This window comes from Bombyx mori, chromosome W (assembly GCF_030269925.1).
Source record: "Bombyx mori chromosome W, ASM3026992v2".
Lineage (NCBI taxonomy): Eukaryota > Metazoa > Arthropoda > Insecta > Lepidoptera > Bombycidae > Bombyx > Bombyx mori.
Genome location: NC_085135.1, coordinates 885641 through 957729, shown reverse-complemented (window position 1 = coordinate 957729; position 72089 = coordinate 885641). Strand labels below are relative to the sequence as shown.

Here is a 72089-nt window from a genome sequence, read left to right as displayed (position 1 = left end):
CGGAATTCAATAGTAAAGTTCAAGTTATTTTGATGAAATCAAAACCGAAATATTCATAGCATCTTAAACAATCACCTACGAATAAATATTAGTTATTATATTATTTATTATTCGTAGACAATCACAACGGTTTTATAGTTTTGGGAAGGGATTTTTTGTAACGCCATCTCGTAAAGTATTTCGGTATTACATTACAAAACAAAATTGTTTCTCCAACAGTAACAACAGTACTTGCTTCGGCAGTACTTAAACTAAAATACTAACAGTAACAACATTAACGTTATTTATTGTATAAACCGTTCAATAAGAACTGCAAACTATCCCCTTGAAGCTACAGTTTATGTAGGAATAATGACTTTTTGGCGGGAACGCGAGGTGTGAAGTTGTGTGATTTGTTTTAATTTGTCTATTTAGTGTTTCTTCGGGTTTAAATGTGTAATAATAGTGTTTAATATCTGTGAAAGTGCACAAATGTGGGAAAATTAAACAAAGCCGCTGTACGTAACTTCTCGGTTTCCTCCAAAAAGTCCACTGAGATCTTAGTAAATGACCACCACCATTTTACTGAGATTATATTTCATTCCATATCATCTCATCTCATTTCATTTCATCCCATTTGATTAATGTCTCAAATTAATCATCTTCATTTCATTTCACTCCATAATATCACATTTCATTTCACTCCATAATATCATTTTTCATAAAAATATGAATATAAATTAAAATAAGACATGACTTAAAGGTCTCAGTTACCAGGTCATAAAATCCATTACAAATAGGAATAATTCCAGCGCACCCTGGCGGCCGTAGATTACCATTCTCGAATATTTATAGTCTGTGGCATGTAACTTTTTACATCGAAAAAAGTCAGGATCGAAATTTTTGAGCGAGCCATAGTTTGTGGTGATAAAATTAATAATTTCAAGTAGATTAATTGTTGTAATTGATATAACTAGTTAACATCAGTAAAATAAAGTTGTGAGTGATTGATATAATATACAATTTAGGAACCAGAAGTACCGTAGAATTAAATAAAATTTCGCAACCTCAAAAAACTGTTCTGCTCACAGTAAACACAGTCGGTAGTCTGGCGCTCCGTTTACAACGTCAACGGGATTTTTGAACGGAACTTGGCGCCAGATTCTACCGAATCTGTGGAATATAATTGTACAACTTAAATAACAAAAGGGCTTATTGCGCCGGTATGAATCAATTATTCACTTGATTATAAAATCACTAATTATATTATAAAACAATAATTAAATAATGGTTCACATATTATGTGAGGCCGGAAGTGTTACTCGATAACACACGTTAGACCTTGCTTCCGGATTTCATCAAATTCAAATGAACCGTGAGGATTCTGCGAAGACAGCTTTTACTGTTCCCCAAGGTCAATTCGAATTCAGTCGTATGCCTTTTGGTCTTAAAAATGCACCATCTACATTCCAAAGACTAATGAATACGGCACTTTCAGGTCTGCAAGGAATGCAATGTTTCATCTATCTGGATGACATTGTTATCTATTCCGTTGATCTCGATGATCACATCTACAACCTATCAAATGTTTTCAAACGACTCCGCCAGTATAACCTTAAACTACAACCCGATAAATGCGAGTTTTTACGAAAAGAAGTATCTTATCTAGGACATATTATAACTGACCAAGGTGTTAAACCAAACCCCGATAAAATTGAAGCGGTAGAACGTTTCCCCACTCCGAAGACTCCAAAAGACATCAAATCTTTCTTGGGATTCGTTTCTTATTATCGTAGATTCATTTCAGACTTCTCTAAGTTAGCAAAACCCTTGACAAACCTTCTAAAAAAGGACACTCCCTTCTTATGGGAAAATGAACAACAACTCGCATTCGACGCCCTAAAACAAAAATTGATCTCAGCCCCTCTGTTAGCATACCCCGATTTCTCAAAGACATTCATTTTAACTACAGACGCATCTAATTACGCCATCGGCGCTATTCTGTCACAGGGCGAACTAGGCAAGGATAGACCTATAGCCTACGCTTCGAGAACCCTGAATAAAAGCGAGTGTAACTATAATACTACAGAAAAGGAATTACTCGCCATCTTATTCGGTTGCAAAACGTTTCGACCATACTTGTACGGCAGACACTTTCAAATAGTAACCGATCATCGACCCTTAAAATGGCTTTTTAATCACAAAGACCCGAGTAGTAAGTTACAAAGATGGAGACTGAAACTCGAGGAATATGAGTATGAAATAATATATAGGAAAGGAAAATTTAATGCTGCAGATGCTCTTTCACGTTACCCGACTGAAAAAGCGGTGCTAGTAAACCCTATAAATCCTGAACCTACTCCAGGACCCTCAGTGACCGACGACAACAGTCCCTTGTTTCCAGAGTCTGGAAATTCACCTGACTGCGATCACCTCCTAAACCCAGATGCCATACCCTCTCTAATAGGAAATCCAGGAGACCCACTTGATTTACCAGATGACCTCAGAGATCTGAACCTCGAAGGACTCGATGCTTCAGATCAACCTAATGAAAATCCAACTCCTAATCTTCCTCCGACCCTTTTTTTTTTTTTTTTTTTTTTTTTTTTTTTTTTTTTTTTTTTTTTTTCGGGTAGAGGGCCGAACCTCCTACGAGGTCCCCGCGCAAAAGGGGCGCGCGGGGTATGTGAGACTCAACGATCTGCATGGTGTTGTGAGCAGACCGCGGGCCCAAGGATTTTAGAGCCCACCCACTAAACGACTCCCCTGCACTCTTACACCCGACGTCCGATCCCCTCCGAGGTCAGAACCCGGATGAGGTAGGGGGGCTACCGCGGTCAACACTACAACCAGACAGCGCGGCTCACCCCAAGGACGCCCAGCCGACGGAGCCTTCGAGGCGAATCGAAGGCTCTGAAACGTCGGCCGTCTCGGTACGGCAGCCCGTCGGGCCGCCCAGACGGTGCCGCTGGTGTCCCGGAATACCCCGCTGGACCAGAACCAGCCTGCCGGGTCGGGACGCGATACACCGTCGACCGGTCGCTCTATTCACTCCACGGCAGCGCGCTAGAGTGCTGGTAGCGCGCCGCGCGGCCTCACCCCCTCAGGTCGCCCCTTGACCTTCACCGGGGGGAGGCCGCCACCTACAGGGGCCGGGACGTACGGGCGTATTCCCGCCTCCGGCCCCCGGCTCGACGGCGACGGATCGGTGCGGAAAGGGAAGAGCTCTCCCTCTCTCGCTCCGCCGCCTCCTTCTGCGAGATGGTGGACTCGCAGAAGTCGAGCATCGCCTTCCAGGACGCGTCGCTGCCGAGCATCGTAGCCACGACGCGCGGCAGCGAGAGGTCCTCTCCAATGACCGCGACGAGGGCGGCGCGTTGCTCGTCGAATCCAGAGCAACGCGCCAGCGTGTGTTCCGCTGTATCTTCCTCGTCGCGGTCCGCGCAGTGGTGGCACTGCGCCGTCGGTTCCCTTCCGGCTATCTTGTGCAAGTACCGGCCGAAACAACCATGGCCGGTAAGCATCTGCGTTAGCCGGAAGGTGAGGCATCCGCGGTCGCGGCCCACCCAGTCCGCGAGAACCGGGCGGACCGCCTCGACGGTTCGGAGGCCGGCCGACGGGTCCGCCAAGCGGCGAGACCACGCCTCCAGCACGGACCGCCGAGATTGGAGCCTCCGCGCTCGAACTACTCCTTCGCCGGGGCGCCCTTCCCCCCTAGAGCGAAGGTCGCTACGCCACCGGTAATCGGCAGCGAGCGCCTCCGCCTCCAGCTCCCAGGGTGGGGTCCCGGCGAGCAAGCACGCCGCCTCGAATGAGACGGTGCGGTATCCTCGGATCGCCCTGACCGCAATCGCGCGCTGCGGACGTCGCAGCGCCGCTACGTTCTTGCGGGTCAGGGCGTGGCACCATACGGGAGCCCCGTATAGTGCCATCGACCGCACCACCCCCATGTAGAGGCGGCGCGCCACCTGATCGGGACCCCCGACGTTTGGAAGCAGCCGGCTCAAAGAGCCGGCCGTCGCCATCAGTCGAGGGCCCAACTTCTCAAAGTGAGCGCGGAAGTTCCACCGACCGTCCAGTTCGAGGCCGAGGTACCGAAGACCGGTCACCCCGACCCCGACGCGGACGCCTCCGATCACGAGGTGGGCACCCAGAGGCGGCGCTCGTCCCGGCCCGTGAAATAACAGGGCCTGGGTTTTGTCGAGCGCCACCTCGAGCCCCAACCGTCGGATCCTAGTGACGACGTGTGCCACGCCTGCGCACGCCAGACGGGCAGACTCCCGGTAGTCCCTCCCCGGAGCCACGACCAACGTGTCGTCGGCGTAACAAATTACGCTCAGCCCGGGGAGGGGACCCCGAATGACGCCCCGCAGGACCCAGTCGTAGCCGATGCTCCACAGCAGGGGGCCCAGGACAGACCCCTGCGGAACACCGCGCTCGACCGGAAAGCGGTACATCGCCCCACCGTGTCCGATGCACTGGATCGACCTGCCCTCGAGGTAGGAGCCGATCAGTCGACGGAGGTATGCGGGGACGCCGTGATACTCCAGCGCCCCCGCGATCACCGACCAGGGCAGGGTGTTGAAGGCGTTCCTTACATCTAAGGATAACGCCATCGCCACCCCGCCCCGGGATACGGCTTCGTCGGAGAGGGCACGCACGCGCAAAATCGCGTCGATCGTCGAGCGGCCCTCTCTGAAGCCGTATTGCTCCGCCGAAAGATCGGGACCCGTCTCGGTCAGGTGCCGGACGATGCGGGCCGCGACAATCCTCTCGAGCATCTTGCCCGCTTCGTCCAGCAACACGATGGGGCGATATCCCGCAGGTGAGTCCGCGGGGCGCCCGTCCTTCCGCAGAAGGACCAGTCTGCCCGTCTTCCATTTCGACGGGAACCGTCCCGACTCGAGGCACGCTTCGAAAAGCCCCCCGAGCCGGTCCCCTAGGGCCTCGAAGGCCAAGCTCCAGACCCGGCCGTGAACGCCGTCAGGGCCGGGGGCCGCGTCCTTCGCCCTCATTCTGGACACGGCCGCATGGATCTCCGCCCCCGTGATAGGGGGAGGGGGCTCCTCGGCAGCGGGAACGCTGGGGCGACGCGGAGGCGTGCCCCACGTGGCGTCCATCTGGGGGGGCTCAAAGTCCCCCCCCGCTGCCGGCGGGAAAAGCGCGGAAACTATTTCCCGCAGCTGCCGAGGCTGGAGCCGCTCGGTCACCGGGAGCGCCCACGGCTGCAGTTTCCTGCGAACCATCTTGTATGGGCGCCCCCAGGGATCTTCGTCGAGCGACTCCAGGAGAGTCTTCATGCTCTGCTTCTTGGCCTCGCCGATGGCCAGCTGCAGCGCCGTCTGCTTTTGACGACAGTCAGCGTGCAGCCGGGCCGCCGTCTCCGCGAACGTAGCGTCGCGACGACGGCGGCGGCGGTGGCGTGCGCTCCGGCGGCGCGCCCTCACGCACTCCTCGCGGAGTCTTGCGATCTCGGGCGACCACCAGAACGCACCCCCACGTGGTGCTCGGGGGCCGACCCGGGGCATGGCGGCATCACAAATGTTTGCCATGGTGCCCCGGAACCAGTCGACCTCCGCATCCACGTCCGCAAGCCGCGCGGGTTTTGGCGCCCACGCAGCAACAGCGGCCGCCTCCATCAGCAACTCCTTGTTCATTCGTTTCAAGGCCCACCTGGGGAACGAACGGGGCGCACCTTGCGGGAGCTCCTCCTCACCGCGGGCGCCCGCGGCTGACGACGACGACAAGGAGGAGGCAGAGAGCTCGAATCGGACGTATCTGTGGTCCGAGAGCGTCTCCGCCCCCTCGAGTACGCGCCAGCCGCGGGTGCGGCGCACGGCGGACGGGGACGCGAACGTCACGTCCACGTGAGATTGCCCGTTCCACCGCACGCAAGTCGCGACCGTGCCTCTGTTTAGGAGACAGAGGCCGGTTGCGATCGCCCACTCCGAAAGGGCCTCGCCTCGCGAATCCGTGCGGGGGGAGCCCCAAGCCGTACACTTGGCATTGAGGTCCCCCGCGACGATGACTGGGCGGGACCCGAGGCAGTGTAAAAGCGCCTCGAGCCCGCCCAGAAACCGTTCGAATTCAGCGAGGCTCCTGTTCGGAGAAAAGTACGCCCCGATCACGACGGTCCCGTCGATCCTAGCCGCGACGTACCCGGGTCCCCTGGCCACCATATCCAAGGGGGGTAACGCCGCGGACTGTCTTAGTACGATGGCCACGGAGCCGTCGACGTCCCCCATCCAGCAGTCCTGGTCGGTGGGGACGAAGTACGGCTCCGCGGCGACAGCGACGTCGATTGACCACTCCGCCATGGTGTGGACGAGGAGATCCTGTGCCCTGGCGGAGTGGTTCAAATTGCACTGGAGGAAGCGGTGGACGCAACCCATTACGGGGCTACGTCCATCGCTCCCTCGTCTGTCCCGCCCTGCGGCTCGACAAAAGCCGCGGCGGGAACTGACTCGCCGGCTGCCCTTGTTGCAGCCGGCCTCTCCTTATTCTTTTTATTTTTCTTTCCGCCCCTCCTCGTTTTGGTAGAGGAGGGGGCGGATTTACACGCCGGGCCCCCGGCCCGGTGGTCGGCCTTCCTTTTAGCCGCGTCGCACAAGACGCAGTGCGGCGCGGCTGTGGTGCAGGAGGCTGCCTTGTGTCCCGGTTGGCCGCAGCGGAAACACAGGTCGCTGCGGTCCACGGTCGAGGGACACTTGGCGAGGCCGTGGCCGGTGCCGAAGCACCGAAGACAACGCCACGGCCTGCTCTCCTGCAGTTGCACGTGGGCCACTACCCAGCCCACGCGCAGCCATCCTGGGCTGTCCGAAGGCCGACCCTGTGGAGGGGTGGCCAGGAGGTTCGCCGTTGCGATGGGGCAACGCGCCCACGCCGTCCGGGTTCCGGAGTACGTCACCCGGAGCTCCCCGACTTTGACGTCGGCGAGGGCGCAGTTGCCCTGCGACGCGATGGCCGCGGCGACCTCCTCCTTTGTGGCGCACTCGTCGAGGCCCGTGATTTTCACTTCTCCCATCTTCACGGGCCGCGCAATGCGCACCACCTCGGGGTCCGGCAGGATCTCCCTCAGCCGGGCCGCCAGTTTTTCGGCCGCGGCGTTAGTGTTTGGGCCGGGGCACTCTATGAGACGGGCCCCGTTGGCCGTCTGCCGGACCTTGATGCCCCCCTCCACGCCGAGGGCGTCCACATTTACGCCGCCACGCGCCTGGGTCATCACCTCGTGGTAGGTGATGCCCTTTTCTTTGCCGGCCGGCAGCAGCTCCACTACCACTGCAGCCGACCGCGGGGCGCGCGGCCTCCTTCGTCCATTTCGGCCCCTCGGCTCCGCTCGACCCTCTTGGCGGGGAGCGGTGGCCGCAGGGGCGGGCTTGGGACGTGGCGCAGGAGGCGCCGCTACTTTCTTAGGCCCACGCCGCACTACCGTTGTCCAGGCCTCATCCATATTTGCTGGGGCCGGGGGCAGAGGGCGGGGCTGGGGAGTCGGTGCCGGTTTGGCGGCGTTGACGCCCCCCTTCTTTTTATTCCGGCTCCTGCCGGGCCCCACCTTCGCAGGCTGGGACGGGGCAGGAGCGGCCTTCTGGGTCTTGGGCTGGCCGGTGATAGGTGCCCTTGAGGGGGCGGGTTTTGGTGCCCCCGTATCCTTTGCCGATGATCCGGGTTTGGCCGGAGCAGCAGCTGAAGCGGCCGAACGTGCCGCTGGTGTCGCATCCTTTTTGGGACCGCCATATGTTTTTGCGGCCATTTTCTTTCGGGGTGCCGGTGTGGGGGCAGCGCCTTTCGCCTCGTGAGCGAGGGGCGGTCTCGCACGCTCCACCTTGGAGCTGCGTGCCTCCGAGATTAAGAGTCGCCGCCTCAGCTCTTCGGCCTCGCTTTCATCTTCCACTTCGGGCGGAGGGGGAACGGTGGCCGAGCTGCGCTGCTTCTCTACCAGGTCGTTGACCACCGTGCGCAGCTCTGCCATATCGACCTTGATTTGGCCGTTTTCAGCTCGCAGGTGGCCGTTCTCTTCGCTAACCTGCGCAAAGCGGGCGTGCATCAGGTCCAGCTCTCGCCGCAGGTCCGCGTTCTCCTTATCAGTCGTGCGCTCCACCACCTCCACCAATATCTCCTCCATCGAGGCGGCTGAGGATTTGAGGGCCCGTAGGTAATCACCCTTTAAGCCCGCGCTCGACTTCGTCGCCACCGCAGACACAAGTTTCTGGATAATGTTCAATCTACGGAGGGGGTCATAGGGACCCACCTCCGTCAGGGAGCGCTCCAGACGCTCGACCTCTCCTACCTCTGTCCCGTTCTTTGCCTTGCGGCAGGCGGCCCTAGACTGCGCCGAGGAGGCAGCGTCCAGTCCGCGGGAAGAAATGTCACAATTGGTGGCAGGCGGCGCCGCAGCAGCCGCCGGCCCTTCCGCCATCGCCATATATTTGGCGCTGGCGGGCTCACCCTCCGAGGAGTCGGACGGAGCGGAGGACGCCGGCCGACGAGCCGACTTCCGCTTCCGCCGAGTCCGCTGCCGAACGCAATCGGCAAACAGCGCTGGCGTCTCCCGCCCACTAGACGCATCGCCCCTTGCGGAGCTCCGCGCCGAGTACAGCGAGATCAGGCTCTCGCAGCGCTCAAGGCGCACGGTGGGGACTCTGTCCCTTACGCGACCCGTGCTGTCGCCCCCTTCCTCGTGGCAGTGTTTGCCCCCCCCAGAAACGGTGGGGCAGCGTGCGGCCGATCGCTCGACCGCACGGAGGGATTCTCCCCCCGCGGAGCGGGAGGTACCCTCCTGGGGTAGTACATTTTTAACAGTTGCCATTGTATCCATGTTTCCTTTTTGATTAACCAGGGGTCGGTCCCCTGGGGTCTGGTTGGTACCCTTGGGACTGGACTCCCTCCAGCCATTCATCCCATCGCCGGGCACCAGAGCTTAGGATTGGGGCATTTTTTAAAGAGGTTTACGTCCTCGCGGCCCCGTGCCTCGCGGCAGCGGCCCCCGTCCCCCACGCGGTGAGGATTACGGGTTGGCCGGCGGCCTGCCGAGTGCAACGAGCAACACGACAGACCACCGCCCGACGCTCAAAAGAGCAACAACCACGAAGCCACGCCGGTATACCGGTACCCCCCTCTGGAGGGCGTGCCCCTGTAGCCGAAGCCGGGGACATGGCGACCAGCGGCCGGAAGATGCGTAAGCAACGCCGGCTCACTTCTCCATCGAAAGGCAGGCCAAAAGTGGCCCACCATCTCCCATGGGTTACGTCCGAAACGGGTCGGACGTGACCCGAAGAAAAACAAAAAAGGGGGAAGAAAGGGGAAAAGAGAGGGAGCCCGAGCGTCTCCAGGAGGAACACCCTTCAGCGAGTGAAGGGCGTGGAGAGCCCGCAACTCCCCCTGCTGGTTTTGGTCCGCGTCATCCGATCTCTTTCGTTGCAAGGCCTAACTAGGCTACCCTACTCCTACACCTAACCTACCTCCCTAACACCTAAGAATCCTTGCAACGAAAAAGATCGGACGATACCCCTGGGAGTGGGACTGTTCCCAGAGGATCCCGTTATCCGCCACCTACGGACGCGCCCGGTGGAAGTCCAGCAAAACTCCCCCACAGACGGAGCCCCCGGCCACGCAGAGTGCGCGCCGGGGGGGCCGCCCAGGTCCCTCGGGAATCTTCCTCCGACCCTAACCCTCCTAATATTTCGAATGACATAATCGATCCTCTGAATAGTCCCAACTTGAGGTCAGAAACATATTCAGAATTCCTTAAAATCATAACTGATGGGAATTACAACCCTAACACCAAAATTATAGAACACAATGGAAATTTACTAGACTCGCCGCACAAACATATAATTATTCCTACATCCATAGACTTAGACGAATCAATACCTTATACAGAAAACATTATCGATAGCTTTGAAGACAAAGAACAATTTCTAAGAAAAGAAAGAACATTAAACTCATTTTTAACACACCCTAAACATCAAAAAACTTGACTAAAGAGTCTTCTGAATTAAATATTAGAATTAAAATAATGGAAGTTGTTTATATGTTAGAAAATAGTATAATCACTTTATCATTTAAACTAGAAGACATTGCTAACGGTTTAATGTTCAGTAAGAATAACGTGCTTTACCCTGCTATATGTTCTCCTCAACAACTATATAACGATTTAGTGGATAATTATAGATTCCTTCCCAGTTCTAGAGAACTTCCAATACATTTAAACCCAAGTAATATTCATATATTAATGGATGTATCTAGCTTAAGTACATTTTATGAGAATAACAAGATCATATTTGTTGTCAAAATACCTTTAGTTAACCCCTTAGAATTAAGTATGTATCGCGTATTACCTTACCCATTGTCATTTAAAAATGAATCTTACATTACTATTATCCCTACTACTAATTATATTGCGTTTTCAAGAGACAGAAGTCAATATTGTCATTTTAATGATTTAAGTAAATGTAAATCAATACCTCAAAATTATATTTGTAAAAATGTTAACATCCTGTCTAGCATAACCTACCCTATATGTGAAAGCGAAATTGTCACAAAGACACCAATATCCATGCCTGATAGTTGTTCGATTAAAACAATCAAAAGAGATATTGAAGTATGGCAGGAACTAAGCGGAAACAAATGGATATTTGTAATGTCAAAGGCTGCAAAGCTGTCAATCGATTGTCCTGATAAAAATATTTACGAAACTAATATTTGTGGCACCGGAATTGCTGAGATCTCGCACGCCTGTATAGGGTATTGCAATGGTATCCAAATACCATCTAGAAAGAACGTTAAAATAAAAATAAGCCACATTACCAGCGACTTCGACATTATCAGATACCATTCAAACCTTCTAAATAATTCTAATTCAGCCGTGCCCTTACCTAGAACTCATCTCAAACATACTAGCCTCGATTCATTAATTACCTATAAAGACAACTTTGAAACCCTTAACACTAAGCTTAACAAGATCATTGAAAAACCTCAAGTACTTATAAGTGACGATAATCATTATAATTCATTATCTCTAATTGTATACACTATTGTAATAGTTTGAAGTCTAGCTTTAGTTTATAAACTTTATAAGATCAGCAACCGTTGCATCCCTTCTAGATTCAACCCTTCCCATAACTCGAACGCCTCTCCAGATCCAGAATTACCTATCTCTAGTAATCCTAGAATCCGCATCCATACATAAACTTCACCATTAAGGGTGTAAGTTTAGTCCTGGTCGGGGGGCTGTTATGATGCCCTCTGGTTCCTAGCTTTCCTTTCATCATCACCTTTCCCGAACAGCATCAGCAGTTATGATCCTTTATTAGAGAACAATCCCCTCCCTATCCAGTCAGTCCTATTCCTAATTCCACACGGCACGGTTGCCGTCATTAATCGTCGTGAAACCTTTATATATTCATTTTCGTCAATAAAATCTTTTTTTAAAAAGATAATTTGTTAATTCCGTATAACAGTACGCTATTGTGAATATTGGAGTCTCCAAACTGGGAAACAAACTGCTGAAAATCTGCATCTCTGTCTCCATCACTTTCTTTTAAGGCACGAAACTTTTATAATCAATGTCGCGTGCTTTTTGTTTCCCTTTACACTTTTCGTAAAAATACGAAAGTTATTAGTTAGAATACCAAACGCGTACTGAATTGTGACACTTGCCCGGGATAATGTTTTGTCGAAAATTATTTGTTCCGCATTTAAACCACCCGGTGGATATGGGCGCATCAAATAATTTTTAAGAGGATAGGCTTTATCAGCAATTAACACGTATGGTAAATTGAGATTTGAACCTGGTAATCTCTGTGAAGGTTGAATCTATTAATAATCTATTTATCGGGATAGTCCTTATATTCCTAATATTCCTAATATAATACCTAATAAATAGGGTGAAATTCGCCAAGTTCTCTCTTTTTAACTGGGTGCGCTCCTATTCTTGATTGAATAATATCTTCAGCTAAGAACGCACTTATTTCAAGGTAATATCGTGCCACTTTTGAAAGGGAAATTTGATAGGGCTTTCTAAATACGTGCACCTCTGACGCCACCGCCGTCGCAACTAGTCTAGCTGTGGCATACCCCGCAAAATACGCCGCCCGCCGCGCCTCGCAACGCACCGCAAAACGCACCGCCAGTAGCTGTGGCCAGGCCCTTACCCCTTGGCCACAGCCGAGAGCGGTGCGAATTGCGGTGGGTCGTGAGGCGCGGCAAGCGGGAACGGCGAAAACAAATGGTAGACAACCTATGAAGTATGCCACAGCTACTGGCGGTGCGTTGCGAGGCGCGGTGAGAGGCGCGTGACATCTGGCGGCGACGAGCTGCACGATGTGCGAGTGAAACAAATGTATAGTAACCGGCAAACATCTTGAGCAAATGACCTTGACTGCGCAGAACCGAATTTTAGATCACTTTGGTGGTGAGGGTGAGGCGCGACGGCAGGGGAAATCGTATCGAGCGCTTTATTGGTAGATCAGTCGAACCTTGCGTCCCGCACCGCGCCCTCTTTCCGCTTGCTCCCAAAAGTACGCTTGCGTACAGTGGAAAGTTATTATATTATTAAAGTCTTTGTTATATTACTTGTGGACTTTGTTGCCATTGCTATTTGTTGAGTGTTTGTTGTTTTTTTATAAAACATACACTATGCCGCAACAAACCGGTGTAGTATTTAAAAGAAAGGGTAGAAAAATTGTGTACGACGTATATTGCTTCATTATAAAACAGGGGAAGAATGATATGGAAAAATTAAAACAGACTTCGGAAGTAACAAAACTATCAGTGAGGACTGTTAGGTGCATTATTAAGGAAGCTAAAGGCTCTGGCTTGCTCGCCGTGTTTCGGACTCCGGGTAAGAAAAGATCAGGGAAGAAGAAAGTTACCGGAATGGATAGTTTCGTTCAATCTGTAATAAAAAGATGTAATCATAATAACTACATAACAAGCAGCGAAACTCCGTACCGTAGAAAGGCTTCGAAAATTTTAAAGAAGATATAAATTTTAATGGCTCGGAATGAAGCTTACGACGTATTATGAAAGAGCTAGGCTTTAGATGGAAAATAGAACAGAAAATAATCGGAAGCTGGTAATTGAAAAAAGTAATATTCGATTACTACGAATCGAATATCTTCAAAAAATAATTAATTATAGACAAAAAAGAAGACCGAATCGACCGAGTTGTAAACTACACCGATGAGCCCTGTGTCGACTAATCACGATGATAGCGACTCGGGTGATGAAAACAGTGATGATGATGATGGTCAAGATTATGATAACGAAAAAAAAAATACAAATACCAGCTTCGCTTCAACTGAACCAAGACCTGGCAACAGCTCTAGAGGAATATCTATTTTACCCCAAGATTAAATTATTACAATTATTAACCTACATTTTTTGTTGATGTTCTAATAAATATATAAAAAAATACATATGTTGATTTTAATAATTTAATTGCATTATGACGCAGAGTATATAATGTTTTTGCACGTGAGTGTACCATGCGCAAACTTACCCCCACTACGTCAACAAATGCTCAAGAAGTTTGTCGGCTATTATACTAACAATATCGAGGCGGCCAGTTCAGAGCGGCGCGCGCGGCGGTGTCGGTGGACGCATTGAGGCATCGCGCGACCGAAACAAATCATTTTGTTTTTACCGCGCGTTGAGCTAATAAAATATAATGGATGTGGAACAATTCATTAGTGAAATACTGAGTAGACCAGAAATATGGATGTCAAAACATCCACATCATAAATATAGGCATGTTATAAAAAAAATGTGGGACGAAATAAAACAACTATTTTCTGGTACTAATGGTTTCATATATACTCTTGGATTGGATTATTGAAATAAAATTTTGAATTTGAAATTTGAATTGATTTCGTATTCTAGATGCTTGAACCGTTGCTCGATTATTCCGTCTTGATCTGCGTACGCTATTGTGAATATTGGAGTCTCCAAACTGGGAAACAAACTGCTGAAAATCTGCATCTCTTTCTCTTAAGGCACGAAACCTTTATAATCAATGTCGCTTGCTTTTTGTTTGCCTTTACACTTTTCGTAAAAATACGAAATTTATTAGTTAGAATACCAAACGCGTACTGAATTGTGACACTTGCCCGGGATAATTTTTTGTCGAAAATTATTTATTCCGCATTTAAACCACCCGGTGGATATGGGCGCATCAAATAATTTTTAAGAGGATAGGCTTTATCAGCAATTAACACGTATGGTAAATTGAGATTTGAACCTGGTAATCTCTGTGAAGGTTGAATCTATTAATAATCTATTTATCGGGATAGTTCTTATATTCCTAATATTCCTAATATAATACCTAATAAATAGGGTGAAATTCGCCAAGTTCTCTCTTTTTAACTGGGTGCGCTCCTATTCTTGATTGAATAATATCTTCAGCTAAGAACGCACTTATTTTAAGGTAATATCGTGCCACTTTTGAAAGGGAAATTTGATAGGGCTTTCTAAATACGTGCACCTCTGACGCCGCCGCCGTAGCAACTAGTCTAGCTGTGGCATACCCCCGCAAATCACGCCGCCCGCCGCGCCTCGCAACGCACCGCAAAACGCACCGCCAGTAGCTGTGGCCAAGCCCTTGACTGGCCAAAGGTAGTCAGTATTGATCTATAGTGATCTATCTACTCTCACCTCACCAAAATCATAGTCCGAGAGCTGGTACCAATTTTTGGGTAGGTATTTGAGGCAAGCTGAAAACTTGTCACATACCTCTCCTATTAGGGTCAATTCCCACTGAAAGAGCAGCGGCCGGCAGCGTCTTTTTGAGGCAAAATATTACAAACTATTTTGAATCTTATCTACGTGATTAAAAAGTTCATAGTCATTTGAAGGCAAAGGAGGGGTAGCGTGGCGTCGCGAGGCTGCACGAGCCTTCTACAGACTAGTCAAAAGAGGCTCCGCGCGACTGATCGCGGCGCAGCTAGCTGACGTGCGGCCGACCGCGGTGCAGCTGACAGACTCGCGGCTGCGCGCGAGCGACCATTTCATACCCGCCCGCCCTGCCGCTTGCGCATTTCGCGTCATTTTATCAGGTATCAAGTTAGAACGTGCTACGCTCCATGAGAAAAAAATGTACCCAAAATTTTCTTTTCCTTTTTCTTTCCGTTTTGTTTGTTACTTCTTGTTCTTCTTCTACAGCCAGTGCTATGATACATAAATCCAAATCCACCATATTTATTGCCACACAACTTTCCTTGAGTGAAGTAGATCGCACACTAGTTTTCAAAGCTACCACGCGGAGGCTCATTGCGGCGCCTCGGGATGCCGCGCTGCCTCTCGCGGCGCCGCACTGCCCCGCGCGGCGCCGCACTGCCCCGCGCGGCGCCGCGCTCAGTCACTTGCTCTTACGGCCGCTGCGCGCCGCTGCTCTTTCAGTGGGAATTGACCCTTATATTCCAACACGGAATTGCAGACCTGGCTGGTGAGTAGCGGGGCTAAATCAACCCCTACATTTTTCCAAAAATATATTTGAGGCAATACGCAATTTATATATGTTGCAGTGTAATACTTAATAAATACGAAAAAAAATAAGCAAGACAATTTAATCGGGGTTGTAACATTACCAGACGCGTGCAAAAAATTTTTGCAAAAAATTATAAAAAATGTTTTTGAGGCAGCTTCAAATTTTAATGGAGTGTTATTTATAGCTAAAAAATAAGATTCCCAAAAAGACAGACCATTTCGGTAGGGCTTTCTACCTGCCAGGTGATCAAACAAATAATGGATGGGTACGGGCCTGTACTGCTATAGACAAGCTGTAGTGTGAGAGAGAGCGCATATCGACATTTTATATTTTAACTAGCGACCCGCCCTCGCTTCGCTTCGGAAACATTAAAATACACAATAAAAAACGTAACCCTTATCAATTTTAAGATGAAAAAGTTTTAAATTTCCGTATAAATTTTGACTTGGAATACTGTCAGAAAAAAAAAAAACAATTTTTAGTTTTGAATGTAGAGGCAACAGTATGAATTCTGTACAAAAATTTTTGGAACAAAAATTGTTGAAAAACATTTTTTTTTTCTCTTCAAAAAATAAATATTTTTACGGAAATATCAAATATTTAAACAATTCAGTACGTTTAAATTCGCAAATTGGCAAAATAACTAATTTTGTAAGATAAAAAATAAATCACAAAAATATGTCCCTCTAACGTCCATAAATCAATACAATCACTTTTATGCAAAATGTATTTAGTACAAATTCAGTTCACTCTCAGTTCAGTTCAGTTTACTCCGAAATTCTAACTAGAAACCAACAACAATTAATCAACAATTAACAACAAACTATAGCACGCTCAAAAATTTCGATCCTGACTTTTTTTCGATGTATTTTTTTTTTAAGAGATTTTATGACCTGGTAACTAAGACCTTTTATTTTCTTAATTTTATGAAAAATGATAATATGGAGTGAAATGAAATGAAGATGATTAATTTGAGACATTAATCAACTGGGATGAAATTTAATGAAATGAGATAATATGGGATGAAATATAATCGCAGTAAAATGGTGGTCATTTACTGAGATTTTTTCAGTGGACTTTTTGGAGGAACCCGAGAAGTTACGTCCAGCAGCTTTGTTTCATTTTCCCACATTTGTGCACTTTCACAGATATTAAACAGTTAATAAACCACCATTATTACACATTTAAACCTGAAGAAACACTTAATAGACAAAATAAAACAAATCACACAACTTCACTCCTCGCGTTCCCGCCAAAAGTCTTTTTCGATGTAAAAAGTGACATGCCACAGACTATAAATAATTCGAGAATACATATGGTAATCTACGGCCGCCAGGGTGCGCTGGAATTATTCCTACATTTTTAATGGATTTTATGACCTGGTAACTGAGACCGTTAAGTCATGTCTTATTTTAATTTATATTCATATTTTTATAAAGAATGATATTTGGAGTGAAATGAAATGAAAATGATTATATTATTATTTTTTTATTGCCGTATAGGCAGACGAGCATACGGCCCACCTGATGGTGAGTGGTTACCGTCGCTCATGGACGTCAGCAATGCCAGGGGCAGAGCCAAGCCGCTGCCTACCGTTAATTTGATCCACAGATTCGGTAGAATCTGGCGCCAAGTTCCGTTCAAAAATCCCGTTGTAAATGGAGCGCCAGACTACCGACTGTGTTTACTGTAAGCAGAACGGTTTTTTGAGGTTGCGAAATTTTATTTCATTCTACGGTACTTCTGGTTCCTAAATTGTATATTATATCAATCACTCACTCTAGTTGAAATTATTAATTTTATCACCACAAACTATAGCTCGCTCAAAAATTTCGATCCTGACTTTTTTTCGATGTAAAAAGTGACATGTATTAACGGATCCTCAGACTTTAGTACACGTTACGGTGGGTAGAATACGAATGCAACAGAGATTCATCTTGACCTATTTTAATATAAACTTAGTAGGCAATATTAAACATGCTGATTATTTACGTACAATTATTATTTAATGATATCGAATTATGTAACATAAATAACATTAAGGCTTATTGCGCCGAAGCGGAAGGCGCCAATAAAATATTATAAGTATAAAGAAATATGAATGAACTATTTACTAGATTATGAAATTACTAATTATATTACCGGAAGTGTTGCCTGATAACATTCGGCCATCCTGTGTATGCCGTGTCCCACGGCGATCAGCGCTTGCTATTGGCGCCTGGTTTGTCGCTGGTGTATGGCACCTGAAATTGACATGTCTGTCTTAGCAGTAATTATATCTTGTATTATCTAATTCATACGACTTTTATTTATCTTAGAGCTTTTATTTGTTGTACATCACACAGCTTTTATTTGTGATCATCACACAGCTTTTATTGTAACTTATGCAGCCTATCCTGAAGTAGTTTGATTTTGTTTTATCAGATACTTGCAATTCTGAGTCAGTATCAAGTATCATAACATTCATACTACTTTGTACTCATTTTTATTAGTAATAATTTCCACGCGTGCTTATTAATCAATTATGTTTCCATTTTATTTTTAAAAAGCAATCTTTCGACCTTACAAGTCCACCCAAAATTACATAGGACATACAGCCCAGCTCAAAATATACAGAATTCACAATAAATGTTTCATTAGTGTTAATATTGAGATAAACTTTTACCAAAGCAGCACTTTACTGTGTTAAAGTATCACTACTACCCACGAATTTAACAGAATTTTGTGATATTGATATTAGGTTGATTTATCATTGATTCTCCGATTATTAAATCTATATCAGCGATGTCGTAATTCGTTATTTCCACAAAGCCACAATAATGTTGTCTATAAGAACATTCACGGGGCAAGTTCCTAAAGAGGTCAACGAGTATGCGCCTCCAAAACCTCTCGTTGTAACCACGGAAGACTTAATCTTTATTTTTTTAATTTATCAGCATATGCCACACAGAATATTTAATTTGCTGCCCGTGTCTATGTATGCAATGATACTAGAGCCATTAATTAACACTCTTTTTGTGCAAATCTGTGCATATGCTGTATGTTGTAAATAAGACATTACTCACTTTTGGGTGTGAAGTGCTGGCCGCATACCATCAGCTGGCCGACGTGTATCCCGGGCTATGGCACACATCGCAGCGCGGCTCTTTGCAGTTCTTTGTTTCATGACCTTCTCTCCGGCAGGCGTAACATTTCTTCGGTTGAAAGTCGGTCCCTCTTGCAACTGCAGCAACAGCACCTTCTCTTTTCCATGTGATAACCAGTCGCGGATGTGTAGTATAGTTGCGGTGGTGTATCGCACAATCTCTAGCCGACCCACGAAGATATATCCGAATGATGAACTGGCGGTCTTTGTTGTCCCTTCCATATAAGTGTGCCAACTGGTCGATCTTGTGCAGCCATCCCTTGACGTTGCTAGATTTTCCATCCGGCCGGAACGTTGGAATAACCTCCGCATCGGTTTGGGTGACACGTCGCATGTTGTATCGCCTGTGTTTCTCAGCGGTCTCAAATCCGTCAATGTATGGGCCTGGCATAATCCCACTTCTGAAGTATTAACGGTTCCTCAGGGTGGCGGCGACAGTTGAGACACTACATCCACACGAAATAATATATTCTCTTTAGTACACGTTACGGTGGGTAGAATACGAATGCAACAGAGATATGCTAACCGCCGGTATTTATACAATCATCTTGACCTATTTTAATATAAACTTAGTAGGCAATATTAAACATTGTTCATCTTAATTATTCTGCTGATTATTTACGTACAATTATTATTTAATAATATCGAATTATGTAACATAAATAACATTAAGGCTTATTGCGCCGTAAGGTTTATTGCGCCGGAAGCTGTCAAGCGGAAGGCGCCAATAAAATATTGTTACCGAATCCAGGCAACCCCCGACCGAGAGCCAGCGCTAAAACTATAAAAACGATCCGTCGCTGCGCCTTTGCCTCTTTTTTGTGCGTGGCGTTCGTGTGTGCGGTTCTTGTTGAAACATGTTTGAGACTTGTGTAATTTTAACAGTTTTCGTTAATAGTAAATTGAAATCATTTTGTTAGAAGTTTTGTTAATTCAGTGAAATATAATTAGGCCAGTTCTGTGTTATTTATTTCTTTTTGTTAACTACCTCACTCTATTTACTAGATTATGAAATTACTAATTATATTAATAAAGACAATAATAAGTTCTATATATTTCCTAAGTTCTTAAATAATTTATTATGTGAGGCCGGAAGTGTTGCTCGATAACACATGCCACAGACTATAAATAATTCGAGAATACATGGTAATCTTCGGCCGCCAGGGTGCTTTTTTTTTTTTTTTTTTTTTATTGCTTAGATTGGTGGACGAGCTCACAGCCCACCTGGTGTTAAGTGGTTACTGGAGCCCATAGACATCTACAACGTAAATGCGCCACCCACCTTGAGATATAAGTTCTAAGGTCTCAGTATAGTTACAACGGCTACCCCACCCTTCAAACCGAAACGCATTACTGCTTCACGGCAGAAAATAGGCAGGGCGGTGGTACCTACCCGTGCGGACTCACAATAGGTCCTACCACCAGTGATTACGCAAATTATAATTTTGCGGGTTTGATTTTTATTACACGATGTTATTCCTTCACCGTGGAAGTCAATCGTGAACATTTGTTAAGTACGTATTTCATTCGAAAAATTGGTACCCGCCTGCGAGATTCGAACACCGGTGCATCGCAACAACGAATGCACCGGACGTCTTATCCTTTAGGCCACGACGACTTCAAAAAGGAATGGAATTATTCCTACTGGAATTATTCCTACATATCCTACATAAACTGTAGATTCAAGGGGATAGTTTGCAGTTCTTATTGAACGGTTTATACATTATATAATGTTAATGTTGTTACTGTTGGAGGGACAATTTTGTTTTGTAATGTAATACCGAAATACTTCACGATATGGCGTTACAAAAAATCCCTTCTCAAAACTATAAAACCGTTGTGATTGTCTACGAATAAATAATATTTATTCGTATAATAAAGAATATAATAAATAATATTTATTCGTGGGTAATTGTTTAAGATGTTATGAATATTTCAGTTTTGATTTATCAAAATAACTTGAACTTCACTACTGAATTCCGAAGAAAATTCTAATTAAGGCTGAGTTAAGTTCAGCTTTTTATTTAAGCCTCTTACTGTAGTTTTTAAATTACATTTATGCGGATTGATGTTTCAAAGCTTTCAGATTTCAATTTTAAAATCTGAAATAATTAAGAACAGCGTCATCTACCGTTCACATTTGAAACAGAATTTAGTTCGGTTTAAATTTGTAAAAGTTGATGTTGATTATTATTACACTAATTAATTGAGTGTTTCATCAGCTTTTAAGCTGAGTGACTATTTATAATTTATTTTTATTCTATTGTCTATTTTTGTTAAGTAATAAATGAGCAAAAAATAATACTTAACAAAAAGATATGAAATCCGAACAAAAACAGTTTCACTGTAAAAAATTGCGCCAAGTCCACGTTCATAAAACTCATCTCAATAACATTTGCACTTTACAAAAAAAATAACTCATTTCAATAACTTTTATTCTCTATAAAAAGATGTGAAATACAAAAAAATACCAAGAAACCGTCATAATGTTGAAAAAATTAAAAAAATTTTTTTTATCGTACTTGGCGCGCGTCATTGAGTACCTCAAATATTTCAGGATAAATGAACATCCTTTCAATGTTTAGAAATTTATAAGTAGGTCAACCTATGAAATGCATAAATGTAATTAATGAATTATTGGAACGAAGTTTCTTACGGCAGGCTTGGAGGAGATAGGGATTTTCCTGCGCGACCGAACTGAAAAAAATGTAATAGGAAAAACCGTAGGAAAAAGTCCGTGGAATAAGGCCGTGTTTTCCGCACAGCAATATTTCACCGCGCGATTTTTGCTGCGCGACCGAACTGAAAAAATTGTGATAGTAAAAACCGTAAGAAAAAGTCCGTGGAATAAGGCCTTGTTTTCCGCACAGCATTATGTCACCGCGCGATTTTTTTCACGTAATTCTTTTTTTTTTTATATGGAACTTCGTTCCTATCCGGTGTCCCACGACACCACACATCTTTTATTTCATAATAAGTTTTACAAAAGTTAGGTAAAATCGACATCTCATACGTATGTTATTTGAATTTTTTTAATTTCCCGCTCATCATTGATGATTTGAACTAAACACCCTCTTGTGTTCGCTTATACAAATACAAACTACATACTGACGAGTCGATACGTATGCATACGTTGGCTTCAAAAAATTTGAAAAAATTCTCAAAAATGTTTTTTTTTTTTTTTTTTTTTTTTTTTATTGCTTAGATGGGTGGACGAGCTCACAGCCCACCTGATGTTAAGTGGTTACTGGAGCCCATAGACATCTACAACGTAAATGCGCCACACACCTTGAGATATAGTTCTACGGTCTCAGTATAGTCACAACGGCTGCCCCACCCTTCAAACCGAAACGCATTACTGCTTCACGGCAGAAATAGGCGGGGCGGTGGTACCTACCCGTGCGGACTCACAAGAGGTCCTACCACCAGTAATTACGCAAATTATAATTTTGCGGGTTTGATTTTTATTGCACGGTGTTATTCCTTCACCGTGGAAATCATTCGTGAACATTTGTTGAGTACATATTTCATTAGAAAAATTGGTACCCGCCTGAGATTCGAACACCGGTGCATCGCTCAACACGAATGCACCGGACGTCTTATCCCTTAGGCCACGACGACTTCAAAAAAGGTTTTTCAAAGGGTAGAAAAGAATATTAAAGTTTCAGCTGAATCTAAAGGGGTCGAACGCAAAAGTGGTCGTTTTGGCATTTAATAGCCCATATATAGTGAAAGCTGTTGAAAATTACCGTAGTTCTGTCTCAATTTCTCATAAAACGCTAACAAGAGCGAAAAAGACAACCTGGGTAACTTTTTACAGCTTTCACTGTATATTAAAGCAAAATTTTGGGTACTCAATGACGCGCGCCAAGTACATTATGACGGTTTCTTGGTATTTTTTTGTATTTCACATCTTTTTGTAGAGAATGAAAGTTATTGAAATGAGTCTTATTTTTTTTGTAAAGTGCAAATGTTATTGAGATGAGTATTATGAACGTGGACTTGGCGCAATTTTTTACAGTGAAACTGTTTTTGTTCGGATTGATATAACTAGTTAATATCAGTAAGATAAAGTTGTAAGTGATTGATATAATATACAATTTAGGAACCAGAAATACGGTAGAATGAAATAAAATTTCGCAACCTCAAAAAACCGTTCTGCTTACAGTAAACACAGTCGGTAGTCAGGCGCTCCGTTTACAACGGGATTTTTGAACGGAACTACGCGCCAGATTCTACCGCATCTGTGGATATTTTAGGTCTTTTTTTTACACCTTGCGTTACATTATTGGAGTTTTAGTCAGGATCCCTAATTAAAACCCGGTCGCAGACGGGACCCACAGCACCCAATATGCGTGCGGTGGGTCTCGTCTGCGGAGGAGATGCTGGACTCCTACCGGCCGCGTCCGTAGGTGGCGGATAACGGGATCCTCTGGGCGACATTCCCAGAGGTATCGCCCGATCTTTTTCGTTGCAAGGATTCTTAGGTTTTAGGTCCTAGGTATAGGGTTAGGTTTAGATGTAGGTTAAGGTCCTAGGCTTAGGATTAGGTTAAGGCTTAGGTTAGGATAGTTTAGTTAGGCTTTGCAGCGAATGAGATCGGATGACGCGGACCAAACCAGCACTAGGAGGAGCGGAAGGACTGCGCCCTCCACACTCTTCACTAAGTGAAGAGTGCTCTTTCTGGAGGGCGCAGCTTTCGAGGGCACCAGTTCGCCGGCTGGAGGGAGTCCAGTCCCGAGGGCATCACCCGGTCCCAGGGGACTTCACCCCTGGTTAAATAAAAAGTAAAATAAAAAATCAAATGTAATGGACAGTTGTGAAAAGATATTACCCCAGGAGGGTACCTCCCGCTCTGCGGGAGGAGAATCCCTCCGTGCATCCGAACAATCGGATGCACGCTGCCCTTCGTATTCTGGGGGGGGCACCAACTGCCACGACGAGGAAGGCGGTAGCACGAGCCGCGTAAGGGAGACCGCGCTGCGACAGCGCGGTCTCACTTCGCTCGACGCGAAGCTCCGCGAGGGGCTGCGTCTCGAGTGGTCGAGATTCGCCGTGGCTGTTGACTTTAGGCAGCGCCGGAAAAGGGGAGAAAGAAACTGCAGGGAGGATTCAACGGAAGCGGAAGACGGTCAAACGGCCGACGAGTCCCGCCCCGCTCGACTCCTCCGAAGAAGAGCCCATGGCCGCGAAGTTGGCGATCAAGGAAGGGCCGGCAAATGCTACGGCGTCGCTCGCCAATAGCAAGTCAACCCGAAACGGACTGGTCGCGACCGGATCGGTGCAGACTAGGGCTACTTGCCGCAGGGCAAAAAACACGGTTGAGCAGCTGCAGGCACAAAACAAACGCAGGGTTGCTTGCCGAAAATTTGCAGCTGCGGGCCGAAACCGCCACGCTGCACATGCGGGTGGATGAGCTTATTGCGGAGCTCCGTAACCTGACTCCACCCGATGGCGAGGATGTGGCTGAGCTGAAGCGGCGGCTCGCCATCTTGGAGGCACGCAGCTCACCGGTGGAGCGTGCAAGGTCGCCGCTCGCCCATGAGCGAAAAGCCGCCGCCCAGGCGAAGCCCCAGTCCGCTGGGCTCGCTAAACTTGAAAGGGCCCAAATATCAAGGGCCACTGTATATGGACCCGCTGGACGGCAAACGCCTGTCCAGCCCGCAAGACCACAGCCTACGGCCGCTAACACGCGCCAGGCTGTTAAGGTGAGGCCCGGTAGGAGCCGCACGAAAAAAAAGGGGAGCGTGAATGCTGCTAAGCCGGTACCGCCACCCCAGCCCCACCCGCTGCCTCCAGCTCCATCCAGTATGGATGTGGCCTGGACTGAGGTAGTGAAGCGGGGCCATAAGAATAAAAAAAGGGTGCCGGCTGCGGCACGCCCCCAGCCCGCCCCAGCGGCTGCTGCTCCCCATCAAGAGGGTCGAGCGGCAGCTCAAGGAAAGAACAAGAGGCGTCGAAACGGCAAACCGCGCGCTCTGCGGTCAGCGGCAGTGGTCTTGGAGCTACTGCCGGCTGCAAAGGAAAAGGGCATTACCTATATGGGGGTAATGAGCCGAGCGCGTGGTGCCGTTGATGTCGACGCCCTAGGCGTGGAGGGCGGGCTCAAGATTCGGCGCACCGCTAACGGGGCGCGGCTACTGGAATGCCCAGGCACCCAATCTGGCGCAGCCGCGGACAGACTGGTGGCGCGGCTCCGGGAGATCTTGCCGGACCCAGAGATAGTGCGCATCGAACGCCCCGTCAAAATGGCGGAAGTCAAATTGACGGGCCTCGATGAATGCACGACCCAGGACGAAGTGGCCGCCGCCATTGCATCACAGGGGAACTGTGCCCTGGCCCACGTTAAGGTGGAAGAACTCCGGAGCACTTACTCCGGAGCCCGCACCGCATGGGTGCGGTGCCCCGTGCAGGCGGCCATTCTCCTAGCCACACCTCCAACCGGGAAGCCTATCAACACGCCTGGAAGGCTGCGCGTAGGCTGGATCATGGCTCACGTGCAACTACAGGAGGCAAGACCTTGGCGATGCCTCCGGTGCTTCGGCACTGGACATGGCCTCACTAAATGCCCGTCGACTGTCGACCGCAATGGATTGTGTTTCCGTTGCGGCCAGTCCCGGCACAAGGCTGCCACCTGCACCGCCGCTCCGCACTGTGTACTTTGTAATGCGGCGAAGCGGCAGGCCGGCCACCGGGCTGGGGGGCCAACATGTCGTTCAGCCCCCTCAACGAAGAGGAGGAGAGGCGGAAAAAATAAAAGAAAAAAGAGGAGGTGCCAGCTGCAAATGGAGTAGCAGGCGAGCTAGTTCCCGCCGCGGCTGTCGAGCCGGAGGGCGGGACGGACGGAGGAGCGATGGACGTAGCCCCTGAATAATGGGGCATGTCCATCGCTTCCTCCAGGCAAATCTGAACCCCTCCGCCAGGGCGCAGGATCTCCTCGTCCACACCATGGCGGAGTGGTCAATTGATGTCGCTGTCGCCGCGGAGCCGTACTTCGTCCCTGCTGACCAGGATTCCTGGATCGGGGACGTCGACGGCTCCATGGCAATCATTATCAGACAGGCTGCGGCGTTACCCCCCCTGGTGATGGTGGCCAGGGGATCAGGTTACGTCGCGGCCAGGGTCGATGAAACCGTCGTGATCGGGGTGTACTTCTCCGAACAGACATCTCGCTGAGTTCGAGCGGTTCTTGGGCGGGCTCGAGGCGTTGGTTAATCGCCTCGGGTCTCGCCCGGTGATCTTAGCGGGAGACCTCAATGCCAAATGGGTAGCTTGGGGTTCCCCCCGCCCGAACTCGCGCGGCAGGATGCTCTCGGAGTGGGCGATCGCGGCCGGTCTCTGTCTCTTGAACAGGGGTTCGGTCGCGACTTGCGTGCGATGGAACGGCGAATCTCACGTGGACGTGACTTTCGCATCTCCGTCCATCGCACGCCGCACCTGTGGCTGGCGTGTTCTTGAGGGGGCGGAGACGCTGTCGGACCATCGATACGTCCGATTTGAGCTCTCTGCCTCCTCTCGCCCTGCGTCAGCTATGGTCGCCCGTGGCGAGGAGGAGCTCCCGCGTAGTACGCCTCGATCATTCCCCAGGTGAGCACTGAATCGCCTGAATAAAGAGCTCCTGGTGGAAGCGGCTGCAGTGGCTGCGCGAGCCCTGTAAATGTGGAGTCGGAGGCTAACTGGTTCCGGGGAACGATGCGTCGGACTTGCGATGCAGCGATGCCCCGGGTAAGTGGCCACGCTCCGCGTGGCGGTGCGTACTGGTGGTCGCCCAATATCGCGCAACTCCGTGAGGAGTGCGTGCGGGCGCGCCGTCGGAGCGCTCGCCACCGCCGCCGCCGTCTTCGCGATGATGACTTTGCGGAGGCGGCGGACCGGCTGCACGCCGACTGCCGTCAAAAGCAAGAGGCGTTGCAGCTGGCCATCGGTGAGGCTAAATCTCAGGGCATGCAGACGCTCCTGGAGACGTTCGATCAGGATCCCTGGGGGCGTCCGTACAAAACTGTCCATAAGAAATTGCGGCCGTGGGCGCCCCCGATGACCGAGCGACTCCAGCCTCGGCAGCTGCGGGAAATAGTTTCTGTGCTGTTCCCGCAGGGAGAGGGGACTTTCCAGCCCCCTTCTATGGGCCCGCCACCACGTCACGATGGTGGTGATGCCCCTGCCGACGTGCCCCCTCCGAAGATTTCGGGGGCAGAGATCCGTGCGGCCGTGTTGAGGATGCGGAGGAAAGACGCGGCCCTCGGCCCTGACGGTGTTCACGGCCGAGACTGGGATTTGGCCTTCGGTGCCCTTGGGGACCGGCTCGTGCGGCTCTTTGAAGCCTGCCTCGAGTCGGGACGGTTTCCTAAGCAGTGGAAGACGGGCAGACTCGTCCTTCTGAGGAAGGAGGGGCGCCCCGCAGACTCACCTGCGGGGTAGCGCCCCATCGTGTTGCTGGACGAGGCGGGAAAATTGTTGGAGCGAGTTATCGCCGCCCGCATCGTCCTGCACCTGACCGGGACGGGTCCCGATCTGTCGGAGGAACAGTATGGTGTAGTGTGCAGCTCGCCTAACCTTATATTTGTAACTGCAGACACTAAATTATGACAGAATTACATGAATTGTCGACTTGAACAATTCTCTTTTATTTCGCCTACAACACTCCAATACATGGCGACCCTGCCAGGATGAATAATCAGCGTGTACAGCATAATACGCAAGAGTCCAATGTCCAAGACAACTTGCGCAACGATAACACAAATAATTATGACAACTTAGAGTTTTTTCATACCTAAACAGTGCACTCATTCGATTTTTAGTTATAGTAATTTGTGTGTAATTAAGTGTCAACTTAAAAATAGTAATATCGATCTTAATTTATTAATCGATAGTGGAGCTAGTTTATGTGTACTTAAGTATGAATGGTTGTCGCGACATAAGAATTTATTGAATTTAGTAAAACATGATAAGATAATTATAAAAGGAATTAGTGGTAATTTAGAGTCTATGGGATATATTTATTTAAATATTGTAATTGATCATGTGAATTTTCATCAGAAATTCTACATTTTTTAACATTTATCGGAACGGTATTAAATTACAAAGATGGTACAGTGACTTTAGAATCCCAAAACGAGTCTGTTAGTGTTAATGTTAATAAAAGTACGTTTACAATTCCACCCCGTTGCGAAGTCATCAAACACATCCCGACGTCACAAAACTGTGATTGCGTCATTTTATCAAAGGAAATTTATAAAGGCGCGTACACAGCGGGTGTAATATCGAAGCCACATAATGGACTTATTCCTGTTAGGATATAGAATACAACAGATAGTTCGGTTAATATAAACACTTCAGAATTAACTATTAGTTGTCTAGATAAATTTTATGTTTGTAAGTTTGATGACGATTGTTTGTCGGTTGATAGAGTTAGAACTTTGCTCACTACTTTGCAACTACATACATATCTGAATAAAGAGGAGCAAAGAAGCATTTAGAACATATGTGCCAACTATGCAGATGTTTTTCACTTACCAGGCGATACGCTCACAACAACTAATTTAATAGAGTATTCAATCCAACTTAAGGAAAACGCGTCTCCATCATATGTCAAGCCTTATCGATTGCCAAAAGCATTGAAAGGCGAGGTACAAAAACAAATAGATGAGATGATTAAAAATGATATTATAGAGGAATCTATTTCAGAGTGGTCAAGTTCTATTTTATTAGTACCTAAAGACAGATAGGACAAGAGAAAGGAAATGGAGACTTGTAGTAGATTATCGTCAACTTAATAATAGGATACAGGATGATAACTTTTCGTTACCTAACATCACTGAGATCCTAGATTCGCTATCCAATAACATCTATTTTTCAAAATTAGATCTCAGTCAAGGTTATTATCAACTGTCATTAGACGAAAAATCTAGAAAATATACTGCATTCACAACAGACAAGCAGTATCAAATGAACCCGAGGGACCTGGGCGGGCCCCCCGGCGCGCACTCTGCGTGGCCGGGGGCTCCGTCTGTGGGGGAGTTTTGCTGGACTTCCACCGGGCGCGTCCGTAGGTGGCGGATAACGGGATCCTCTGGGAACAGTCCCACTCCCAGGGGTATCGTCCGGTCTTTTTCGTTGCAAGGATTTCTAGGTGTTAGGTAGGTAGGCTAGGTGTAGGAGTAGGGTAGCCTAGTTAGGCTTTGCAACGAAAGAGATCGGATGACGCGGACCAAAACCAGCAGGGGGAGTTGCGGGCTCTCCACGCCCTTCACTCGCTGAAGGGTGTTCCTCCTGGGGACGCTCGGGCTCCCTCTCTCTTCCCCCTTCTTCCCCTTTTTGTTTTTGGGTCACGTCCGACCCGTTTCGGACGTAACCCATGGGTGATGGTGGGCCACTTTTGGCCTGCCTTTCGAGGGAGAAGTGAGCCGGTGTTGCTTACGCATCTTCCGGCCACTGGTCACCATGTCCCCGGCTTCGGCTACAGGGGCACGCCCTCCAGAGGGGGGTACCGGTATACCGGCGTGGCTTCGTGGTTGTTGCTCTTTTGAGCGTCGGGCGGTGGTCTGTCGTGTTGCTTGTTGCACTCGGCGGGTCGCCGGTCAACCCGTAATCCTCACCGTGTGGGGGACGGGGGCCGCTGCCGCGAGGCACGGGGCCGCGAGGACGTAAACCTCTTTAAAAAATGCCCCAATCCTAAGCTCTGGTGTCCGGCGATGAGATGAATGGCTGGAGGGAGTCCAGTCCCGAGGGTACCAACCAGATCCCAGGGGACCGACCCCTGGTTAAACAAAAAGGAATAATGAAAAAATGGCATCTGTTCCAAAACTACTACCCCAGGAGGGTACCTCCCGCTCCGCGGGGGGAGAATCCCTCCGTGCGGTCGAGCGATCGGCCGCACGCTGCCCCACCGTTTCTGGGGGGGGCAAACACTGCCACGACGAAGGGGGCGACAACACGGGTCGCGTAAGGGACAAAGTCCCCACCGTGCTGCTGGAGAGGTGCGACAGCCTCATCTCGCTGCACTCGGCGCGAAGCTCCGCGAGGGGCGACGCGTCCAGTGGGAGGGAGACACCGGCGCTGTTTGCCGATTGCGATCGGCAGCGGACTCGGCGGAAGCGGAAGTCGGCTCGTCGGCCGGCGTCCTCCGCTCCGTCCGATTCATCGGAAGGAGAGCCTGCCAGCGCCAAGTACATGGCGTTGGCGGAAGGGCCGGCGGCTGCTGCGGCGCCGCCCGCCACTGATTTTGACAAGCCGTCGACTTGCGGACTGGACGCTGCCTCCTCGGCGCAGTTCAGGGCCACCTGCCGTGAGGCGAAAAATAGGAAAATAGAAGAGGTCGAGCGCCTACAGCGATCCCTGACGGAGGTGGGTCCCTCTGACCCCCTCCGAGCTTGTAAAATAGTCGGGAAGATAGTCGCGACCATTGCGGCTAAATCCACTGGAGGCCTCAAGGGCTCAGAAGTGTCGGCCATGAAATCGGCGGCCGCCACACTCGAGGAAAGGCTGCAGGACGTTGTGGACCGCACCACAACCGCGGAGACGGCGGGCTTGCGGCAAGAAGTGGCCCTGCAGCACGCCCGCCTTGAGCAACTGGCGGAGGAAAATGGCAAACTTCGGGCGGAGAACGGACAGCTCCGCGTCGACATGGCCGAGTTGAGGACCATGGTGGCCGACTTTATAGAGCGGCAACGCAGCTCGGCCCCTGTCCTTCCTCCGCCCGAAGCGGAAGGCCTCACTGAGGTCGAGGAGCTGAAGCGGCAGCTCATCATAAAGGAAGCACGCAGCTCCAGGGTGGAGCGTGCGAGGCCGCCCCTCGCCCATGAGGCGAAAGACAGTGCGCCCGTGCGAGCACCCCGGAAAACAGTGGCCGTCAGAACTTATGGCGGCCCTACAAAGGGCGCGACACCTGCGGCACGCCCGGTCGCCTCGGCTACTGTTCCGGCCAAGCCTGGATCATCGCGGAACCAACGAAATACGGGGGCACCAAAACCCGCCCCCTCAGGAGCACCAGTCACCGGCCAGCACAAGAACCAGAAGACTGCTCCTGCCCCGTCCCAGCCTACGAAGGCGGGGCCCGGCAGGAGCCGAAATAAGAAGAAAGGGGGCGTCAACGCCGCCAAACCGGCCCCGACCCCCCAGCCCCGCCCACTGCCCCCTGCCCCGGCCAATATGGAAGAGGCCTGGACGACGGCAGTGCGGCGCGGGCCCAAAAAGGTGGCGGCGCCTCCTGCGCCGCGCCCCAAGCCCGCCCCTGCGGCCGCCGCTCCCCGCCAAGAGGGTCGAGCGGAGCCGAGGGGCCGAACTGGAAGAAGGAGGCCGCGCGCCCCGCGGTCGGCTGCAGTGGTAGTGGAGCTGCTGCCGGCCGGCAAAGAAAAGGGCATCACCTACCACGAGGTGATGACCCAGGCGCGCGGCGACGTGAATGTGGACGCCCTCGGCGTGGAGGGGGGCATCAAGGTCCGGCAGACGGCCAACGGGGCTCGTCTTATAGAGTGCCCCGGCCCCAACACAAACGCCGCGGCCGAAAAATTGGCGGCCCGGCTGAGGGAGATCCTGCCGGACCCCGAGGTGGTGCGCATCGCGCGGCCCGTGAAGATGGGAGAAGTAAAAATCACGGGCCTCGACGAGTGCGCCACAAAGGAGGAGGTCGCCTCGGCCATCGCGTCGCAGGGCAACTGCGCCCTCGCCGACGTCAAAGTCGGGGAGCTCCGGGCAACCTACTCTGGTACCCGGACGGCGTGGGCGCGTTGCCCCATTGCAACAGCGAACCTCCTGGCCACCCCTCCACAGGGTCGGCCTTCAGATAGCCCAGGGAGACTGCGCGTGGGCTGGGTGATGGCCCACGTGCAACTGCAGGAGAGCAGGCCGTGGCGTTGTCTTCGATGCTTCGGCACCGGCCACGGCCTCGCCAAGTGCCCCTCGACCGTGGACCGCAGCGACCTGTGTTTCCGCTGCGGTCAACCGGGGCACAAGGCAGCCTCCTGCACCACAGCCGCGCCGCACTGCGTCTTGTGCGACGCGGCTAAAAGGAAGGCCGACCACCGGGCCGGGGGCCCGGCGTGTAAGTCCGCCCCCTCCTCTACCAAAACGAGGAGGGGCGGCAAGAAAAATAAAAAGAAGAAGGAGAGGCCGGCTGCAATAAGGGCAGCCGGCGAGTCAGTTCCCGCTGCGGCACCAGACGAGCCGCAGCGCGGGACAGACGAGGGAGCGATGGACGTAGCCCCGTAATGGGTTGCGTCCATCGCTTCCTCCAATGTAATTTGAACCACTCCGCCAGGGCACAGGATCTCCTCGTCCACACCATGGCGGAGTGGTCAATCGATGTTGCTGTCGCCGCGGAGCCGTATTTCGTCCCCACCGACCAGGACTGCTGGATCGGGGACGTCGACGGCTCCGTGGCCATTATATTACGACAGTCCGCGGCGCTACCCCCCTTGGATATGGTGGCCAGGGGACCCGGGTACGTCGCGGCTAGGATCGACGGGACCGTCGTGATCGGGGCGTACTTTTCTCCGAACAGGAGCCTCGCCGAGTTCGAGCGGTTTCTGGGCGGGCTCGAGGCGCTTTTACACCGACTCGGGTCCCGCCCTGTCATCGTCGCGGGGGACCTCAATGCCAAGTGTACGGCTTGGGGTTCCCCCCGCACGGATTCGCGAGGCGGGGCCCTTTCGGAGTGGGCGATCGCGACCGGCCTCTGTCTCCTAAACAGAGGCACGGTCGCGACTTGCGTGCGGTGGAACGGGGAATCTCACGTGGACGTGACGATCGCGTCCCCGTCCGCCGTGCGCCGCACCCGCGGCTGGCGCGTACTCGAGGGGGCGGAGACGCTCTCGGACCACAGATACGTCCGATTCGAGCTCTCCGCCTCCTCCTTGTCGTCGTCGTCAGCCGTGGGCGCCCGCGGCGAGGAGGAGCTCCCGCAAGGTGCGCCCCGTTCGTTCCCCAGGTGGGCCTTGAAACGGATGAACAAGGAGTTGCTGATGGAGGCGGCCGCTGTTGCCGCGTGGGCGCCAAAACCCGCGCGGCTCGCGGACGTGGATGCGGAGGTCGACTGGTTCCGGGGCACCATGGCAAACATTTGTGATGCCGCCATGCTCCGGGTCGGCCCCCGAGCACCACGTGGGGGTGCGTTCTGGTGGTCGCCCGAGATCGCAAGACTCCGCGAGGAGTGCGTGAGGGCGCGCCGCCGGAGCGCACGCCACCGCTGCCGCCGTCGTCGCGACGCTGCGTTGGCGGAGACGGCGGCCCAGCTGCACGCTGACTGTCGTCAAAAGCAGACGGCGCTGCAGCTGGCCATCGGCGAGGCCAAGAAGCAGAGCATGAAGACTCTCCTGGAGTCGCTCGACGAAGATCCCTGGGGGCGCCCATACAAGATGGTTCGCAGGAAACTGCAGCCGTGGGCGCTCCCGGTGACCGAGCGGCTCCAGCCTCGGCAGCTGCGGGAAATTGTTGCGGCACTCTTCCCGCCGGCAGCAGGGGGGGACTTTGAGCCCCCCCAGATGGACGCCACGTGGGGCACGCCTCCGCGTCGCCCCAGCGTTCCCGCTGCCGAGGAGCCCCCTCCCCCTATCACGGGGGCGGAGATCCATGCGGCCGTGTCCAGAATGAGAGCGAAGGACGCGGCCCCCGGCCCTGACGGCGTTCACGGCCGGGTCTGGAGCTTGGCCTTCGAGGCCCTAGGGGACCGGCTCGGGGGGCTTTTCGAAGCGTGCCTCGAGTCGGGACGGTTCCCGTCGAAATGGAAGACGGGCAGACTGGTCCTTCTGCGGAAGGACGGGCGCCCCGCGGACTCACCCGCGGGCTATCGTACCCATCGTGTTGCTGGACGAAGCGGGCAAGATGCTCGAGAGGATCGTCGCGGCCCGCATCGTCCGGCACCTGACCGAGACGGGTCCCGATCTTTCGGCGGAACAATACGGCTTCAGAGAGGGCCGCTCGACGATAGACGCAATTCTGCGCGTGCGTGCCCTCTCCGACGAAGCCGTATCCCGGGGCGGGGTGGCGATGGCGTTATCCTTAGATGTAAGGAACGCCTTCAACACCCTGCCCTGGTCGGTGATCGCGGGGGCGCTGGAGTATCACGGCGTCCCCACATACCTCCGCCGACTGATCGGCTCCTACCTCGAGGGCAGGTCGATCCAGTGCATCGGACACGGTGGGGCGATGTACCGCTTCCCCGTCGAGCGCGGTGTTCCGCAGGGGTCTGTCCTGGGCCCCCTGCTGTGGAACATCGGCTACGACTGGGTCCTGCGGGGCGTCGTACGGGGTCCCCTCCCCGGACTGAGCGTAATTTGTTACGCCGACGACACGTTGGTCGTGGCTCCGGGGAGGGACTACCGGGAGTCTGCCCGTCTGGCGTGCGCAGGCGTGGCACATGTCGTCACAAGGATCCGACGGCTGGGACTCGAGGTGGCGCTCGACAAAACCCAGGCCCTGTTGTTTCACGGGCCGGGACGAGCGCCGCCTCTAGGTGCCCACCTCGTGATCGGAGGCGTCCGCGTCGGGGTCGGGGTGACCGGTCTTCGGTACCTCGGCCTTGAACTGGATGGTCGGTGGAACTTCCGCGCTCACTTTGCGAAGTTGGGCCCTCGACTGATGGCGACGGCCGGCTCTTTGAGCCGGCTGCTTCCAAACGTCGGGGGTCCCGATCAGGTGGCGCGCCGCCTCTACATGGGGGTGGTGCGGTCGATGGCACTATACGGGGCTCCCGTATGGTGCCACGCCCTGACCCGCAAGAACGTCGCGGCGCTGCGACGTCCGCAGCGCGCGATCGCGGTCAGGGCGATCCGAGGATACCGCACCGTCTCCTTCGAGGCGGCGTGCTTGCTCGCCGGGGCGCCACCCTGGGACCTGGAGACGGAGGCGCTCGCTGCCGATTACCGGTGGCGTAGCGACCTCCGCTCTAGGGGGGAAGGGCGCCCCGGCGAAGGAGTAGTTCGAGCGCGGAGGCTCCAATCTCGGCGGTCCGTGCTGGAGGCGTGGTCTCGCCGCTTGGCGGACCCGTCGGCCGGCCTCCGTACCGTCGAGGCGGTCCGCCCGGTTCTCGCGGACTGGGTGGGCCGCGACCGCGGATGCCTCACCTTCCGGCTGACGCAAATGTTGACCGGCCATGGTTGTTTTGGCCGGTACCTTTTCAAAATAGCCGGAAGGGAACCGACGGCGCAGTGCCACCACTGCGCTGACCGCGACGAGGATGACACAGCGGAACATACATTGGCGCGTTGCTCTGGATTCGACGAGCAACGCGCCGCCCTCGTCGCGGTCAAAGAAGAGGACCTCTCGCTGCCGCGCGTCGTGGCTACGATGCTCGGCAGCGACGCGTCCTGGAAGGCGATGCTCGACTTCTGCGAGTCCACCATATCGCAGAAGGAGGCGGCGGAGCGAGAGAGGGAGAGCTCTTCCCTTTCCGCACCGATCCGTCGCCGTCGAGCCGGGGGCCGGAGGCGGGAATACGCCCGTACGTCCCGGCCCCTGTAGGTGGCGGCCTCCCCCGGGTGAAGGTCAAGGGGCGACCTGAGGGGGTGAGGCCGCGCGGCGCGCTACCAGCACTCTAGCGCGCTGCCGTGGAGTGAATGGAACGACCGGTCGACGGTGTATCGCGTCCCGACCCAGCAGGCTGGTTCTGGTCCAGCGGGGTATTCCGGGACACCAGCGGCACCGTCTGGGCGGCCCGACGGGCTGCCGTACCGAGACGGCCGACGTTTCAGAGCCTTCGATTCGCCTCGAAGGCTCCGTCGGCTGGGCGTCCTTGGGGTGAGCCGCGCCGTCTGGTTGTAGTGTTGACCGCGGTAGCCCCCCTACCTCATCCGGGTTCTGACCTCGGAGGGGATCGGACGTCGGGTGTAAGAGTGCATGGGAGTCGTTTAGTGGGTGGGTCCTAAAATCCTTGGGCCCGCGGTCTGCTCACAACACCATGCAGATCGTTGAGTCTCACATACCCCGCGCGCCCCTTTTGCGCGGGGACCTCGTAGGAGGTTCGGCCCTCTACCCGAAAAAAAAAAAAAAAAAGTATCAAATGAAACGATGTCCAATGGGATTAAAGACATCCCTAAGTGCCTTTGCACGTCTTATGACTATAGCAATGTCAGGGTTAAATTATAAATCATGTTTCCTTTACCAAGACGACTGTATTGTGGTAGGTAACTGTCTTGAAACGCACGACAAGAATCTCGAAAAAGTAAATTTGAAATTAAATACATTAAAATGTGAATTTTTTCGTAAGGAAATAGTTTATTTAGGTCACAAAATTACTTCAGAAGGTATATTTCCCGAACCATCAAAGGTGACATGCCTGCAAAAATACCCTATCCCACAGAATGTAGACGAAGTCAAGAGATTTGTTGCATTCGCCAACTATTATAGGCGCTTTATTCCAAAATTCGCAGAAATAGCTTATTCTTTGAATGCGTTATGTAAGAAAAACGTACCGTTTGTGTGGAGTGACGAATGCGAGAGAGCATTTTATAAGTTAAAATAGAAACTGACCATAAGCCATTGATTTACTTATTTAATATGTACGATCCTTCAAGCCGTTTAACTAAGTTTAGATTATATCTTGAGGAGTACGATTTTGAAATCAGCTATGTCCCAGGACGGCACAACGCAGCTGCAGATGCATTGAGCCGGATACCTATTACATCCAACAGTTTAAAGGAAATGCAACAGCATGTAGTATCGGTCATGACAAGAGCACAGGCTCGTAGGTTACGTATTGACTGTGACAATAATAACATGACTACAGAGGTATCCTCTACTCCAAGGCCTGATCAACCTAAAGTAGTGGAAATCCTCAAACGACCAATTGACGGCGTTGAATTGATTCTATTTTGTAATAAAAATACATTAAAACAGATAAAAAAATTCAAACATTTTACTAGTGATAATGGTAACTGCAAATTCGTGCCTTTTTTTTTTTTTTTTTTCGGGTAGAGGGCCGAACCTCCTACGAGGTCAGAACCCGGATGAGGTAGGGGGGCTACCGCGGTCAACACTACAACCAGACGGCGCGGCTCACCCCAAGGACGCCCAGCCGACGGAGCCTTCGAGGCGAATCGAAGGCTCTGAAACGTCGGCCGTCTTGGTACGGCAGCCCGTCGGGCCGCCCAGACGGTGCCGCTGGTGTCCCGGAATACCCCGCTGGACCAGAACCAGCCTGCCGGGTCGGGACGCGATACACCGTCGACCGGTCGCTCTATTCACTCCACGGCAGCGCGCTAGAGTGCTGGTAGCGCGCCGCGCGGCCTCACCCCCTCAGGTCGCCCCTTGACCTTCACCGGGGAGAGGCCGCCACCTACAGGGGCCGGGACGTACGGGCGTATTCCCGCCTCCGGCCCCCGGCTCGACGGCGACGGATCGGTGCGGAAAGGGAAGAGCTCTCCCTCTCTCGCTCCGCCGCCTCCTTCTGCGAGATGGTGGACTCGCAGAAGTCAAGCATCGCCTTCCAGGACGCGTCGCTGCCGAGCATCGTAGCCACGACGCGCGGCAGCGAGAGGTCCTCTCCTATGACCGCGACGAGGGCGGCGCGTTGCTCGTCGAATCCAGAGCAACGCGCCAATGTATGTTCCGCTGTGTCTTCCTCGTCGCGGTCCGCGCAGTGGTGGCACTGCGCCGTCGGTTCCCTTCCGGCTATCTTGTGCAAGTACCGGCCGAAACATCCGTGGCCGGTAAGCATCTGCGTCAGCCGGAAGGTGAGGCATCCGCGGTCGCGGCCCACCCAGTCCGCGAGAACCGGGCGGACCGCCTCGACGGTACGGATGCCGGCCGACGGGTCCGCCAAGCGGCGAGACCACGCCTCCAGCACGGACCGCCGAGAGTGGAGCCTCCGCGCTCGAACTACTCCTTCGCCGGGGCGCCCTTCCCCCCTAGAGCGGAGGTCGCTACGCCACCTGTAATCGGCAGCGAGCGCCTCCGCCTCCAGGTCCCAGGGTGGCGCCCCGGCGAGCAAGCACGCCGCCTCGAAGGAGACGGTGCGGTATCCTCGGATCGCCCTGACCGCGATCGCGCGCTGCGGACGTCGCAGCGCCGCGACGTTCTTGCGGGTCAGGGCGTGGCACCATACGGGAGCCCCGTATAGTGCCATCGACCGCACCACCCCCATGTAGAGGCGGCGCGCCACCTGATCCTGACCCCCGACGTTTGGAAGCAGCCGGCTCAGAGAGCCGGCCGTCGCCATCAGTCGAGGGCCCAACTTCTCAAAGTGAGCGCGGAAGTTCCACCGACTATCCAGTTCGAGGCCGAGGTACCGAAGACCGGTCACCCCGACCCCGACGCGGACGCCTCCGATCACGAGGTGGGCACCCAGAGGCGGCGCTCGTCCCGGCCCGTGAAAGAGCAGGGCCTGTGTTTTGTCGAGCGCCACCTCGAGCCCCAACCGTCGGATTCTGGTGACGACGTGTGCCACGCCTGCGCACGCCAGACGGGCAGAGTCCCGGTAGTCCCTCCCCGGAGCTACGACCAACGTGTCGTCAGCGTAACAAATTACGCTGAGCCCGGGGAGGGGCCCCCGAATGACGCCCCGCAGGACCCAGTCGTAGCCGATGTTCCACAGCAGGGGGCCCAGGACGGACCCCTGCGGAACACCGCGCTCGACGGGGAAGCGGTACATCGCCCCACCGTGTCCGATGCACTGGATCGACCTGCCCTCGAGGTAGGAGCCGATCAGTCGGCGGAGGTATGCGGGGACGCCGTGATACTCCAGCGCCCCCGCGATCACTGACCAGGGCAGGGTGTTGAAGGCGTTCCTTACATCTAAGGATAACGCCATCGCCACCCCGCCCCGGGATACGGCTTCATCGGAGAGGGCCCGCACGCGCAGAATTGCGTCGATAGTCGAGCGGCCCTCTCTGAAGCCGTATTGCTCCGCCGGAAGATCGGGACCCGTCTCGGTCAGGTGCCGGACGATGCGGGCCGCGACGATCCTCTCGAGCATCTTGCCCGCTTCGTCCAGCAACACGATGGGGCGATAGCCCGCGGGTGAGTCCGCGGGGCGCCCGTCCTTCCGCAGAAGGACCAGTCTGCCCGTCTTCCATTTCGACGGGAACCGTCCCGACTCGAGGCACGCTTCGAAAAGCCCCCCGAGCCGGTCCCCTAGGGCCTCGAAGGCCAAGCTCCAGACCCGGCCGTGAACGCCGTCAGGGCCGGGGGCCGCGTCCTTCGCTCTCATTCTGGACACGGCCGCATGGATCTCCGCCCCCGTGATAGGGGGAGGGGGCTCCTCGGCAGCGGGAACGCTCGGACGACGCGGCGGCGTGCCCCACGTGGCGTCCATCTGGGGGAGCTCAAAGTCCTGGGGAACCTGGGGAACGAACGGGGCGCACCTTGCGGGAGCTCCTCCTCGCCGCGGGCGCCCACGGCTGACGACAAGGAGGAGGCGGAGAGCTCGAATCGGACGTATCTGTGGTCCGAGAGCGTCTCCGCCCCCTCGAGTACGCGCCAGCCGCGGGTGCGGCGCACGGCGGACGGGGACGCGAACGTCACGTCCACGTGAGATTCCCCGTTCCACCGCACGCAAGTCGCGACCGTGCCTCTGTTTAGGAGACAGAGGCCGGTCGCGATCGCCCACTCCGAAAGGGCCTCGCCTCGCGCATCCGTGCGGGGGGAACCCCAAGCCGTGCACTTGGCATTGAAGTCCCCCGCGACGATGACAGGGCGGGACCCGAGGCGGTGTAAAAGCGCCTCGAGCCCGCCCAGAAACCGCTCGAACTCGGCGAGGCTCCTGTTCGGAGAAAAGTACGCCCCGACCACGACGGTCCCGTCGATCCTAGCCGCGACGTACCCGGGTCCCCTGGCCACCATTTCCAAGGGGGGTAACGCCGCGGACTGTCTCAACACAATGGCCACGGAGCCGTCGACGTCCCCCATCCAGCAGTCCTGGTCGGTGGGGACGAAGTACGGCTCCGCAGCGACAGCGACGTCGATTGACCACTCCGCCATGGTGTGGACGAGGAGATCCTGTGCCCTGGCGGAGTGGTTCAAATTACTTTGGAGGAAGCGATGAACGCAACCCATTACGCTATTTGTAAATAATTTTATTCTGAGATATGGTATCCCTACAGAAATAATAACAGACCAGGGAACAGAGTTTATGTCATCAGTATTTACTGAAATTTGCAATTTATTGCATATAAAAAAAACTGCATTCAACAGCTTATCATCATGAGACTCTTGGAGGTTTGGAAAACACTCATAAGGTTCTAGGAGCTTATCTTAGGATTCAGTGTGATAATAATAAAACAGATTGGAGCAGTTGGCTTCCATTCTGGTGCTTTTCATTTAACACTACAGTTCACTCTGAGACAAAATACACGCCATTTGAATTAGTATTTGGTAAACATTGTAATCTACCATCTAACATAGAACAAAATTCATATGTTGATTCTTTATATAATCCTGATTCTTACCCTTTAGAACGAAAGTACAGACTTCAAAGAGCACAAGCTGAGGCAAGAAACAATTTGTTATTTAATAAAAAATTAAGAAAAATAAATTTTGACAAAACTATTAATTCGATAAAATATAAGAAAGGAGATTTAGTATTAATTAAAAATCAAGTAGGAGATAAGTTAGATAAGATTTATTTAGGACCATACGAAGTCATAGAAGATGTCTCACCAAACGTTAAAATCTTAAAGGATAATAAAGCATACATAATTCATAAAAATAATACAAAGAAGTTTGTAACTTAAAATATTGTTTCATTGGATTTGTGTTAGTAAAGTATGAAATTTAATAATATTTTGTGTAATTTAGTTTAAGTAAAAAAAAAAAAAAGGGAATTATGTAATACTATATATTTTTTTTAAAAAGGGGGAGGTGTAGTGTGCAGCTCGCCTAACCTTATATTTATAACTGCACACACTAAATTATGACAGAATTACATGAATTGTCGACTTGAACAGTTCTCTTTTATTTCGCCTACAACACTCCAATACAATGGCTTCAGTGAGGGCCGCTCTACTATCGACGCGATTATGCGCGTGCGTGCCCTCTCTGATGAAGCTATCGCCCAGGGTGGGGTGGTCTTGGCGGTGTCCCTGGATATCGCCAACACTTTTAACACCTTGCCCTGGTCAGTGATCGCGGGGGCGCTAGGGGGGGGTAATAGTTTCTATATAAAATATTATTATTTATGTATGTCATAATCATAAGAAGTCCTCCGGGTATACATGTTTTGTTTATGATGGCAACTTTTTCATTTAATGGGTTCAGGAAATAAATCAACTAAACATATAATTACTGTATTATAATTTTATTTATTATAGGTCTGTGTCATAAGCCCGATGTCGATACAGAAGCATCATCCATCTGCGTAATTTCAACCGTCCCAGCTGCAGATGTAATGGCACCGTCGTTGATCCGCTCGGCCGCATTCATTACTTTACGTTGCCGGCACTGCTTGACTCGATCATATGGTGTTTTATTGGTACCATTCGATTGCTGTTGAGATGCCCTTTCCAACCGTGTACGATCTCTGTATTTCGATTTGGCTTTTCGACGCGTATAGGCCGACATAATACCATTTATTTCGATGTTGTCTTTAAATAGTGGAATTTGCTCCATTAATACTCTCTTGGTAACTGCTGAAATCGATGCTCCAGTATCTACTAGCCATGTACATTTGTTATTATTAACATTAAAATGAGCGTATCTAACATTTTCATTACAAGTCAGAATATTAAAATATTTAACACCGAAAAAACTGATTTTCATTTTCTAATTTTTCTTTTTGTGTTTCCGTATTGCCACACAATTGAACCGGAAACATTCTATGTTGTAAACTTCTAGGATTTCCTCTACCACGATAATATCTTGTTGATGAATAATTATAATTATTTCCCCTGTTATTATTTGTTCCACGGTAATATCCACCACGAGAATTATTATTGAAATGTTCTTGTTTAAAATTATTATATTTATTAACTGTGGCATAATTACCATATCCGAATGGTTTTGTGGGACTAAAATTGTTCTTGTAATAATTAGTTCGACCTCCTCTGTTATTATATCTGTTATTTGACCTACCTCTCATGTTGAAAATATTGCTAGATGATGACGGTTGAGCCAACTCCTCGTCTTCCGCTGCCCGTACCGCGTCTTTTAGGTCCAAATAGTTGCGTGCTGAAATAATAGTACTTAATCGCCTATTTCTTAACCCATCAGAAAATCTTTTGATTGCAAGTTTTTCATTTATAGGTCTTAGTATTTCACATGCTTTTTCGTTACCGTCAGCTTGTGCGATAGTCAGGCCTATGAATAATTCTGATAATTTATTTCCATATTCGCTGATAGACATATTATTTTGACTTAAGTTATTTATTTGAGAAAGCATTGAATTTGCAGATTTTTTTGTAAGCAAATAAGATTTCATGTCTTTTACGAGACTTTCTATATCATTATATTCACTTTTTAATTTTAACTTAGCACATTTAGTAAGTCTAGTTTTTAACACGAAAGATATTAGTAACTTTACTTGATCTTTATTTTTTAAGCAATCACTATATAATTCCGTAGTGTCAATAATTTTTTCTGTTATTTCTTCAGAACCATCCATTATAGGAATTAATGATGTTGCCGTTCTTATCTCAAAGGTTTCCATTTTGTCAAAATTATTATATTTTAAGTTCGATTCAGTACTATAAGTAAGAATTTTTGAGTAAGATTTGTTCTACATTTTCTTCCATAAATTTTAATTGAGATTAAAATATACGCACTAATTATAAACTAAACTTAAAGTTCATTAAAAAAAAACCGTGACGGAACCTTGTTCTGGAATCGTAGTAAGTAGCACACAAAACACAACCATAGCACTTTTAGCTTTATAGCTCACAGAAAAAAAAAGATAATAAAAAAATAATAATAATAAAAGCACTACACATCCTCAACTCCTTCTCCTTCGCCATGGATTCTTTTGGACAGCCGCATACGCATTCTTCTTATAAACTCAGTATTAATTCTTTTATCTATCCATTTCTTCTGTTTGTCCAGTACTTTTTTCATAAGTACAGCGAAAATCACAAGTATTATTATTCCCAAGGCCGACAGCAATATGATGTTGTTCCTCTCGATATGAGACTCTATCATAGTATTTTCTCCCACAATCACCTCCTTTATCTCTTGCTTATTGTTTCCGTTGCCCATTGTATATAATTTTAATATAAAATTTCTGTTGATCGTCTTCAAACGACGTTGTCGGTGCAGTGGTTGGCGTCATTCTCCTTTGTTTTATAACTTTTATAATTCAAAAATATTAACTTCGTGCACTGAGGCACACAGGAATTCGCTGATCTCGCGTATTTGTCCGTCGCGCCGTCGCCCGGTACCTGGCGCGAAACCCGATACCTAGGTGATTGCGCAAGGCAGGGGCGCCATGAGGTGTGGGGCCTAGATGTTGTTGATTAAAACAGGTCTGTGCGACGACTTTAATTATACTGAACTGACTTACACACTACAGTGTTGGTCTAGTAATGACCTTGACTCTATATTGTAAAGTGATGTGTATTGGTTTTATCATTTGTTTTAATGATAATGTGGGTGGCAATGTCACTAGCTGCGCCGGCAGCCCGGCCAGGAGCCTGTTTTGCCTCTATACGATTTTGTTGAAACTAGTGATGTAAAAGATGTAGAGCCAAATGACCACGATACAACTAACTGATTAAAGTAAGGATTTTTGTTGTCCTATTTTGTGTGATTAGTAAAGAACAGTATTCGATGTCATTTATGAAACTGGTAATTGAACACATCACCTAAATCGAGCGATATGTTTTATGGTTGAAGTGGGTACTGGATGGAAGTTCCACTTGCGTGCCGGATGGAGGCATTAGTGTTTTGTGTTGAAGTTGGGTACCGGATGGAGGTCCCACTTATTTGCGTCACTCGATGGAGGTGGCAAGGTTATCGTCACTTGATATAGGTGGCATGAGTTACTCTCACTAGATGGAGGTGATTGTAACGACAGTTTGTGATTGATACTGAATACTGATGAAATACTACTCAGATTACTTAGTTTTGTAATGACTCTGGTTTCTAATGCTTATTGAGCATTAATGAAATTTTTCACTTGTATAGTGTGTCGCTAATAATTGGGTAATTAAATTATTTACTCACACAGGTTAAAGATCTTGTTGAAAGCTAACGATATGGTTTGTAATGAAACGAATCCCAATCCTCAATCGTGAATGAATCAGGATTGGCCGAGACGAAACCTGTTTGATATTGCAGAAGGTTGTTTTCCTTGCAGGAGCGTCACACAGGGACGTGTGACTTGTCAGAATGGCCGTGTCGTGGATAACAACTTTTAGTAATATTAAGACGGTGTTTTTGATTATTATTTTAAATGATGAAATGTTGTTTTGATAAATATCACAAAAGGAAGGGTAGACTCCGTAACGCCACAGTATAAAATGGCGGTACGTGGACAGAGTCGTGGCATTCCGTGTCAGACAGTCATTCCGTCCGTCTCAGTCAGTGAGTCTCTGGCAGTCAGTCAGTCAGTCAGTCGGTCTGTCGGTATGTGCAACGAAACTGTCGGTTTATCCTGTAATTGTGAAAGTTGTGTGTGTTGAGTTTCAATAATTATTATTCAAAAGGTTTTATTGACTTTTTATAAACTGAGCTCAACCAAATACGAGTGATGACGGAAACTACCGCTCAGCCATCCCTGACGTGCGCCAACATATATATACAATCGATAGATTTTGACGAGAGCTGATGATTGAAACTTGAATGAATGTCGTAGCTTCACCGAGTCGAAAGCTATACTAAATGGAAATCTCGATACGCAGCAAAATGACTTTCAAAATGGCGGGGCTGCTCCCTCCCCCACGCGCGATGTGTTACAGTCCTTACTTAGCGTAATAAATTCTTTGATTCTTTAGCTATCCAGTGGTGTAACTGAAATTTGGATGGAGATGATAGATATGTAGCTACAACACTAAACTGTATCCCCCGATTTTGTTATCATTCGTTTTTTTGGATTGCTACCCTATGGACGTAATTTTAAAGACGTATTCACGTCAAAAGATTATAGCCTTGTTACTCGGGAATAGTGTAGCTTCCAAACAGTGAAAGAATTTTTAAAATCGGTTCAGTAGTTTCGGAGCCTATTCAATACAAACAAACAAAGAAATCTTTCCTCTTTATAATATTAGTATTGGTAATATTAGTATAGATTACTTTATTCTATCATCAATAGTTTTCGCAGCGCACGCGATGTAAAGAATATTTAAGGTCTTTTTTTTACACTTTGCGTTACATTATTGGAGTTTTAGTCAGGATCCCTAATTAAAAAAAAAGAATATAGCCTATGTCACTTAGAGATAGTGTAGCTTCCAAACAGTGAAAGAATTTTTAAAATCGGTTCAGTAGTTTCGGAGCCTATTCAATACAAACAAACAAACAAATCTTTCCTCTTTATAATATTAGTATAGATATAGATATAATATTAGTATAGATAATATTAGTATAGATTACTTTATTCTATCATCAATAGGTTTCGCAGCGCACGCGATGTAAATAATATTTAAGGTCTTTTTTTTACACCTTGCGTTACATTATTGGAGTTTTAGTCAGGATCCCTAATTAAAAAAAAAAGAATATAGCCTATGTCACTTAGAGATAGTGTAGCTTCCAAACAGTGAAAGAATTTTTTAAATCGGTTCAGTAGTTTCGGAGCCTATTCAATACAAACAAACAAAGAAATCTTTCCTCTTTATAATATTAGTATAGATAATATTAGTATAGATTACTGTAGGGACACGTAAGCGCTTGCGCATACAGTTATTGCATTACACTGCACCAGTTGCCCGGCGCCGGTCTTTATGTAAACACATGTACCATCTTACGGAATAAACGGTGTTTTCATTATTGTGTATTAGTTCTTTATTACTGAAGTCACAATTGGTAACAATATCTACAGTAGTGATCCAAAATTGGTGACCCCGACGTGATTTATATGAAACGAAAATTGTGATTAATAATGACGACACCAGGAGTTCCGGCAACTCAACTAGCATTGTCGCAGACTTCAGCGGACATTATGGCGATCTCGCTATCGACACGTATACCAGAATTTTGGACAGAGCAACCAAGAGCATGGTACATTAGGATCGAGTCTATACTCGCCCCACAGAAACTTGGGGATGAAGTTAAATTCGACATTGTCGTATCGAAATTACCAAAAGAAGTCATTATTCAACTAACAGATTTTCTAGCTGAGCCACCGGACACAGGAAAATTTCTGGCGCTAAAAACGAAATTATTATCAACATTTGAAGAGTCCAAAAGTCGACAAATTGAAAGACTCATAGGAGAGATGGAACTAGGAGATCAAAAACCTTCTCAGCTATTGCGCCGCATGAGAGAGTTAGCCAGAGATAAAGTACCGGACGACACCCTGCGAGTGTTATGGCAAGGTCACTTACCTACAACATTGAGGGCAATCCTTACAGTCACTGAAACAAAAGATTTAGACAACCTCGCCATGATTGCGGATAATGTTGCGGAGGCCACGCGAGTTAACCACATCTCTGAGGTCGTTAATCAGCAAACCTCGAATATGGAACGACCATCAACAAGCGACACATCTTTAATTTTAGCGGAAATAGCAAAATTAAGCGTCAGAATGACTAACATGGAGCAGTCACGATCCAGACAAAACTACTTTGATCGTAACCGTGATAGAAGTGGCTCACGATCTTCATCGAGACGCCGTACCCCACAAAACCCCAACTGGTTATGTTACTACCATTACAAGTTCCGTCAGAATGCTCAGAAATGCGTCCAACCATGTGCATGGAAACCAAGTTCGGAAAACTAGGCGTGGTACGGTCGCGGGCGAAAGCTAGTACCATTTTAGGATGCCGCCGTTTGTGTGTGATGGACTACAATAGTGGACTAATTTTTTTGGTGGACACAGGTGCTAATATTTCAGTTTTACCGGTGCCTAAAATAAGTAAATTTATCAAAAATCCTAACTATAAATTATATGCAGCCTATGGAACTGAAATTGCAACATTTGGTGAAAAACGTTAGTGCTAGATTTGAAGCTACGTCGCGCTTTCCGATGGAACTTCGTGCTTGCAGATGTTAAACAGGCTATATTAGGGGCGGACTTTTTAACTTCTAACAATCTTTTGGTTGATATGGGTGAACGTAAGCTTATCGATAAGGTAACAGATCTGAATGTATTAGCTTGTATTGTTGTTAGCAATCAACCTTCATTGCATACTGTTGATGTGAGTCATCCATATCGTGATTTGTTAGCGCAGTACCCCGACATTACGAAACCAGCGTCATTTAAGGAAGTAAGTTCTCATAACGTTTTGCATTATATTGAAACTACTGGTCCACCGGTGCATGCTCGTGCTCGACCACTGGCACCTGAGAGATATAAAATAATTAAGGAGGAATTTCGGATCATGCAGGAATTGGGTATTTGTCGGCCTTCTAAAAGTGCTTGGGCTAGCCCGTTACATATTGTCCCCAAGAAAAATGGAGACACAAGACCATGTGGTGATTAACGTCAATTGAACGCTATTACAAAACCTGACAGATACCCTATTCCTCGACTGCATGATTTTACTTATATTTTGGCTGATAAAAAGATATTTTCAAAATTAGATATCAATAGAGCATTTCATTGTATTGATGTTGCTCCTGAAGATATTGAAAAGACTGCCATAATAACGCCTTTCGGTCTTTTTGAATTTCCTAAAATGACATTTGGTTTGCGGAATGCGCCACAAACATTCCAACGCTTTATGAATAACACTGTCCTACAAGGCCTTGAATTCCTATTCAGTTATCTCGATGACGTCATCATTGCTAGCGAGAGTCCTACTCAGCATAACGAGCATTTACGAATAGTTTTTGAAAGATTCAATTCTTATGGCATAACCATCAATCTAGATAAATGTTGTTTCGGCCAGCCTAAAGTTGAATTTTTGGGGCATGAAGTTAGTGTAAACGGAATAACACCCCTTAAGAATAAAGTAGAAGCTATAATTAATTTTCCGAAACCGGAAACAGTATCGGATTTACGCCGTTTTTTGGGCATGGTCAATTTTTATAGGCCGCATCTACCTAACTCAGCCTTGCATCAGGCAGAACTTAATAAGTATTTAATTAATTCTAAAAAGAAAGATCAAACTAAGATAGTGTGGACTGATAGTGCGGAAAACGCTTTTGAGAAATGTAAGATTGAAATTCAACAGGCGTTGACCTTGGCGCATCCGTCATCAACGGCCCCACTGGCTTTAATGACCGATGCTTCTGATACGTGTATGGGCGCAGTTTTGCAACAAAAAGTAAACGGTGTTTGGCAGCCCTTAGGTTATTTTTCAAGAAAATTATCGCCTGCCGAACAAAAGTATTGCACGTACGACCGCGAACTATTAGCAATCTACAAAGCGATGATATATATGCGTAAACTATTTGAGGGACGACCTTTAACTGTATATACAGATCACAAGCCCTTGTGTCATGCATTCAGTAAAATATGTAAAGACGATAAAGAAACGCCTAGACGCGCGAGGCCTTTGCTTTTCATTAGCGAATTTACTACCGATATTCAATATATTAGCGGACAGGACAATATTGTAGCTGATGCACTATCACGGGTAGAAACAATTGTATGCCCGACTGTACTCGACTACGAACAACTTGCTGACGCGCAAATGAAAGACGAGCAGTTATTACAACTCACTCAATGTCCTAGAAGCGATAGCAAAATTATTTTAAAAAAGCTCTCAATACCTACGTGCGACAAAGAAATTTTTTGCGAAGTATCTGGCAATAAAATTAGGCCGTATTTAACCGATGACTTTAAACGTATTGCGTTTGATAGCCTACATAATTTAAGCCACCCAGGTATACGTACAACCCGTAAAATGATCACTAACACTTTCTTTTGGCCCAATATGAATAAAGATATCGGTTTGTGGGCAAAAACATGCATACGGTGTCAAAAATCTAAAATATACAGACATACTATCTCAGACTTGGGTAATTTTGTTGACGCCGGTCGTTTCGAGCATATTCATGTGGACATAGTCGGACCTCTGCCGACATCTCCACAGGGATTCAGGTATTGCATTACTATCTTTAATACCTACTATAATATACTATAATACCTTTATTTAAATCTGGTAGTACTTTTGACCCCTCTAACTTTAGGCCCATTTCAGTACTACCTTTTTTTTTTTTTTTTTTCGGGTAGAGGGCCGAACCTCCTACGAGGTCCCCGCGCAAAAGGGGCGCGCGGGGTATGTGAGACTCAACGATCTGCATAGTGTTGTGAGCAGACCGCGGGCCCAAGGATTTTAGGACCCACCCACTAAACGACTCCCCTGCACTCTTACACCCGACGTCCGATCCCCTCCGAGGTTAGAACCCGGATGAGGTAGGGGGGCTACCGCGGTCAACACTACAAACAGACGGCGCGGCTCACCCCAAGGACGCCCAGCCGACGGAGCCTTCGAGGCGAATCGAAGGCTCTGAAACGTCGGCCGTCTCGGTACGGCAGCCCGTCGGGCCGCCCAGACGGTGCCGCTGGTGTCCCGGAATACCCCGCTGGACCAGAACCAGCCTGCCGGGTCGGGACGCGATACACCGTCGACCGGTTGCTCTATTCACTCCACGGCAGCGCGCTAGAGTGCTGGTAGCGCGCCGCGCGGCCTCACCCCCTCAGGTCGCCCCTTGACCTTCACCGGGGGGAGGCCGCCACCTACAGGGGCCGGGACGTACGGGCGTATTCCCGCCTCCGGCCCCCGGCTCGACGGCGACGGATCGGTGCGGAAAGGGAAGAGCTCTCCCTCTCTCGCTCCGCCGCCTCCTTCTGCGAGATGGTGGACTCGCAGAAGTCTAGCATCGCCTTCCAGGACGCGTCGCTGCCGAGCATCGTAGCCTTCCTCCCTTCCGGCTATCTTATGCAAGTACCGGCCGAAATATCCGTGGCCGGTAAGCATTTGCGTCAGCCGGAAGGTGAGGCATCCGCGGTCGCGGCCCACCCAGTCCGCGAGAACCGGGCGGACCGCCTCGACGGTACGAAGACCGGCCGACGGGTCCGCCAAGCGGCGAGACCACGCCTCCAGCACGGACCGCCGAGATTGGAGCCTCCGCGCTCGAACTACTCCTTCGCCGGGGCGCCCTTCCCCCCTAGAGCGAAGGTCGCTACGCCACCGGTAATCGGCAGCGACCGCCTCCGCCTCCAGGTCCCAGGGTGGCGTCCCGGCGAGCAAGCACGCCGCCTCGAATGAGACGGTGCGGTATCCTCGGATCGCCCTGACCGCAATCGCGCACTGCGGACGTCGCAGCGCCGCGACGTTCTTGCGGGTCAGGGCGTGGCACCATACGGGAGCCCCGTATAGTGCCATCGACCGCACCACCCCCATGTAGAGGCGGCGCGCCACCTGATCGGGACCCCCGACGTTTGGAAGCAGCCGGCTCAAAGAGCCGGCCGTCGCCATCAGTCGAGGGCCCAACTTCTCAAAGTGAGCGCGGAAGTTCCACCGACCGTCCAGTTCGAGGCCGAGGTACCGAAGACCGGTCACCCCGACCCCGATGCGGACGCCTCCGATCACGAGGTGGGCACCCAGAGGCGGCGCTCGTCCCGGCCCGTGAAATAACAGGGCCTGGGTTTTGTCGAGCGCCACCTCGAGCCCCAACCGTCGGATCCTAGTGACGACGTGTGCCACGCCTGCGCACGCCAGACGGGCAGACTCCCGGTAGTCCCTCCCCGGAGCCACGACCAACGTGTCGTCAGCGTAACAAATTACGCTCAGCCCGGGGAGGGGACCCCGAATGACGCCCCGCAGGACCCAGTCGTAGCCGATGTTCCACAGCAGGGGGCCCAGGACGGACCCCTGCGGAACACCGCGCTTGACGGGGAAGCGGTACATCGCCCCACCGTGTCCGATGCACTGGATCGACCTGCCCTCGAGATAGGAGCCGATCAGTCGGCGGAGGTATGCGGGGACGCCGTGATACTCCAGCGCCCCCGCGATCACCGACCAGGGCAGGGTGTTGAAGGCGTTCCTTACATCTAAGGATAACGCCATCGCCACCCCGCCCCGGGATACGGCTTCATCGGAGAGGGCCCGCACGCGCAGAATTGCGTCGATAGTCGAGCGGCCCTCTCTGAAGCCGTATTGCTCCGCCGAAAGATCGGGACCCGTCTCGGTCAGGTGCCGGACGTTGCGGGCCGCGACGATCCTCTCGAGCATCTTGCCCGCTTCGTCCAGCAACACGATGGGGCGATAGCCCGCGGGTGAGTCCGCGGGGCGCCCGTCCTTCCGCAGAAGGACCAGTCTACCCGTCTTCCATTTCGACGGGAACCGTCCTGACTCGAGGCACGCTTCGAAAAGCCCCCCGAGCCGGTCCCCTAGGACCTCGAAGGCCAAGCTTCAGATTTCAGTACTACCTACATTGAGTAAAATTTTTGAAAAAATTATTCTGGAACAACTTTTGAACCATTTCAATTCCAATAACCTGCTTCATAACAAACAATATGGATTCACTAGAGGTCGGTCAACTATTGATGCAGGTGTAGATCTCATTAAAAATATTTTTCAGGCTTGGGAAGAGTCGCATAATGCCCTTGGGGTTTTCTGCGACTTATCTAAAGCTGTTGATTGTGTTGAGCATAATACATTGTTGAGGAAATTACACCATTATGGTATTAGGGGCGTTTCATTAGAACTTATTAAATCTTATTTATCCGGAAGAATCCAAAAGGTAGACGTTAAAGGAACGAGATCTTCCGGTGTCTTACTTAATATGGGTGTTCCTCAGGGTTCCATATTGGGTCCCTTCCTATTTCTTGTATATATCAATGATTTACCTAAGTTTATTGAAACCCGTCACGAGGTCGTATTATTCGCTGATGATACATCATTATTGTTTAAAATTAAACGACATTTGGAAGATTATGACGATGTGAATGATGCTATCTCGCGCGTGGTACATTGGTTTAGTGTTAATAATCTGTTATTAAATAACAAAAAAACAAAATGTATAAAATTTACTACACCTAATGTTAGACAAGTAGACACTAATATTACTGTAAGTGGAGAGACACTGGAGCTTGTGGATTCGACAGTTTTTCTTGGTATAACAGTTGATTCCAAGCTGCAGTGGGGTCCTCACATATGCAAGTTAGCGAGTAGGCTTAGTTCTGCAGCGTTTGCGGTAAAAAAAAATACGAATGTATCCTAATGAAGATACGGCACGCCTGGTTTATTTTAGTTATTTTCATAGTGTTATGTCCTATGGCATTTTGCTATGGGGCAATGCTGCCGATGTCGAAACGATTTTCATCCTGCAGAAGAGGGCTATTCGTGCTATTTATAATATGCACCCGAGGGAATCCTTGAGGGACAAGTTTAAGGAAATCAAAATTCTAACTTTAGCGTCCCAATACATTTTTGAAAATTTATTTTACGTGCGTAAAAACATTGAAGAATTGCCCAGAGTCTGCGATTTGCACAATGTGAACACTAGGAACAAACATAGGCTTGCGTTGCCGGCGGTTCGAATTAAGAAAATAAGCAACTCTTTTAGGGGGCTGGGTGTACAGCTTTTCAACAAGATCCCACTAAACGTTCAACTACTACCTGTTCATATATTTAAGAAAACTGTTAAGGAACGTTTGTGCAACAAGGCATATTATAAAGTTAAGGATTATTTACTAGATGGCACTACGTGGGAATGAGGCGCTCGCTCCTGGCCTTTTCATTTTTCATTATTATTATTATTTTTTTAATTGTATTTTTTTGACTTGTTTTTTCTTTTATTGTGAATATTTCTATTTATTTAAAAAAAAAGAAAATATTTGAGAAAAAACAAAAAAAAAAAAAAGGCCGCTGAGTTTGTTTCGCCGGTTCTTCTCAGGACTGTGGCTTTTTTTGGAACCGGTGGTAGAGTTAACATTGTTATTTGTATTTTGACATTCAACAAGTGTGTCATACTGACATCTAAGTTGAAATAAATGATTTTGAATTTGAATTTGAATTTGAATTATCATCGATAGGTGTACGCGATGGCCGGAAGCATTCCCCGTACATGACATTACAGCCGATAAAGTTGCAAAAACAATATATGAAGGTTGGATCACACGTTTCGGATGTCCAGTCAGGATCACTAGTGACCAAGGACGTCAATTCGAATCAAATTTATTTTTAAAATTGACTAAGTTATTAGGGATCTGTTACACGGCCCTTCTCAAACTTCTTTTTAAAAAAACACAAAAACTTTTCACGACTAAACTGTCTTTATTAGATTTCACAATTTTACAACACTATTGTTGACTTCTCAAATTTATGTATGCTCGCGACGGCTTCCAGATTCTAACTGGTTTTCAATACGATTTGATTTTACATGAAAGCTAAAAATGATGACTCTAATGGAAAAACACAATGAGCTAGTAAACGAGCTGATTAGGGCAAAGCTGCTTTGTAGAGTAGTGTGTAACAGCTCCCCCTTTTTGACGAAGCTTCATCCTCAATAAGATGAAGCGTAGTTAAAAGAAAATAATATAAAATTTGAGGAGTCATTACAAAATCATTAAATCATTAAATTGAAAATAGAAAATAAAACAGAAAATATTGAAAATTCGTTCTTAATAATATTTATAAAATTAAAGTTAGGAATTAGTATTAAAATTAACATTACAATGTATGTTTAAACTTGTATAAAACATTCAAAATTAGAATTAGAAAAATTTGAATTACAAGATTATATAAAATATTATTCATGTTTAATATATTATTATTATTATTATTTTTTTATATTAAATAATTAAATCAGAAATTTAAATTTCTGTTTGAAGAGGATTGATCCTTATTATAAACAGTAGATTTATAATTCTGATTCTGCCTAATTGGCAAAGATTGTATAGACATTTTATCTTCATCATTGGATGATATCTCAGTCATCTCGATAGAATTTGAAACTTTAGATTTTTTATTGGTTGATTTTGTGTTATAACATCCGTTAAATATTTGAATACAACATACAGAATTGGATGTTTTGTTTTTAAAATATCTGTAAATCTTATACATTAAAAATAGAAACAAACACACGATAAGGATATAAGTAAATGTAGAATAGTATGAGCCATATTTAATAAAATGAGATTGTTTCTCAATATTATTTATTTCATTTTCTAAATTGTCCATTTGGTGCGTAGCATATTTCAAGGAATCTAGATTTATTTTGCTAATAGAGATTGACGACAAATGTGGTAAACTTTCATTAAGTATGTCTCTCTTACGACAATCATCGGATGTAATATCAAAGTTTATATTTAAAGGAGATTTAATAATAAAAGGGTAAGAATTCGTTGGTATAAGTTGAATGGTCTTAGAGTAACCGATACAATTGTTTGTTAACTTAAGAATTCCTGTTCCTTCGATAGAATAATCATGGATGACGTCATTACATTTGATAGTAAGTTTACTTTTATTTGATTGAACGTATATCCATTTGTTATTTAGTAGTTTTTGCCAAATATCAATTTGACCATATAAAATTTTAGAAATACATTCAGAGGGCAATGAAAGAATAACCTCTGTTAATAATTTAGATTCACAATTAGGATTACTTACACTTGAGTATATAGTTATTGATTCACATATAGAATAGTTATTGTTTATCATTTTACAATTATCAAAATTATCCAGCATAGCATAATGCAGTCTATCATCACTTAAAGCGATGTACGAGTTAGACGGTTTAATTAAAGCGAAAGTGCGATGTGACTCATCGTGAGGTGTAGGTAAAGGTATGTTTTTATAAACAACGAACTTGTCTGGAGTTATTAAAGGAATTCGTAATACGAATATGACTTTATTATTATAGAAATAAGAACTAAGCTTAGAAACATCGATCAATGAATGAATATTTTGAATATTTAGGGTGACTAGTCTAGCCTTTTATTTATTTGATTACTATGCTTAAATAATTCATTATAAAGATCTAAGGGACTAATTACGCTAGGATGTAGGATGTTAACCTTCGAAAATAATGTAGAACTTAATGTAGTGTCTAGAAAATTTGAAATAGTTAGTAGAGAACTTTCGATAATATTAAGTAAATTATTTAACTTAGAATTATACAATAATAGATTATCAGTTTTTGTAATTTGAGAAAATATTTTGTTCATTTTATTTATTTGAGAATTCAATTTGATCTCGTTTTGATTAAGTTTGAAGATAGTCGTATTAAAATTATTTATAGTACACTTTATTTCTGAAAATAAACACATAGAATAAATTTAGACGTAGAAGTTAGATTGTAGCAGGTTTAATTTCGTTGGTATGATATTTAATTTGTTTACGACCTACTTGTAGGGTCACGTTATGCTTATTGTGAACTTTAGTAATTTTGTAAGGGCCTTTCCATATGGGCGATAGAGCTTTTCTCAATTTATGATGGTGTTTTAAATATACCATATCACCAGCTTTATACAAAATTTCGCGAGAATTTGTATCATAGTATTGCTTAGACCTTTCTTTACTGTTAATAATATTTTGTATCGCTTTTTCGCGACTAAAACGCATTCTATATTGTAATGCGCGAATATATTCGTTATAGGTTGTGTTACTGGTGCTTTCATATAAAGAACTTGGAATGGACGGTTTGTAACCGAATAATAACTCGTGTGGAGTATAATTAGTAGTGCAATGGGGAGTAGTATTATAGGCTAATATTGCAGTAAATAAATAGCAATGCCAATCGTTTTGATTTTCATTAACGAAAGACTTTAAATATTCTTTTAAAGTAGCGTGTGAGCGTTCTAGAGCTCCGTTTGTTTGAGGATGATACGGAGTTGCAAATAAAGCTTTTACTTTTAAAATTTCAGTTAGCTGTTTAAATAATTCTGACGTAAAGCAAGTACCTAGGTTAGTTAAAATGGTTTTTGGAAAACCGAACAAAGACATGAAATGTACGATATTGCGAGCTATCTCCTCACTAGTAGAAGTAACCATAGGGTAAGCACTCGTGAATTTGGTTAAATCATTTTGTAAAGTTAGAATAAACTTGAAATTTTGAAAACCTGAGTCGGGCAAAGGGCCTACGACATCTAAGGCTAACCGCTCAAACGGCTTAGTAGATGTAGACGTGATCTCCATCGGAGCTTTATTTGATTTACGTAGAGGTTTGTTAATTTGACAAAGTTTGCAGCTTTTTACATATTGTTCAATATCAGAACGCATACCTTTCCAATAGTACATAGCTTTAATGCGCTTATACATGCGTTGTGATCCTGGGTGACCAGCGATAGGTGAATCGTGGTTTTCCTTTAAAATTTTAGGGACTTCTATTGGAGTCGGATAAATTAATTTATTTTTATATGACGGAGTAGGGACGTCCGTATTGTTTGTAAAAAGTGTGACGTCAGCACCGCAGACGTCGCGGTCATTACTTTCTTGACGAATGACTCATGTTTGGGTTTCCGAAACAAAACTTCACGAGAACTTCACGAGAACTTTGTATATTGCACGAGAAGCATAACAACGTTACAGAGATATCCGTACAGTACAACGGCTCGGACATGAATCAGTGCTAGACAGCACGGCCGTATTTATGGGGCTTCGTACCCGTGAGCGTATTGACACGTTTTAAACACGTGAGCGTGTTTACACGTTTTTCAAACACGTGAGCGGGTTTACACGTTTTTCAAACACGTGAGCGGGTTTACACGTTTTTCAAACACGTGAGCGGGTTTACACGTTTTTCAAACACGTTTTAAAGTATTGAAATTACAATAAAAGGAACTGTTTAACATCAATTTCTTATCACAGAGTAATTAGTTGATGATCAGTAGGTAAATAGTCATATTTGCGCCGACACGGCCATACTGACAGGCGGTGCGCGCTCTGCACCAGCCGCCCATGTACGGTGTATCACCAGAGAGTTCTTGGAGTCCATCTGAAACAATGGAATGTCTGTTTCTGAGATTGGTATCTGTGTACCTTTTTATGTTACTTTGAAAGTAACTTATTTTGTGTAGTTTTATATTGTGACGTACACTGTGGTACTTATGTAGTGAACGTACACTGTGGTACTATGTAGTGAACGTACACTGTGGTACTATGTAGTGAACGTACACTGTGGTACTATGTAGTGGACGTACACTGTGGTACTATGTAGTGGACGTACACTGTGGTACTTATGTAGTGGACGCACACTGTGGTACTTATGTAGTGGGCGTACACTGTGGTACTTATGTAGTGGGCGTACACTGTGGTACTTATGTAGTGGGCTTACACTGTGGTACTTATGTAGTGGGCTTACACTGTGGTACTTATGTAGTGGGCGTACACTGTGGTACTTATGTGGTGGCGTACACTGTGGTACTCATGTGGTGGCGTACACTGTGGTACTCATGTGGTGGCGTACACTGTGGTACTCATGTGGTGGCGTACACTGTGGTACTCATGTGGTGGCGTACACTGTGGTACTCATGTGGTGGCGTACACTGTGGTACTCATGTGGTGGCGTACACTGTGGTACTCATGTGGTGGCGTACACTGTGGTACTCATGTGGTGGCGTACACTGTGGTACTCATGTGGTGGCGTACACTGTGGTACTCATGTGGTGGCGTACACTGTGGTACTCATGTGGTGGCGTACACTGTGGTACTCATGTGGTGGCGTACACTGTGGTACTCATGTGGTGGCGTACACTGTGGTACTCATGTGGTGGCGTAATTTTATTAATCAAAAATAAAAACTTATTTTGTTGTTCGACCATCCTGGTTTGTGAAGTAGATGGTAGAGGTTCATCGGCTGATGCTGGTGGGTAGTCTTCTTCCGCCGATACGGTTATCTGGTCTCCAGGTTGTTGCTCAGCGGAGGCGGCATGTGTTCCCACTTGGGCGGTGCGCGCTCTGCACCAGCCTCGTTGATTCTCGTAGGTTTTCTTTGATTCCCATTGATCTGCAGGAATAAAAAGTTTCTCTGAGTAGCGCATCTGTTATACTTGCGTTACTTGTAACTATGTAAGTTTGAGACTATTAATGCGATTTTATTGTAGGGTTCTCGGAGGTTTTCGAAGATTTCTCGGAGGTTCTCGTAGATTTCTCGGAGGTTCTCGTAGATTTATTGAACGTGGGATAAGAATGTGTAAGGTGTTGTTCGTTGTGTAAGGATATCATGGTCTGCAGATGAATTTTGTGGTGAAATTTTAGTAATCAAAAATAAAAACTTATCTTTTGTATTCATTGATCAGTTGATTGTTGATTCCGTCGCTCGACCATGCTGGTTTGTGAAGCAGACGGTACAGGCTTATCGGAACGTGTCGGAACTACCCACTCGTCATGACAGATCCATTATTGCGATCGAAGTTTCACTTGAGATTTGCACTTCTCTTAATTTCTTGCAATAGCTTGTTACGTGTTGTATTTCCGCTAGTAAATGCCATGTGATGAAGTCGACAGTCAAACTGGGCAACATGAGCCAAAACGTAAGATGTGACGATTTCTTCGTGGCTCAGATCTTCCATCGAGGTAACAGAGACGTTATTACACGACTTACGTATGCTGCATTCACGCTCTTGTGGCGTACCACTACTAGTATTCTGATCTGCATCATGTTTTTTTTTTTGCTGTACTTCGAACATGTTCAAACACGTCACGCCAGTGAGAGTAGAGTCCTGATCCCACTTCTGATGACGGAGTAGGGACGTCCGTATTGTTTGTAAAAAGTGTGACGTCAGCACCGCCGACGTCGCGGTCATTACTTTCTTGACGAATGACTCATGTTTGGGTTTCCGAAACAAAACTTCACGAGAACTTCACGAGAACTTTGTATATTGCACGAGAAGCATAACAACGTTACAGAGATATCCGTACAGTACAACGGCTCGGACATGAATGAATCAGTGCTAGACAGCACGGCCGTATTTATGGGGCTTCGTACCCGTGAGCGTGTTGACACGTTTTAAACACGTGAGCGTGTTTACACGTTTTTCAAACACGTGAGCGGGTTTACACGTTTTTCAAACACGTTTTAAAGTATTGAAATTACAATAAAAGGAACTGTTTAACATCAATTTCTTATCACAGAGTAATTAGTTGATGATCAGTAGGTAAATAGTCATATTTGCGCCGACATATAAATATGTATTTTTATATTAGTATTATGGAAAACGTAGGAAATTATATTATAGACTTTCGTGTAATTTAATTTAGAGAATGGGTCTGAAAAATCTGGTAATGCTAAATCTGTGATATTTTCACACTCTATTAACATATTTCTTAGTTTAATTAATAAATTATAAATATCTCTAAAATGAGTCTCTTCGTAATGATGAACTTTAGTGTATAAGAAGTAGAAAGTTTTATTTTTATTTTTAATACTTTTAATTGTAAGAAGTTCGCGTTCGGAATTTAGTAACTCTTCAGTATTTTCGAGTTGGTTTAAGATATCCTCGCAGTGAGGTATAGAACAATCAAAATCTAATGAAACTGGGCAAGCGATTGTATTAAACTTAGATAAATGTAGACTTTTAGTACATTCTTCGATAACTGTGTCTGATGTTGGAAGTTTGTTTATAAATTGAAGTTTAAAATATTTTTCATAACTAAGATTGTTCAAATTATTTATATTTATAGCGTTGATAGGGCAACGAGATAAAGCATCGGCGTTAGAGTTAAGACGACCTTGCTTGTAAACTATTTCATAGTCATACTCTTCGAGTTTAAGACGCCAGCGAATAAGCCTACTACCGGGGTCTTTTACATTAAATAACCACACAAGAGGTCTGTGATCTGTTACGATTTTAAATTTGTTGCCGTATAAGCATGGCCTAAAAGTTTTAACAGCAAATAAGATGGCTAAAAGCTCTTTCTCAGTGGTGGAATAGTTGCCTTCGGCTTTGTTTAAAGTGCGTGATGCATACGCTAATTGGTTTATCCTTGCCTATTTGACCTTGGGATAAAATTGCGCCTATGGCGTAATTACTTGCATCTGTGGTAACATTAAAAGGTTCTGAAAAATTTGGATATTGAAGTAGAGGGGCAGTAACTAGTTTTTCTTTTAAGAATTCGAATGCGTGTTGCTGTTCCTTGTTCCAAAGGAAGTCAGCATCCTTCTTTAAGAGGGAAGTAAGTGGTTTAGTTAACTTAGAGTAGTTTTCGATAAAACGGCGATAATAACCTATGAGGCCTAAAAATGATTTTATTTCTTTAGGATTTTTCGGAATTGGGAATTGTGAAACGGCCTTGACTTTTTCGGGGTTCGGAGAAACACCCTTATCGGTGATAATATGGCCAAGATAAGTGACTTCGTGTCTTAAAAATTCACACTTGTCTGGTTGGAGTTTGAGGTTGAATTGTCGAAATTTATCGAATACCAATTTTAATTTAGTAATGTGCGAGTTAAGATTTTGGCTGTACACGATACAATCGTCCAAATAAATATAACAATGGAGACCTTGTAGACCTGATAGAACAGTGTTCATAAGACGTTACTTACTGGTGGTAGGACCTCTTGTGAGTCCGCGCGGGTGGGTACCACCACCCTGCCTATTTCTGCCGTGAAGCAGTAATGCGTTTCGGTTTGAAGGGTGGGGCAGCCGTCGTTACTATACTTGAGACCTTAGAACTTGTATCTCAAGGTGGGTGGCGCATTTTACGTTGTGTATGTCTATGGGCTCCAGTAACCACTTAACATCAGGTGGGCTGTGAGCTCGTCCACCCATCTAAGCAATAAAAAAAAAAAAAAAAACGTTGAAAAGTAGCAGGGGCATTTTTCAACCCAAAAGGCATTCTGGTGAATTCGTAATGTCCAGACATGCTCGAATTAGTGCTAATTGTAAAACCTGTTTTTGGGGCATCCTGAGCGCTGGTTCGTAATTGGTGAAATCCGCTTGTAAGATCCAGCGTACTAAAATATTTCGAATGACCCAACTGGTCTAGAATATCTGTAGCCGAATCTACGCGTGCCTGTACAGGTCCCACAGCAGTGATGCAGGTTCAGCTCTGTTTGAGCATGTGCAAGAGGGGACTAACCGCGTGCTTGAGCAGTACCCATCTGCGGAGGTGGTGGTTCTTGGAGACTTTAACGCTCACCACCAAGAGTGGTTGGGGTCCAGAACCACTGACCTCCCGGGTCGGACTGCCTACGATTTCGCCTTGGCCTACGGCTTCTCCCAGCTGGTGACACAGCCCACCCGTGTCCCAGATATCGAGGGGCACGAGCCTTCTTTGTTGGACCTTCTGCTGACCACAGATCCGGCCGGATACAGTGTGGTGGTCGACGCTCCGCTTGGATCGTCTGATCACTGCCTTATTCGTGCTGCCGTACCACTCTCTCGTCCTGATCGTCGAACGACGACCGGGTATCGAAGAGTTTGGCGGTATATGTCAGCAGATTGGGATGGATTGCGTGAATTTTACGCATCCTACCCATGGGGGCGGTTCTGCTTTTCCTCTGCTGATCCTGACGTCTGTGCGGACCGTCTTAAAGACGTGGTGCTCCAGGGGATGGAATTGTTTATTCCCTCCTCTGAAGTGCCCATTGGGGGTCGCAGCAGACCCTGGTATAACAATGCCAGCAGGGATGCTGCACACCTCAAGCGGTCCGCATACGTGGCATGGGATAATGCCAGGAGACGTCGGGATCCTAACATCTCAGGGGAAAGGCGGAAATATAACGCCGCTTGCAGGTCCTACAAGAAGATAATTGCCAAGGCGAAGTCGGAGCACGTTGCTAGAGTTGGCGAGCGATTGAAGAGCTATCCCTCCGGGAGCCGTGCTTTTTGGTCGCTCGCCAAAGCTGCAGAAGGAAACTTTTGCAGGTCTAGTCTCCCACCACTGCGCAAGTCCGATGACAGTCTGGCCCACAGCGCGAAAGAGAAGGCTGACCTTCTGGTCAAACTCTTCGCCTCGAACTCGACTGTGGACGACGGGGGTGCCACACCACCGAACATCCCCCGGTGTGATAGCTCCCTGCCGGATATCTGCTTCACACAGTGTGCAGTCAGGCGGGAGCTCCGACTCCTGGACGTCCATAAGTCGAGTGGGCCAGACGGCATCCCCGCAGTGGTTTTGAAAACGTGCGCCCCTGAGCTGACACCTGCGCTAACGCGTTTGTATCGCCTCTCTTATTGCACTAACAGGGTTCCGTCTTCATGGAAGACCGCCCATGTCCACCCTATCCCCAAGAAGGGTGACCGGTCGGACCCATCGAGCTACAGGCCTATCGCGATAACTTCCTTGCTTTCCAAGGTGATGGAGCGAATTATAAATACACAACTCCTGAAGTATCTTGAAGATCGCCAGCTGATCAGTGACCGACAGTACGGTTTCCGTCACGGTCGCTCAGCTGGCGATCTTCTTGTATACCTTACTCACAGGTGGGCTGAAGCCTTGGAGAGCAAGGGCGAGGCTCTTGCCGTGAGCCTTGATATCGCGAAGGCCTTCGACAGGGTCTGGCATAGGGCACTTTTGTCGAAGTTACCATCTTGCGGAATCCCCGAGGGTCTCTGCAAGTGGATCGCTAGCTTTTTGGATGGGCGGAACATCACGGTCGTTGTGGACGGTGATTGTTCTGATACCATGACCATTAACGCTGGCGTTCCACAAGGTTCGGTGCTCTCCCCCACGCTTTTCATCCTGTATATCAATGACATGCTGTCTATTGATGGCATGCATTGCTATGCAGATGATAGCACGGGGGATGCGCGATATATCGGCCATCAGAGTCTCTCTCGGAGCGTGGTGCAAGAGAGACGATCAAAACTTGTGTCTGAAGTGGAGAACTCTCTGGGGCAAGTCTCCGAATGGGGTGAATTGAACTTGGTTCAATTCAACCCTATAAAGACACAAGTTTGCGCGTTCACTGCGAAGAAGGACCCCTTTGTCATGGCGCCGCAATTCCAAGGAGTATCCCTGCAACCTTCCGAGAGTATCGGGGTACTTGGGGTCGACATTTCGAGCGATGTCCAGTTTCGGAGTCATTTGGAAGGCAAAGCCAAGTTGGCGTCCAAAATGCTGGGAGTCCTCAACAGAGCGAAGCGGTACTTCACGCCTGGACAAAGACTTTTGCTTTATAAAGCACAAGTCCGGCCTCGCATGGAGTACTGCTCCCATCTCTGGGCCGGGGCTCCCAAATACCAGCTTCTTCCATTTGACTCCATACACAGGAGGGCCGTTCGGATTGTCGATAATCCCATTCTCTCGGATCGTTTGGAGCCTCTGGGTTTGCGGAGGGACTTCGGTTCCCTCTGTATTTTATACCGTATGTTCCATGGGGAGTGCTCTGAGGAATTGTTCGAGATGATACCAGCATCTCGTTTTTACCATCGCACCGCCCGCCACCGGAGTAGAGTTCATCCATACTACCTGGAGCCACTGCGGTCATCCACAGTGCGTTTCCAGAGATCTTTTTTGCCACGTACCATCCGGCTATGGAATGAGCTCCCCTCCACGGTGTTTCCCGAGCGCTATGACATGTCCTTCTTCAAACGAGGCTTGTGGAGAGTATTAAGCGGTAGGCAGCGGCTTGGCTCTGCCCCTGGCATTGCTGAAGTCCATGGGCGACGGTAACCACTCACCATCAGGTGGGCCGTATGCCCGTCTGCCTACAAAGGCAATAAAAAAAAAAAAAAAAAAATCTGTAATAAGAGGTAGCGGATAAGTCTCTGAAACGGTAACGTCATTAAGGCGTCGGTAATCTATAACGATTCTCCATTTTCGTTTACCGGAAGCGTCCATTTTCTTGGGCACAACCCAAACCGGAGCGCTCTAGGGTGAAATAGAAGGTCGGATGATGTCTTGTTCTAACATCTTACGAATTTGAGAATCGACCTCCTCTTTGTGACATTCAGGAAAACGATATGACTTAACGTGGATAGGAGGTGCGTTGCCTGTATTTATGGTGTGCTCAATAGCACTTGTGAAAGTTAAAGGTTCACCTTCGATGTGAAAAATATCTGTATATTGTGAACAACACTCTAAAAGAACTTTACGCTCTTCATCATTTAAATAAGAATATCGGATAAGACTTAGAACTTTGTTAATACGATCAGATTTAGAAGTTACATTAGAATTAATATTAAAACAAGATTCGTAATCAAAACATTCGCGTTCGAGAGGCGTTAACGTTACGTGATAATCTTTCACTTCGATATCGCTCTCTGTAGTATTTAAAATAGAAATATTTATTTTATTATTTTGTTTGATCGTAACTATGCAATTAGCGACATAAACACCTTCACATAAGGTATGATCTAGAACAAGAGCTTCGTTATTACGATAAAGCTCGGGCACGTGATTTGACATGTGCATTCAATGACGGCTTCGGAACGAGCCGGAATGATATAAGTTGGTTGAGTATAAATGATAGGAATAGAATGATTCATTACAGATAAGGATTTAGAAAAATAATTGATGTTCGATTTAAAATAATTGCAAAAATCGCTACCAATAATTCCATCGTAATTATTTAAATTAATATCGTCATTTGTAAGGTGAAATTTGTATTTAAAAGTTTCGTTATATAAATTAAATTCCATTTCGAAAGTACCTAATGTTTCAACAGGATTTTCTAAACTATTAATCCCTTTTAATTTCACGATTTCGTTCGAGAGATTCGGGACTTCTAATAAACTTGATCCTTTTATAATACTTATGGTGGATCCTGTCAATAAGGATAAGGTCAATAAGGAGGATTCTGAGGAAGTATGGCCCGCTTTGTTACAGACTGAACATTGTTTTTGGGATCTTGTGTTAATTTTGTATAAATTGAATATTTTTTCCTCATCAATGGCATATTGTATGGCGTCACTGAGGGTTGTTGGATTTTTACAACGAACTATATTAGATAGTGATGGATTTAATCCCAATAAAAATGTGTTAAGGGCAAGATCCTCCATGGCTGCGGTTCTGCCTAGAAGCTCCCTTTCGTCCTTACAACTATAATGAATGTTGGAATGAATACGCGTTAATATTTGTTCAATTCTTAAGGAAAATTTAGTAACATCCTCATTTAATAATTGTTTACAATGTTGCAAATCAGAAAGTAAATGAATGGAACTTATTACTTCCTATTTATCAGGAAGGATACAAACAGTAGATGTGAAAGGTAATAGATCTTCAGGCACCTTGTTGAAAATGGGTGTACCTCAGGGTTCCATTTTGGGTCCTTTTTTATTTCTAATATATATAAACGATTTACCTAGTTTTATTGAGTCCCGACACGAGGTCGTATTATTCGCAGATGATACATCTTTATTATTTAAAATTAAACGACAATTACAACTCTATGACGAAGTGAATGATGCGATTTCGTGTGTGGTTCATTGGTTCCGTATCAATAACCTATTATTGAATAGTAAGAAAACTAAATGTATTAAATTTACTTTAAAATGTATTAAACCATCTTTAAATGTGAGACAAGTGGAGAGTGATGTAATTGTTTCTGAGGAATCATTGGAGCTTGTTGAGTCAACCGTATTTCTTGGTATAACAGTGGACTCCAAACTGCAATGGGGACCTCATATTCATAAATTGGCGAGTAAGCTCAGCTCTGCAGCATACGCAGTAAAAAAAATTCGAATGTTAATAAACGCGGACACGGCTCGTTTAGTTTACTTTAGTTACTTCCACAGTGTCATGTCCTATGGCATTTTGCTATGGGGCAATGCGGCCGATGTAGAAATGATATTTATTCTGCAGAAAAGAGCTATACGTGCTATTTATAACATGCACTCAAGGGAATCCCTGAGGGAGAAATTTAAAGAAATTAAAGTTCTCACTATGCCATCCCAGTACATTGTTGAAAATTTGATGTATGTTCGTAAACATATTGAGGAGTTTCCTAATTTTTTTTTTTTTTTTTTTCCTACCTATGCTGATAGCCTTGAGAGGCTATTTCAGCTTCACCCTAACGTGTGTAGGTGAGCTCACGGGGCTCAAACCGGAGAGTTGCTAACACTGACCCTAGCAAGAGCAGTGCTTCGCAGAATCTACCACCGGATCGGAAACGCGACCCACTGAGAAGATCCGGCGAGAAACTCAGTGGGCTGTGTCTAGGGGTTAATTCGCTCGTCGAGCCCTTCGTCGCAAGCGACGGGTTCGACGAGGACGGTGACCGGTGCTTGTGGTGCCTAAAAGCACCGTTAATGGATCGGGAGGATCCGTAATGACGTGCTTTGGGCGACGTCGACTGTTTACCATTCGATCTACAGGATCGGGTATGTAGTTTCCAGCGGCCACGACAAGAGGGTTCTCATGTCGTGCCGCCTTCTCGAAATGGCAATGAGTTTCCTAAACAGTCGGACATACATAATAGAAATACTAGGAACAAACACAAGCTTGTTGTGCCGATGAGTAGGTTACATAAGATACGAAATTCATTCGGATGTTTGTCTGTGCGCCTGTACAACAAAATCCCACAAGATGTTCAGAACCTACATATACATAGGTTTAAGAAAACTATTAAAGAACATCTGTGCAATAAAGCTTATTATAAAGTCAATGATTATCTAGAAGATTGCACAAAGTGGGAATGAGTTGCTCGCTCCGGGCATTTCAATATTGTAGTAATTGTTACGTTATATTACTCATTGTAAAAAATTCATATTTAAAAAAAATAATCTAATATTAAAAAATAAATAAATAATAATTTCATATGTAAAAAAAAAAGACATGCCCGCTGAGTTTCTTGCCAATTCTTCTCAGGACGGAGGCTAGTTCTTGTGAATTAGCGGTAGTTTTTTTTGACGTTCAACAAGTATGTACTTTCATTTATGTTGAATAAAAAATTTTGATTTGATTTGATTTGATTTGAATGGAGTGTTTTTTCTCTCCAAAGGTTGACCTTAAAAAGTTTTTTAGTTCCGTCCACTTAGTAAACGTTTTTAGACTACATGCGACTTGGGCTTTTCCTTCTAATTGTGAGATAATAAATTTACATAAGACGGGTTGTTGATCCGAACTAGCTAAGGACATTGCATTATCACAATTAGTTAAAAACGCGGGGAGTGATTCTCTGTCCCCATTATAAGTTTTGATGAATTTGGTTAAAAAGGATAAGGTAATTTTGTCCGTCATTTCGCCTTTCTTTGAAGATTCCGATTTGACTGACATTTAGGTTTGAATTATGATGTGCTGGATAACATTGGAATACAAAAATAGCACTTGAAATACAGGTTAGAATTAAATATAAATTTAGAAAGATTAAAGAACTTTGAAATTTTCGGAGAATTTGAAGTGTAGAGCACTCACAGAAGCACGCCGTACCGCATTGCCTCGTCAGGAGCAGGATGCTGGTAGTTATGTTCTGGATGCTGATTGATGGTGGGTGAGTTAGAATTGGAGAAGCAGCTGGACTGTCGTCTCTGTGCGTCACGTCGCGGCTGGAGCGGGCTCACGCTTAACAGCGGAGGCTTACCGTCGTCCTCTTGAGTTGTGTTTAGACGCAGGCTTGTCCTTAGGGCAAGGCTTACTGTCGGTCGTTCTTGAAGTTTGATGGCTCGGATTCGAGATACCAGAATCTTTGACGGTCTGTCTCAGATTTCTTCTCTGGTATCCCACTTCTGACACCAATTTGTTACACGGCCCTTCTCAAACTTCTTTTTAAAAAAACACAAAAACTTTTCACGACTAAACTGTCTTTATTAGATTTCACAATTTTACAACACTATTGTTGACTTCTCAAATTTATGTATGCTCGCGACGGCTTCCAGATTCTAACTGGTTTTCAATACGATTTGATTTTACATGAAAGCTAAAAATGATGACTCTAATGGAAAAACACAATGAGCTAGTAAACGAGCTGATTAGGGCAAAGCTACTTTGTAGAGTAGTGTGTAACAGATCAACAAAATTCGCACCACACCGTATCACCCACAAAGTAATGGCGCAGTTGAACGATGGCACCGGTCATTAAAGGTGGCACTGATGATAAGGCTAAATGATACTTCTTGGGTAGACGAATTATCTACGGCAATGTTTGGTTTACGCGCGTCCGTGCGCAGTGATAGCGGAGTCAGTGCAGCACAGTTAACCTACGGTAAAAATATACGTTTACCTGGAGATTTTTACGATGTCAGTAAGGAGGAAAATTTATGCGAGCCAATTAGCTTAGTAAGCAAAATACAAAAAATTATTAAAAGCTTTCGTCCAGTAAGAGAAAACCAAACCTCGCGATAAATTTTTGTACATCCAGATCTACATAAATGTAGTTTTGTTTTCGTTCGAGACGATGCAGTTCATAAGTCGCTTAAACCGCCTTACGATGGCCCTTTTAGAGTTATTGAGAGAGGACCGAAAGTTTTCTTAGTGCAATTATTTGACCGTCAAGCTCGTATATCGATTGATAGGTTAAAACCTGCTTACGTCCTTTTTTTTTTTTTTTTATTGCCCTTGTAGGCAGACGAGCATACGGCCCACCTGATGGTGAGTGGTTACCGTCGCCCATGGACTTCAGCAATGCCAGGGGCAGAGCCAAGCCGCTGCCTACCGCTTAATACTCTCCACAAGCCTCGTTTGAAGAAGGACATGTCATAGCGCTCGGGAAACACCGTGGAGGGGAGCTCATTCCATAGCCGGATGGTACGTGGCAAAAAAGACCTCTGGAAACGCACTGTGGATGACCGCAGTGGCTCCAGGTAGTATGGATGAACTCTACTCCGGTGGCGGGCGGTGCGATGGTAAAAACGAGATGCCGGTATCATCTCGAACAATTCCTCAGAGCACTCCCCATGGAACATACCTCAAAGAAAATAATAATGATAATACGATTATATTAGATAATGATGAAACGCGTGTTCCGAGGCCCCACATTTTACCACCTAAACACTTTGTGACTAGAAGTGGACGCGTAATTAAACAACCTTTAAGATTTTTAGACTAGTATTAAATGTAATGTTGTTTTATTAAGTTATATTATATATTAAGTAATTTTAATATATTAAGTAATTTTATAATAGCAATAATATTTACAGTTTCATAATGTTAACTATCTAGTTATATTATGTGTAGTAGTTATTAGATACCTAAATATATATTCTAAGGTAATGGCATTGCATCCATTTACGTTAAATTACATAAATATATTGTTGAGTATGTACTTGCACCAAGCATTGTTCTACAAAGTTGCATTCAATTATGTTGAAATTCACGTGTACAATTTCAACCTGAATCGCATCGCACGTCATACGTGTACCTATTACGAGTATGTAGGTCAAATTCTGACTTAGCATTTTAGTTGTTATATAGCAGATCACATTTGGAATTTATACAGTAATTGTTTATTAGTTTTGTGAATCAGTCTATTAGTCACAATGGGTATCAACGAGAGCAAAGATAATACTGCTATTGCCCAAGCGCAAGTTGTTACCGGACATCTCGATAATAAGATCAAAAATTTTGGTATAGTGCTTATAGTTATTGCGGTACTATTATCAGTAATTCTGTGCTACGGAATGCGGATTCACTGCCATCGGAAAATCAGAAACTGGCTAAAAAAGGAAATGACGGTGGGGCACGTCAATCCACCTGTAGTCAGGATACAAACTGTGCAACAGCAGCCCGCTACCAACGCAACTGATACGGCTGGTTATATTTAAAGTGTGATTATATGTGATTATTGTCAGGTAAAGAATGTACCTAATCTATGGCAACAGAGTCAGACTACTTCCGCCAATAAAACAAGTCACACGCAGAGCACGTCGTTTTAATATAAAATATATATATATGACACAACCCGGCCATCCTATGACTTCACATGGTGTCAGAAGCAAGGAATTTGAAAAATATTATATAAAAATACGAAAATATCCGAGAAATAATGTTTAAAATGGATAAAGTCGAAGACACACAACATGGCGGACAGGGACGCGCAAGTAAGTCACAATATAAAGCTACATCAGTCACATATGGACTCCAACCCTTAGATATGAGAAGCTCAAACATGCCCTTAACTTGGAAAAACTGGTATACTCAACTTAAAATATACATGCGAGCTAATAATCTGGAAGATGAATGCGATCAACGCAAAGTCGCCATCTTGTTACATCACATTGGACAAGACGCGTTAGTGATATTTTATTCATTTAATGTCGATATAGATACAATATCCTTTGAAGAATTAGCGTCGAAATTTAGTAATCACTTCATTCCTCAAATAAATGTGACAATGGAACGTCATAAACTATTCAATCGAAGACAAAATCTCGAAGAATCGATAGACAACTATGTAACAGATTTAAAAAATATTGGCAGACAATGTAACTTTGATTCATTGGAAGATGACCTAGTTAGAGATATATTTAGCTGGAATCTACATGCAAAAAACCAATACATAAAAGAAAAAATTCTTATACAAAAGCCGGAGACACTTGACCAAGCTGTTCAATTAGCCAAGCAGTTGGAGACGACCAGGCAACAAGCTAAATTATTGGAAGAAACTTCATTCATCGGGCAGGTCCAGTCTAATTCCAGTTATAGAAGACAAAGGCAGTCAACTAGTTCTTCACATGCAAGAGATCTACAGTCAAGCCAGAGCAGACATACGTCTAGTTCCAGACAACAGTCAAATAACCAAGTAAACAGAAAATGTGGTAGGTGCTTACAAGTACATAGGTATAAATGTCCAGCCTTAGGGGTAAAATGTAAAAATTGTGGCAAATATAATCATTTTGCAGTAGCATGTAAGAATAAAAATGTCCATTTTGTAGAAACTGAAGGCCATAGTCCCAATATAGACACAAATAATAGGCTACATATGGGAACAATTTATGTCAATAATGTAAACAAAGAGTCATGGCAGATAAATTTATCAATAAATAGTCATAATGTTACTTTTCTACTAGACACAGGTGCTGATACTAACATATTGAATTTAAAAACTTTTCATCAGTTAGGATCTCCCTTAGACAGTATATCAAAGAGTATACATAAATTATCATCATACAGTGGTGAAATAATACCCACAGTAGGTCAATGCACTTTAAAAGTATATCAATGCACTTTAAAAGTATACACAACCCGGCCATCCTATGACTTCACATGGTGTCAGAAGTGGGATTTGAAAAATATTATATAAAAATACGAAAATATCCGAGAAATAATGTTTAAAATGGATAAAGTCGAAGACACACAACATGGCGGACAGGGACGCGCAAGTAAGTCACAATATAAAGCTACATCAGTATGTATATGGGAGACAAATTAAAGTTGAAACTGACCATAAGCCACTGATAAGTATGTTTAAGAAATCATTACAGAATATTCCACCTAGGCTACAGAGAATAATGTTGCGTTTACAGCCATATGATCTTAATATTGTATATAAATCAGGCAAATATCTATATATTGCTGATACTTTGTCCAGAGCACCTCTTCCTGATAATACATTATAAGATTTAGATAGTGATATTGATTTACATATTAATCTAATTGTATCTGATTTGTCAATAAGTCAAGAAAAACTTCAGGAACTTCAAGAGTCAATAACTAAGGATCCAACATTGTCTAAAATTGTATTTTATTGTCAAAATGGATGGCCTGAACATAAAAAGTCAGTTAATCAGTCAATTAAACCTTATTTTTCTTTAAAAGACAAATTGCATGTAGTCAAAAATAATATTATATTAATGAGTGATAAGATAGTAATTCCTGAAAATATGAGAGATTATGTTATAAAATTAGTACATGAAGGACACTTAGGTATAAACAGTTCCATACGTCTGGCAAAATCTTCAGTCTTTTGGCCACAAATGAGCAATGATATTGAAAAATATATTAACCAATGTCATACATGTCTTACTTATAGAAGAAATAATTCCAAGCAACCTATTATTCATCATGACTATAAACTTTTGCCTTGGAATAAAGTAGGAATAGATTTATTTGATTTTGATAGTAAAAAGTACTTAATTGTAGTTGATTATTTCTCAAAATATGCAGAAATAGCCATATTAAATAGTAGCTCAAATGCTATATCAGTCATAACTCAATTAAAGTCAATTTTCTCTAGACATGGCATACCTGAAACTATGATTAGTGATAATGGTCCACCTTTTAATTCCAAAGAGTTTCATTTATTTACAATTGATTGGAATATTAAGCATATAAAGTCAAGTCCATATTTCAGTCGGTCAAATGGTATGGTTGAAAGAACAATTGGTACAGTTAAGCATATATTGAATAAATGTAAAGCAGACAATACAGATCCTTACATTGCATTGCTTATGTACAGGAATACACCAAAACAAAGTGGTTATTCTCCAGCACAATTATGTATGTCTAGATGTTTACGCACTAAAATACCAGTCACAGACACTCAATTATCACCTTCACTAGTCGATATTAAAATATTATCTAAAAATATTGAAAAGCAGAAAGAATATTCAACGTTTTATTATAATAAACACACAAAACAATTGTCAGATTTACAAGTTGGTGATAAAATATATTTCAAACACAAGCCCAATAGTTCATGGGTTCCAGGTCGTATAAAACAAGCAGAAAATGAACCTCGTAGTTATACTATTCA

At 46.7% G+C, this 72089-nt stretch overlaps 1 protein-coding gene across 1 annotated transcript; it reads left to right on the top strand.

Moving 5' to 3' along the window:
* Positions 1-45558: 45558 nt before the first annotated feature.
* Positions 45559-46398, top strand: LOC134201640 (uncharacterized). Its single transcript, XM_062676879.1, has one exon. The coding sequence runs from the start codon at positions 45559-45561 to the stop codon at positions 46396-46398; it is 840 nt and encodes a 279-aa protein (XP_062532863.1).
* Positions 46399-72089: the final 25691 nt, after the last annotated feature.

Bases quoted from the DNA above. Each gene is read 5' to 3' on its own strand.
- LOC134201640 (XM_062676879.1), top strand. From the start codon at position 45,559: ATGACGACACCAGGAGTTCCGGCAACTCAACTAGCATTGTCGCAGACT.